Genomic DNA, 72,089 nt, shown 5'->3' with positions numbered 1-72,089 from the left:
CTATTTCCTTCCTTAGCCTGGTTGTGGGTTTTCTTTGTTCTTTTTCTAGCTGCTTTAGGTGTTCGTTTAGATTGTTTATTTGATATTTTTCTTATTTCTTGAGGTAGCCTTGTATTTCTGTAAACTTCCCTGTTAGAACAACATTTACTACATTTCAAAGGTTCTTGGACTGTTGTGTATTTATTTTCATTTGTTTCCATGTTTTTTATTTCTTCTTTGATTTCTTGGTTGATCCATTAGTTGTTTTGTAGATGTTATTTAATATCCACATATTTGTGGTCTTTCCAGATTTTTTCTTGTGGTTGATTTCTAGTTTCATAGTGTTATGATCAGAAAAGATGCATGGTATGGTTTCCAATCTTGTTGAATTTGTTGAGACTTGTTTTATGGGTAAATATGTGATCTATTGGGAGAATATTCCAAGTGCCTGAAATGAATCTCTTGGAAGCAGCACATACATAAGCCTTATTTTTTAATTCACTGTCACCCTGTATCTTTTGATTGTAACATTTAGTTTATTTACATCCAAAGTAATTATTGATAGATATGTATTTATTGACATTTTGTTACTTGTTTTGCTAGTTTTTCTCTGATCTTTTCTTCTCTCGCCTTCTTTCATTGTTTGCTGGTTTTCTTTAGTCTTTAGTGCTATACTTGAATTATTTTCTCTTTATTCTTTGCATTATACATTAGTGATTTTTGATTTGCAGTTACTATTTGATTTGTATATGACATCTAATATAGTATGTTGAGTTGATGGTCACTTAGGTTCAAAATTATTCTTTACTCCTCTTCTTCCCCATGTTTTAGATGCATGGTGTCATATATTACGTCCTTTTGTTTTGTGAATTCTTAGACTGATTTTTTTACAGAAATATTCATTCTTATTGCTTTAGTGTTTCCTATTTTTTATACTCTCACTTATGCTCTTTCCTTTCCACTCAAAAGATCTCCTTTAATATTTCCTGCAGAGCTAATTTAGTGGTCATGAACTCCTTTAGTTTTTGTTTGTCTGGAAACTCTTTATCTCTCCTTCTATTTTGAAAGATAGCCTTTATGGATAGAATATTCTTGTTTGGAGATTTTTCCTATTCAGCATGTTGAATGTATCATGCGACTCTCTTTTGACCTGCAAAGTTTCTGCTGAAAAATCTGCTTACAGCTTTATGGGGTTTCCCTTGTATGTACTTGTCTTCTTTTCTTTTGTTGCTTTTAAAATTCTCTCCTTTTCTTTAATTTTTGTTGTTTGGATTACTATGCATCTTGGTGTGGACTTTATTTGACTTGTTGGGGGAATTTCTATGCCTCCTGGATCCAAAGATCTGTTTCCCTCCCCAGATTAGAGAAGATTTCAGCTGTCATTTCTTCAAATAAATGTTCTGTCCCTCTTTTCTCTCTTGTCTCTTTCTGGAACACCTATAACGTGAATACTATGACCCTCGATGGAGTCATTGAGTTCCCTAAGTCTATTCACATTTTGCATAATTCCATTTTCTCTTATTTTTTCAGCTTGATTACTTTCCATTACTCTGTCTTCTAATTCATTAATTAATTTTTCTATTTCTTCCAGCCTATTTGTTCCATCAAATGTATTTTTAATTTTATATATTATATTCTTCATCTCTTATGTTTTCTACCTTTCCTAAGGGTCTAATTTCTGTCCTCTACTTTTTTCTTAAGTCCAGTCAATACCTTTATGATCATTACTTTAAATTCCCTAACAGATGTGTTACATATATGCATTTCACCTAGGTGTCTTGCTATGGTTTTGTTCTGTTCTTTCATTTGCAACATATCCCTCTGTTTCCTCATTTTACCTAACTATGTCTGTTTCTCTGTGTTAGGAAAGTCAGCTATATCTCTTACTGTCGAAAGTAGTAGACAGGATGTGCTCTTTTAATTATGTGGCACTGGTTCTCCTCCTCCTTGATCGTGCAGTGATGGAGGAGAATGGGGTCCGCTAGGGAGCTCTGTAAAGCTCAAGTGAGTAGGGTGTGCGATTTTAACAAGGTGCATATATCCCTTGTGGGAGGTCAGAGATGCAGTGTTGGTAAAGTCTGTGTGAGTCTTCTAGGAGAGGGGATCCACAGCACTGGGCCTGAGGCAGGTCTGTCTGGAGGGGGTAGAGCATGGTGTAAGCAAGTTAGTTAGTGAGTGCCAGTGCCATGCTAGCTCCTATGAGTGGCTGTGTAATTTTAATGGGAGGGTGGGGAAAGGAAATGGCATCTTCCAATTCCTTTATTCTTGGAGTAGTTCCTTAGCAATCCTGAAATGTAACTAACTCTCCCTCCTATAAGCCCAGTTACCTTTCAAACTGCTGCTTCCAAGCTGTATCTCCGCAGGCTGTTTGCTGTACTATCTTTTTTAAAGGCAGAGTCTCATCTTCCTATTGTCATTCGGGCTCTCTCAGAGTCAAGCCACTGATTTTTAAAGTTCCAGGCTTTAAGTCCTGGTGATGGTAAGTACTTGTGAAATACAGCCCCTCTGATTTTCAATGCCAAATGCTATAGGGATTTCTTTTCTCCATGTAACTCCTCATGGTGCTAGTCCATTTCTTGCCCCTCTCCATACCTGTGGCTCCCTCCCTCTGGTGGTCAGATGGGTGGAATTTAGGTTCCCACTGAGCCCTCACCCTTCCTATCCTCTTTGATGTGGCCTCTTCTCCATATGTAGTTGTGGATTTTGTTAGATAAGTCTTTGGATCCTTTTCTGGGTGGTTTGCTCTGATGGGATTGTTATCTAGTTGTATCTGTGGGATGAAAGTGAGTTTAGGATGCTCCCACTCCACCATCTTCCCTGGAAGTCTTCTATGAATATTTATGAGTAAAAGTATACCTTCATTTCACAATTAAAATTTTTACATTATTTAGTGAGCACCTGTTAGATACCCACTGCTTTACTTAGTTTGGCCTACACCACATGTAAATAAATCCTAATGTTTCTGCATCTGCTGGTGCTATTAGTGGGGAGGGGAAGGTGTGGCCTCCTCATTTGGCCCCCTCCTGCCTTGTGACATCACCACCAACCCTTGTGAAAGGAGAAGGGGATTGTACATGGGAGAGTGTATGCACAAATCCAGAAATGATGTACATCACATCCTTCTATACATGCTCTGGTTTCATGTCACACAGCCCCAAACAAAGTACAGAGGGTGTGAGAGGAGCTCAGCTGTGAGCCCACAACCAGAGGGGAAAGCTGGGCAGGACCTGCCATACCTGCTATGTGCCCAACTGATACCAGATGTTGAAGAGTTTATAGACATGAACCAGATGGGATTTTTATGAATATTCATCTAGAATCAGGAGTCTCCAGCAGAAAACAGGAGTTAAGTTCTGTCTCTTGCCATAATTTGTTTCTGACTCTGAAGTGAATTGTCTGTAAACAATTTAGAAGTTCATCTTTGGGAAGGTTGCAGCCCATGTTGCAACGAATTGGTAATGATTCTCTTGTTTCTCTGTAGATCTTAATTGCTATTTCATCTCAAGCCATTGTGTCCCTTACTAAGCTCATGTCTTTCAACCTCAAATCTACTTTTGTTCCCCCCTCGGTATTACTAGGGCTGGTACTACATTTCCTATTTGCCTGGTGGGTCCTAACAATGAGGAGTGCTTAAACGAAACTGTAAGACTGGAAGAGAGCAATAGTTTTTTCTTTTCTGTGATCAATTATTCTTTTTGTTACCACTCCCACCAGCCCTGACTGTGATGGCCAGTTGCATCCTATGGTTTTTCTGTTGTATTTCCAGACCGACTTCATTATGTCTGTCAGATAGACTAACCCCAACACCTTCCAGGCAGTTGTTCTTTTTTTTTTTTTTTTTTTTTAAGATTTTGTTTATTTATTCATGAGAGACAGACAGAGAAAGAGGAAGGGAGAGAGAGAGAAAGAAAGAGGGAGAGAGAGAGAGAGAGAGAAAGAAGCAGAGACCCAGGCAGAGGGAGAAGCAGGCTCCATGCAGGGAGCCTGGTGTGGGACTTGATCCCAGGTCTCCAGGATCACGTCCTGAGCCTAAGGCAGGCGTTAAACCGCTGAGCCACCCAGGGATCCCGCAGTGTTCTCTTCTTGATCTGAGTCCCAACTCAGTAGGGCTCCTTCCTTTGAGCTTCTGAAGTACTGAGAACTCCAAACTCTTTTCTCTGTGTCCACAGCCCAGGAGGTAGTAGCTGCAGTTACTGCCTCTGAGTTACCAAAGTGCTCCATTTTTGCCGGTTGAGTCTAGATACCTATGGAACAAAGTTCCTGGATTAAATTCCCTCTGTCAAATTCAATAGTGTGATTTCAGTTTTCTTGACTGGACCCTGACTGATACAATCATATTACCACTAAAAGTACACATTAAGTGGTGACTCTTGCATTTTATTAGCCATTCAAGACCATTTGAGTGACCCAGGTTGGTAGTCATCTTGCAAAATGTTGATCAGTTCTGAAAATTGTTTCTAAGCAAATGTATTTTCCTTTATTTTAGCATCTGAAATTGATTTATTAGAATAAAAAATCAGCAACTGATTAAGAAGGATTCACTGAAATGCATATACTCATAGACTTAAGGTTAACTACTTACTGCAGAAAATATCTCCTGCATAGTTTAGAAATGTCAAACTAAATTTGCATATTCCCTCCTCCCTTTTTGGCTTGAAAACTAAAATCGGATTCAGTGCAAGTAATCTTATATTAGTGGCCTTCATAAACTAATGAGATCTTAACCCAGAAAATATCTCCTTTATTTTAAAATTTAAACAGATCGTGATTAATGCAGTTTGCATGCTAATTTTTTTTACTTCGCAGTATCAATGTCTGGTGTGGAGACACCCCCCTTCCCCCATCTATGTGCATATATGTAGTTTGTCCCACTTGCATGTTCCCTTTCCCTTAGTTCCTGTTGGCAGCTTTTTGTGCCTTTTGTCTGCAAATCCTCCCTTCCTCTTCCGGAGCTAAGTACCCCTCTTACTCTCATGAGTATCACACTCACACAGCCATTGGGATCCTTACCAGGCTGCACTGGGATAATCTGTTAAGGAATGTCTATCCTATTAGACCATGAACTTCTTTGGATCTAGATTGGCTTCAATAATCCTTGTAAATTGTGGCATGTTTCCTGGCCCCTCAGATGCTCAGTGAAGGTCTGTTGAATGGAGCCCTGCATGGTCTTTAGCAGGTCCCTGACTTCCATGAGAAGAGTGACGTCCAGCTTAGTGCTCACAAGCCAAGTGGTGGCAGGTGCACACCCCACAGTGGAGACCCGGTAGGTTCTAAGTCACGTGGCCTTCCATGCCCTGGACCTCCTGTGCCACTGCAGCCTGGCAGTAGCCAGAGGACGAGGTGAATGCATTGCAGCACCTAGCGTGTGAACATAAACACACCAGGGCCTTTCTGCGCCCTTGTGTTGGGATTTGAACGTGGGTGAATGCTGATGGGTGGTGTTTGTGCAGCTAGAATGTGTTGCCTAAGCCCTCCTTTCCCATCAAACTGAAAAGATCCAAAGGGCTGCTTTCGCTGCCTCCACCAGTTGTAGGACCCGCCTGTCTGCAGGTCGCTGGGAGCCCAGCAGGAGTCTGTGTGACAGACAGAGACTGGGGGAAAGGATGTTTTTCTCTTTCTTTCCAAGTAAATGATCTGTGATGGAAAGTCCAGTCCTACCCAGCCTCTGTTTTTGAGCCTAAGACATTTGCCCTTTCTCTGAGTCCCAAAACAACTCCTTTTATTGCCTAAAGTTTCATTAGTAGTAGAAACTGTTTTTGCAGATAGCTGCTTTGAGGGTTACGCATACTGTTTTAAGGATGGTTGAGATTTAGACTGGCATCACTGATATTTTTACTAATGTTGGAATTTAATTGAAATAGTTAGTTTATTGGCACTAGTTAATCCAAGTTATTTTTTCCTAGTTAAGGAACATGCCAAAAGCTGTAATTTGATCATTTTTATATGAACCAAAATAGATTTTGGCTTCAGGATGGGAGCAGGGACAAAGATTTTATTCCCTTTAGAAATTGGCCTGACAGTTTAACTAGCAAAGTTAACAGAAATGAGAAGAAAGACATTTCTAGGGGGAAAAAAAAAAGCTGTGAAAATCCTAAGATGTTTTCATAGAAACCTGCCTGGGGAAGCAGTTGGAAGCAATGTGGGCTCCCTGCATGGGACGCTCTCGGGCTCGTCTCTCGGTGCCTGCATGCATGCCCCCCCCTTGATCTGGGGCCCAGCAGAGGTGGGGAAGCCCAGGGGTGAGCAAGGCAGCGCGAGTCCCTTCCCTTTGGGCCCCGCAGGCGGTGCCCCGAAGCTGGTGAGACCTGGCCACACCCCTCGGTCCCAGCGTTGTCCATGTTCCAGGCAGGACACGGCTCCAGGCCAGGGCTACCAGCTTCCTGGCCCAGCTCCCCCCGCCGCCCAGTGCCCTGGGAGCTCTTCTCATCAGAGGGCTGGACTGTGGCCCTCTAGCCAGTCGGTTTCCATTAGGCCAGGATTCAGTGACCACAGCCAGGGCACAGCCAGGGCACAGCTGATGGTGAGAAAAATAGACCTGCTCCCTGTCCTCAAAATATTGACGGCTCGGTCGGGCACATAGCGCTTGCACACGCTGAAACCTAGATGATGACGGAAGTTGAGCAGCCACCCAGGACTGCCGGACGGCGCCGTCGCTGGGTGAGAGCCAATTAGCTGCAGATAAATGTGACGGACACACAGGGGACCCCTAAGGAGGGAAATGCAAGGCACTGCCAGGGCCACCCAGAGACCCGTCCTGCCTCGCCTCTTTATGGAGAGTCAGTGAAGGGGCCTCAGCACCAAACAATCCTGCAGCGTTGCCGTGAGGTTGTCTCGGGGTAGCTGACCTCAGTCCTTCATCGCCATCATCACAGTCTCCGACGGCGTCATCACCCAGAAAATAATCACTGTTGTCACCGTCACCTCCTCTGTTGATCAACATTGAGCCTGGGGGCCCCCCTGCAGGCCCGAGAAGGTGTGAGCAGACTCCCTGGAGGCTGAGGGCGCCCAACAGGCCCAGGGGTCCCCAGCCTCCTGCTGCCACAGCTTCGCTGGCATTGTTTTAGGAAAAGACTTGAACAGATGAAGCATCGTTGCCCGGGTTCAAATCCTGGCTCATTGTCCAACTTATGACTGTGGATATATGTACAAAAATACGTTTCCTCCCCTCCTCGCAGGGCTCCGGCAGATAGTGATTATTAATGAACCGAAGCTTGCGGGGGCTTGGAAAGCACCTTGTAAACACAGAGCACCCCTGTCCCGTGGGCCCCGGGCTCCGTCATTCCTTACACGACCTTTAACAAATGCTTTAATCAAAATGCCCTCTTCCTCCAGGGACGACCGCGCAGAAGCGTTGGGCGAACCCAACCAACAGAGCACAGGGCTTCCCGGTGAGGGGCGGAGGGTGCAGCAGCTCGGGGGCCTGGAGGCCGCTCTGCTGCCCTGGCCCGGGACGTGTACGTGGGCAGCTGGCAGCGTGCAGCTAACCCAGGACGGGGCGGGCCCGGCTCCCACCTGCGGACCCGGCCGTGAAGCGTGGCCTGCCTGCTGCTGTGCGCCCGGGCAGGCCGCTCTGGGCTCCGGGGCCTGGGCTGACCCCGATTGCCTCCCTCTACTCCCCAGGTCGACGCTCGACGTGAGAAGTCCAGCAGGAGGTGCTTCTCCAAGGCCTGACTTTGACATTTTCTGCAAAGATTTTTAGAGGTGTTTACACCGAATTATCTGAAGAAAGTATTTGGAAACCTGGCACCGTTAAGTCTGGGTTTATTTTGCCCTCATGCAGACCTTGGCAAAGAACGTGCTGATGGGATCTGGCCTCAGTCTACCTTATTTTGCGTGTGAACCATAATTTTTTTTTCTTTCAACTTTCTTTTTTTTTTTATTTGAGGACAGCTGACACATGATGTCACATTAGTTCCAGGTGTGCAGCTTAGTGGGTTGACAGCTTCATGCATGATCCTGTGTCCTCCGCAAGCAGCTGCCATCTGTTCTGTTCACTGCCGCCACAATGCCATTGGCTGTCCTCGCTGCACTGTCCCTTTCGTTCTGCCGACTTCTCCATCCCGTAACTGGGGATTGTTAGCATCCAGCTCACCCCCTTCCCGCACACCCTGAGTTCCAGATGCTCTGGGGGACCGATGGCTCGGGAGTGGATGCCTCCTCTCCTGCCTTTACGTGGGCCCAGGTTCTTCCCCCAGCCCCCACCCCCACTCCACTGTGTTCAGGGAAAGCCGGTCTTGTCCTTTGGCCCCCAGGTAGGAGGACTCCGGCTGGGACTAGTGGGTCTCCCACCTCCCCCCTGGGGGATCTTGCCCTGTGTCTTTGTCACAGCTTCTCTCCTGCCACGGTCCAGTGTCATTCTGGCAGCCTGACTCTGGTGTAGTCCTAGTTAGTCTCTGTTTCGGTTTTCTGGAAATATCACCTCCCGCCACGTCTGCCAGTTGTTCCCTTAGCCCGATGGCTGTTAGTCACTTGCTGTTTTTGCTAATGTCGTGAATGCTTTATCCTCTCCAGTGTGGCTTCCCAGCATCTTCACGGCTCCTGTGATCAACTTCCTCCTCCACTCTAAGGTGACATTCAGGGCCCTCGGGGGGCTCAGCGGCTGAGCGGCTGCCTTCAGCCCAGGGCATGACCCCGGGGTCCCGGGATCGAGTCCTGCATTGGGCTCCCTGTGTGGACCCTGCTTCTCCCTCTGCCTGGGTCTCTGCCTCTCTCTCTGTGTGTGCCTCTGTGGGGTCTCTCATGAATAAATAAATAAAATCTTAAAAATATATATAGCATTCAGGCAGGGCAAGGTTTGTTTCTGTTTCCTTTGCTGCAGTCTCTCCTGCATTTAGCAATCCAATACATGAGAGAGCTGTAAAGTCTTCCCCCTTCTTGCCATTTAGGGAAACAAACCCAGGCTGTCGGTAGCTCCACACCCACATGTCCGAGGCCAGTTGCCGCGTCTTGTAGGGCATGAAGAATACTGACATGTACACTCAGTAAGTGTCTAAGCGTTGCAGGCATTTGTCAATAAGTGGAGGCTGAAAGCACCTGTGATTGCATCTATGCCCCAGTTCTTGGACCTTCTCCCACACTGTCCCCCAAGAACTGCATAGATGTTGAGCCCCAGAGGGAGAAAAATGGAGAGAGGAAAATATGGCAGATTAGGCCAGTCAACTTTCCCATTTCTGTTACCCACATTGCAGCTGCTGTTCAGGGCAGGGCCTGGGGCTAGAGGGGGCACAGGGTGGCTAGTGGGCGTCTGGATAATGAGGAGACCCCAAGGAGAGTTGTAAGGTTTTTCTTCTCCTGGAGATACAGTTTCTCCTCTCTCTCTCTCTCTCTCTCTCTCTCTCTCCTGTTCTCCACCTTAATCTCTCTGTAATTGAACCTGTTCTGTAATTAATGTGCACAACGTAGGAGTACTTTTTTCTAAAAAAGCTATCATTAGATCAATGATGCATTTTACACTTGGCACTACTTAGAATCAAGGAAAGCTTTTCTCATGCCATCTTCAATACCTTGGGAGGAGGTGGTAGTCTCACCTGGGCTCCCTCAGCTGTTGTTCTCTCCCATGAAGATGAATGAACAGCAGCCAGGGTTGACACGTCTCATTTCGTTAGGCTTTGGAACATTTGGAAAAATAGTCTTGCTGTGTTCACAGGAAGCAAAGTCACACACCTCTGGAAGGTGCCACAGGGTCCCTGGGGCAGGGTCCTCTAGGTCTACTCCAGGACGGGGTGTTTTAAGGTCAGTCTCGGCTGGGTTTGTACACTTGGATCTTGAGAACCTGGTCATAGCTCTGCATGTAAGCACATATGCAGGACCGGTGTCAGTGTGGTTTCATGGATGTCACCAACATTAGCTTTTCTTTTTTTCCCTTAGGGGTTCTGATAAGTCAGTGTTACTCACTTTTAAGATATTGCATTACAGCCACAGAAATGGAGGAATGACTTCAAACAACTACAGGTGGTTGAACCGTCTTTGCATTTATGCAGGAAGCCTGTGGGATGAATTGACTCAATATTAGCCTGGGACGGAAAGTAGACAGTGGACCCGTCTGGGCACTTACACAGCAGAGCTAACTGTCCCTTCCAGGATCCATCATTAAATGTCATCACCTTCGTTCAACCTACCTGAGTTCTAGCATCTTTGATGATCCTCAAGGTTCTTTGGATAATTGGGATTCCAGAAGTATTTACTGTACAACTTCTATCACCAGGCACTCTGCCAGGTGCTGGGGCACATCTGGAAAAAAGGATGAGGTGCCCATCCTCATGGAGTCACCTTTTAGAGTCGGAGGAGGGGGTAGGAAGAGAGAATGAATTATGTATGTCACAAAGAGGTAAGTGATATATTAATATCAGATCAAGGCCAACTAATGAACATGTTAGACTTTACAGGCCTCGCAGTCTGTGCCACTCTGCCTCGTGGCGAAAGCGGCTAGAGGGGATGTGTAAACCGCTGGGAAGGCTGCGTCGGCCCCCGCCCTGCTTTGCCAACCTCCACCCTTGAGGAAGGAAATGTGGTCAGAGCGCTACTTGTCGTGACAGACTTGTGTTCTTGTTCCTCCTCAAATCTTTGTAGACCAAAAATTTGTAAAATACAATCAAGGGTGTTACTAGGAAGTAAGATGAAAGGACGACGTACAAAATACCAGCCCACGGGTTTATCACTGGATTCAACAGACAGACACTGCTCGGTGAGGAGCACGGCCTTGCTTCCTCCTCCCGGCTCTTCGTTGTGTCCTCTCCCACCCTCGTCCTTTTCTTTCTCCTTCACTCTTCCCTTTGTTCTTCCCCTTCCTTTCTCTTCCCCTTTCCCTTCACTGGCTCAACCTTCTGTCTCTATGTCTTGCCAGGAAGGGGGTCTGGTTGGTGGATGTAGCTTTTAGCCAGTTTAGCTGAAAAACTGGTCCCACAGGTGAAATCACGCCAGTGAACAAGTCCATTGAGGATAGCGGGAGGCCGCACTGTTGGAAAAGGAAATAACATGCAAAAAGGAATGGTTAAAAATAAGCCCGATGCTATTAGATTGGAATGGGAGGTATTTTTGTGAATTCAGAGTCTTTCATATACATAGATATATATATCTAATACATATCACAGTGCGTGCATGAATGATCACATGGGCATATGTAGATTTACCCATGTATGGCTACCTTACTATGTAGGCAGGCATATTTCCTGACTCATCTATGCTAGAAGGGCCTGGGAACAAGGATACTCCGGGAACAGTAAGCACATCTAGCGTCCAGAGCTTGAATTCCAAATGCTACTACACTCTCCTTTTTGGAGAAATGTCTGACTCCGTGTTTGGTCAAAGAGAATACAAGCTAAGCCTGGAGCACTTACTTGGGGCCACACAATAGAGAAATGACAAACAAATGATGCGAGTGTGTGAAGCCAACATAGGAGGCCCTCCCCCCGGCCACATGGAGCATCGGAGCATCAAAGTAAATAATGATGGTTTGTAGCTCTTTGGACAAAGTAGGAATTCACGAATTCATAGTGATATAAATAAATAAATGGGAAAGAAAGGAAAGGTCTGACCTTCTAGTAGAAGCCTGAAAGTTTCTCCCCACAAAATCCCCATTGATCACTTATCAATGAATGAATATAAGAGACTTAGGTAACTTTACTGGTTAGCTAGTAAATCTGGAAGATACCATCCTAACTAGTGATAAAATTCACATCACTAGTAATAAGGTTGTGTGGCCCCAGACATGGTACACGGAGAAGAACAGAGCATCCCTTCCTTGGGGTCTTGTCCCCAGTGCACAAAAACAAGGAAACATCAGACAAACACAAGTCAAGGAACATTTTTACCAAGATCTGTATTTTTCAAGAAAAAGTCAAGATCATAAAAGACAACAAGAGGCTAAGGAAATGTTTTTTATTGGACAGGACTAGAAATGTGAAACTATATGAAGGGATGATCTGGGTTGGGTCCTGGTCCTGGAAAGGACACTGGTGGAGCAATCAGAGGAGTTTCAGAAGGATTGGGGACCTGGTGGTACTGTTAGATCAGTGTGAATTTCTTGACAGTTGTACTGTGGTTGTATTTTTTTTTAAAGAGTTTATTTGTTTATTAGAGAGAGAGAGAAGGAGAGAGAGAAAGAGAAAGAGAGCAAAAGCAGAGGGGAAGGGCAGAAGGAGAGGAAGAAGTAGACTCCACGCTGAGCAGGGAGCCCGACGCAGGACTCGATCCCAGGACCCCAGGATCACGACCTGAGCCCAAGGCAGATGCTCCACCAACTGAGCCACCAGGCGCCCCTGTACTGTGGTTTTATAGAAGAACGTTATTGTGGGACATGCACAATGAAGTGCTAAGGGACGGGCATCATATCCCAGGCGACTCCGGAACGTGCCCGCACATACCTGAATGTTAAGGCCGTGACAACAGGCAGCAGCTGGGGAGTCTGCGCCAAGGGTAGATGGAAGGTCTTTTTTGCAGCTTTTCTGTATTGCAATTATTTCAACATAAAAGTCAAAAATGGCCGAGAGAAGTCTCTGCATACCTGCTCTGCGCCTCTGCCTGGTGGGCCGGGGGGGGGCAGCCGGCGGGGTGCGCAGAGGCATCTGCACCTGGTGGCCCAGCACCGCAACCGACGGATTGCCTGCCTGCCCCCACACGCTGGCCGCCCCCAGCCAGGACTGTCCTGTGCGAAGGCGACAGGCGCCTGGTCCTGGCGGGGAAGGAGCAACAGCTATTTTCTATGATTTAACCACTGTCGTGGGAGAAATTCCCATGAAATACTTTTATCAAGACGAATGGGCATCGGAGGCCTGTCCAGGTGAGAGCTGCTCCGTGTGGCTCCGAGTAGTTGCAGGTGAGCCCCGAACACCCGCTGCAGATGCTTCTGCAGGGAGCACCAGGCCTCCGGTTCTCCCGGCTTGGACAGCTGATCAGGCGAGCGCCCCGGAGGCGGGACCCCAGCGAGTCAGGCACCCTCCCACCAAAGGCAAAAGGCAACTTGGCAGAGAAGTCCCCTATTGTTCGAGCGGCCTGGCCTCTCCTTTTGTTTCATTACCTGAAATCAATTTAAGATATTTTATGGCGGTAGATGCATGATCCTTATAACATTCTTTAGGAGGCAGCCTTGCTTTGTGCAAGGACACCTGTCTATATGAAAGTCCTTAAACGCTTTTTAACGGGTCTTCAAGCAACCCTGGGCATGCAGCTGGCCCCGGGGCCCCGGTGGAAAGGGACAGCTGTTTGGCTGACAGAGTTGGAACCAGTGCAGGACACGTGCAGAGACTGTAAACAGGAATGAATTTTCCTTAACCTTTATGAGTCAAATATTTATTTTTGGAATATTAACAAAATCAAAAGAATTACGGTGTTCTTTTAATTTTAAGTCAAACACATTGACGTGCAGCTTTTAAGAAATTCTATTTAATGGATCATCTTAAATTGAAGCAGAAACAAATTCGGAATTACTGGAATTTCTTGCCCAGTATATACAGCAACATTTTTTTTTTTAAAAGAGTCTTTAATGCTCTATAAAAGAGGTAACAAAATCCCTCTTTCCATAAACTGTCCATAAGATATTGAGGATCACATTAAAAACTCCTAAGCATGCTGCGGCTAGAAAGCTCTTGGTGTGTGGGATGTTTGTGTGTGCGTGGGGGTGCGTGGGGGTGCGTGGGGGTGCAGGTGGCGCCGGATGTGGGCTCCCTAGCTCACCTGTCCTCCCCTCTGTCCTCTCCTTCTCCTGAGCACACACACGGGAGGTGGATGGACAAACTGCTGTCTGAAGGGTCTCGGGGCAGACCCTTGGGAAAGGAAGGCTTTCTCTGGGGTGCAGATGCGGGAAAGGCTAAATTTCCTTCCCAAATCTTGCAAAGAAATATTTCTGCATGTGGCTTGCAATTGAAGAAAAGGGGAGAGGGACGCCTGGGCGGCTCAGGGGTTGGGTCTCTGCCTTGGGCCCAGGGCGTGATCCTGGAGACCCGGGATCGAGTCCCACGTCAGGCTCCCTGCATGGAGCCTGCTTCTCCCTCTGCCTGGGTCTCTGCCTCTCTCTCTGTGTGTGTGTATCTCTCATGAATAAATAGATAAAATATTTTTTTTAAAAAAAGGGAGGAGAAGAAAAAAAAGGAGAATGGAAATATTGCTCACATTGTCTTAAACTCCTGCTATCTTTTGGTCTTGCTGTGATTGCATATTGTGGAGAATTTCGTGACAATTCACACACAAAATACCCAGGACCACCTACATGATTTGCAGGCCCAGAGCAAAATGAAAATTCAGGGTCCTTGTTCAAACAATTAAGAATTTCAAACAGGGACACCACGATTAACACAAGCCTGGGGCACCTGCTGCTGCCCAGGTCTCACGCACATGAAGCCGTACTCTAAAAACCTAATTATTTTAACTGTGAGCCTCAAACGCAGAGTAAGTTAAAAAGCTGAATGTTTTCATAATAAATAATGGTCAATGACCGAGTCACCGCTGAGTACAAATTTTAATTTCAGCCTGTAGCCAAGTTCAAGTAAAAGTTAATATTATTTTTAAACCAGTAGTTGGAAGTAAGACTTCACAGTTTGAATCAAAGGATTATGTGGTAAGAAGTTCTTGGAATCTTAATAAGTTTCGCAGCTTGTCAAATATAAACCTCCCTCCTCCTTTATAAAGTAGAATTACGGTCGTTCAAGATCTCAGAGCTCGTAGAGTCTTTAGAAGCCGTCTGAAGTCTGACATCCTATTGTGCAGGTTAAGATACTCAGACCCATGAAAAGAAAGTGACCAGGAATTTGCATGTGCCACTTGTGACCCAATACCAGGTTCTTTTTTTACTGTATTAAATTTGTAAAAAAAAAAAAAAATTTCTACCTATATTTTTCCATCATGAGACAGGTACGGGATTTCATAGGAAAAAATAAATCTGTTGAATGGTTGACAAATTAAGGTTGACAGATGGCCTGACCGGGTGTCCATGGCAAGTTAGCCTAGAAGCATCATAAGTTGGCATCTCCAGCTTTTTCAAGTTCTAGTTCCCCATGGTAGGTTCTATATGGTAAAGGGGAGTGAGTATTGGTGCGCATGTGGGACATTAGAAAGTTTTATATATATTGCTGGTGGGAGCCTACGTAGTTTTCCAGAGACCAGTTGCAACTTGGCAACTTAGCAATTCAATTTCTAAATATTTACCCCAGATAAGGTCGTGGAGATGGGCTCTGGGAGGCACTTTAAAAATGACCATAGTAGTATTTGCAAAAATCCTAAACTGAAAATAACGATGCAAATATATACAGAGAATGGATACGTGTATTTGGTATATTCGTACCCCTGAAGGCCACACAGCAGTGAGAAAGAATGGATTACAGCTGGACACATCGATGTGGACGTGTTTCAGAGGCACGTTGGGTAAAAAAGAGGTCACGAAAAATTCAAAGAGCATGATATCACCTGTATAAAATGTCTGTAAAACTAAACAATACTGCGATGGGAATGTATGTATAAAGAATATCATGGAAATGATGAACATAAAATCCATGACGTGGGGTGGTTATTGGAGGAAGAGACTGAGCATGAGAGGTGGTAAAGGGCCACTCAGAACACCTAGGGGAGCAGTAAGGTTTCATTTCTTAAGATTCTGGTCCCATAATTATTCATTCTTAAGCCACTGGTTGGATTATTCTCCATGCTTTATGATTTATCTACCATATTGCTTGTGCCTATGTATCCATCTCTCCATCATCTAGCTATCTAGTCATCTCTTTTTTTCTTAGTGATAGACATTCATGAAAAGTGTGGAGAAAAAGTAAATGTGAAGGACGTTGGCTCAAGATGGCATCTACAAATTTTTTGGGTGGCCACCTCTCCCAAGAGTTTATGTATGTCCTTTTCTGGATATATCTAATAACCATGAATACAAAACGTGCCATAAGAACATGATTTTTTTTAAATGTTTTACTTTTTTAAACATTTTTTTTTAATCTTTATTTATTTATGATAGTCACAGAGAGAGAGAGAGGCAGAGACACAGGCAGAGGGAGAAGCAGGCTCCATGCATCGGGAGCCCGACGTGGGATTTGATCCCGGGTCTCCAGGATCCCGCCCTGGGCCAAAGGCAGGCGCCAAACCGCTGCGCCACCCAGGGATCCCAGAACATGATATTAATATCCTTATCGTCTTGGTAGTTTATTCCTTATCTAACATAACTGAATTGTTTAGAAATTTTGTTTGGTTGTCTTTTTTTAAATTTATTTTTATTTTATTTATTTATTTATTATTTATTTATTTATTTATTTTTATTTTTTTTGTTTTTTTGTTTTTTGTTTGGTTGTCTTTAACTGAAGCTCCGTAAGGGATTTATACATCAGATTGGAGCCTTTTTGTCATGCTCACAAGATGGTTGCTGGCACTCAAGCCATCACATCCATGTTCCTGGCTCAAAAAAAAAAAAAAAAAAAGGACAGAACAAAGAGCGAAGAGCGACAGAGAGAAGCTAGCCAAATCTGCTTACTTTCAAAGAGTTTTCCTGGCAGTTTCACACAGGGACTTTTGCTTACCCCTCACTGGCCAGAACTACGTCCTGTGGCCACTATGAGCTACAAAGGAGGTCGGGAAATGAGGCTGAGTAGACCGTTGTCTACTTACTGACAAGACCTCATTTAGTAAGAAAAAGAACAATGGGTAATGGATTGGCAATTAGCAATCTCTGCCAGGCTAATTTTGCTGTTTCTGAATAAGAAAGCTGAAAGATAGTTATAATTCTAAAATTGTAAAAAATTATTTAGGCTCGTATTGATAGGTACAGAGTTATTATGGGGGCAAGTCATTGATTCTGCTTAACAAATATGGTGGAAAAGAATTCTTTTGGCTTTAAGCCTCTGAGATGTGTTTTTATTTTAATTTCTCTGTTATCAGAGCATTAACTTGACTACATTTCATTTTACTTATTTTTGAGTATATTTGAGGTATATTAATTTGACTATATTTGTTGATTTATTTATATTACTGATACATTAAGCTCCTATTTACATAGAAATCAAAAGGATCAGAAAGGTAAAATGTACATCCAAGATACATTATTATCATTTCTCATTTTTCCACTTGTGTGTTTATTTTGCTGCACTTTATTTTTAAAATCTCATTAATTTATATATAGTTCATGCATAGTTTTAGTAAACAGGATAATTCTTCAACTAGAATAAGTTATAGTATCCCTTTTAGTACTGTGCTTACCTTTTATGAAATATTTTTGATATGGGAAATGCCATTTATTTCTTTCAATTGTTGAAGCCACTAAAGCTCTCCCTCTTTCAGATATATTTGAAAATATTAAAGAACATATTCAGAGAACAAATTATTTTTCTCTTCTGTGAATAAAAGCCTGACTTTTTTTTTGTATCAGAAAGAAAAAAAAAAGACATTTCTTTAATCCTCTGGATTATTTTACAAAATGTGTTGATGTAAAGCACGAACATGGCTGCGAATTCCACTGTAAGATAAACAAAGATCTAACGCATACCCCCCACCGCTGAAAATGAATTCCTTCAGACAGGAGTAGACCGATGCCCGTCACAATGACATCAGCTTATTGTAACCTCTGCACAGTGTAGACAAAATAACTGATCGGTCTCTCAGATCCGCCCAAGCCAAAGCCATGAGTCACCCCTCCCTGTGCCCCTGTGACTTCCTTTGAGACACCACACAAGGGGGCCGCCTTTGAATAGCATCTTTCAAACAATTTGCCAACCCCCAAATGCAGGCCAGCAGTGGGTGCTAGCCCCGGTATGCAGTATGCAGGTGGATTCAGAAATGCCCGCGGAGGGAACCTGTCGTCTCCATGCCAAGCACCTCATCCTGCTTCACGATGCTACCCTGGCGCTGGCCCGAGAGGGGAGGCGAGGGCCCCGAGTGTCACCCAGGGCCGCCCAGCCGCCCACGTCCCTGGGGATGACAGTTGTGACCTTGACCACGTTTATGGCCTCCTCATCTCACCAAATCTATTCATTCACTTCTTTAGGTGTGCTGTTCGTCATACACCCTCAAAGAGTTCTGAAAACTGAGGATCAAGTCATGTTTCCCTCACATCTTACGTGACTCTTAAAGAAGCCAGAAACAAACAAAAAAACAAAACTGGAGCAAATACCTCCGCCCCGCAACACACACACACAACTACTGGTGCTTGGGGCAGCCAGAGACGTTCCTCTGAGTTGGCCAATCTACTTGAAAGACTTAGCACTAAAATCCTTGCTCTTCACGTAATGCTTCTACCGTAACGATGTGCTTCACGCAGCTCCCACGCCTCTGAGGGGCAAGTGGGCAGTGGTTCTGACAACCCCCCTTCGCCCCCAACTCATTACTTGCACGGACTTGGACAGATAACTCTGCAAATGGGCAAATATTACCTGCCCTACTTCCTTACCTTGCCTTGTTGGGTGGGTCAATATTAAAATAAGAAAAAAAGAAGATTGTCTAATAAGCTTTTGTCCTAGCACACCAGGGGAGGCGGCCTTCTGAGCGCCTCTGCTAAGTTAAGCACATGTTAAACCGGGGTGGGACTCCAAAAAGCCCAGATCCCCGGAAGGGGTCGTGCCTTCCCAAGAGACAGGGTCCACTTTGGATCAGGGAGCAGTAGGTTGGAAGGTAAGGCCTCCCTTGGCTAGTCCTTCACAATCTGCTTAACACAACGGAGACGATCTTCAGGAGCATTGAAGCCACTCTTGTCTACACCTGCCAGAGCTCCCGGGAGCCGCCTGAACTCCGCCGACAGTGGCTCTTTTCCATCTGTGTGTGGGTCAGTGATATCCCAAAGGTCCAGAGGTCAGTGAGGTTGGAGGAAGATGAATATTCCCATACCTTGAGAAAGTCTTTGGTGGGGATACAACCACGAACACCTCTTCTGCAAAGAATCAGCGTTTTGGCTAGTAAATTTTAAAGGGAAAGGATAAAAGTGGACATTTTCCAGATGACTTTTTATAAATGTTGATTAATTACGAGCAGTTCCACTATTGTAAGGGCCAAGTTGAGTGTTGGAACAAGTACCTTTCAGGTAGGGATGCTCCTCCCGGGCTGAACCCAGCACACTACCACGATGCAGCCTGCCTCTCCACAAGGCCCTAGTGTGCGCCTAGTGCCCACACGGGTAGCGGAGCACTTTCTCCTTCATGCCACACACAAAAAGATTAGGTTGTATGAATTCTTTTTCTTCCCTCTTGCAAAGACAGTTTTTGATGTGTTCACAAATCCATGTATTTCTTTCCTTCATTCAATCTGGCACATTGAGTGCGTGGAAGAAGTTGTGCCTACCGCACCTCACTCATCATTTATTGGATTTTACTGAATTCTACTCACACATTTTAGTGGATGGTTTGACTATATCCTCAGATGCTTCTTTTCTTTTCTTTCTTTTTTCTTTTTTTAAATAAAGATGGTATTCTCTTTTCCTCTTTGTTGACCCTAAAGACCCTAAAGGCTCCTATTTCCTGGGCAAAAACACAATGTGCACTACTATTGCTGTTTACCAAATACTTACGATGCAGCAGACACTGTTCTGGGCACTTTGTGGAAGTTAACTTAAGTCTCACTACCATCCTATGGGGTTTATTATACTCATGTTATGATAGGGAACATACAGAGTCACAGCCAGATGGTACAACTGGGATTGGACCAGGGTCAGGTTGGCTTTTCCATTAGAAGAGAAAAACTGCTTCCCGAGGACAGGCCCTGATGGAAGGGGATTCATACCTTCTATCCCCACTTTGCATGCATTTCTTTTCCCTGGGACCCTGCTTAAACACTTTCCTGGATCATTGTCCTCCACGTTGGAAGGTCATTAAACGAACGCTCAGTATACTCCGGAGGAGAAAACAAGTAACCTAACAGGAAGGGCCCTAGAAAAGCCACATGTTCTTTGGCCCCCGCATGCTGAGCACTTCTGTCCTCATCGTGTTCCTTAGCAGCCCTCTGGGGAGTGACCTTTCTCCTGGGTCTCAGGGCCACCTATGCCGCAGCCACATAGTCCTGGTAGAGCCACTGTGGGCAAGCCTGGGGCTAGATGTTTTAGAAAACTCACAGCTCACTCTGTGAGCTCTATATCCAGCCGTTATCATTTTGCTAATCAGAAAATAAAAGCAAAGAAAATAGTTTGAAGGAATAGATGGTCCCCGAGGGCTTGAGCCACTAACACAGCCAGGAGCACGGTGGACTGACCCTTCGGTCCTCCCCATCCCCCCAGAGAGATGAGCCCCCCACGCACAGGGCCCTCTGCGCTGCAACTGCTCTTTTTCACTTCTAGGGAAACTGAGGCTCCTGCACAGCATCCAGCAGAGCCCGAGTGCCTCTTGCCTCTGGTTTAAGAGGGCCTCTTCCCTCTTTTGCCCAAAGTGGAGACTCTCTGAGACTTCAGGGGGCTTCCTAGTAAAAGTCACGCATCCGTGGTATGTGCCGGCATTTCGGCCTGGCCCAGGCAGAAGCGAGCTCTTGGCAGGTCTCTGCGGGGAGCTCGGCGCAGGGCCTCGGGGAGCAGCTGAGAGCTACGCTGTGCTCCCCGCGCGGGGCCAGATGCAGGCAAGGCTGCGCTGTGGCGAGAAGACAGACCTGCACCTGGACTGTCAGCCCCGGGACGGCTGAATGTGCCGCCCGAGCCTTCGGCCGCTTGGAAGGGAAGGGCACAGGCTGCGTGGACGCTCAGCGCACCTGTTGACTGAGGAGTGGATGGCAGCAGGGTGCTTTGCTGCAGCCCAGACAAGGGGGGCCCAGGCAGCCACAGCTGTGGCTTGATGTGCTCACTTGTCTGCGTCCCGGAGTCCCAGGAGAGGGGGCATTCGGCCTACGGCGCTCAGCCCTGGTGATGCTGGGGACACATGTGAGCGTGCACACAGCCTGCCAGCCCCGCTGACTCCCAGTGTCCGTGCGTCTGTCCGAGAACCCCGCTGTGTGGGGGCCCCGAGCCTCCAAAATGCGGCTGATTCCATCCCAACAGCTGGTTCCTTTCCATGACCCAGTCTCGGTGACACGTAGCCCCGGGCCACGCGCTCAGCGAAGGTTTCCCCCTTACTCTCAGCTCCGTGGAAAAACACGCCGGACTCCTGTGGTGCCTGCGGAGGACTGGCGGGGCGCCCCGCCAGCTTGGTCTGTGCCCAAGCGATTTGCAGCCTGGAGGCAGAGCAGCGCCAGGCCACAAGAGGACAGCAGCGGTTTGAGATCCAGGTCGCTGTTGCCTACTCGGGGTCAGCATCGCTGTGGTACCTGCAGGACTCAGAGACTTAGTCGTCTTGTTCCAGGGTTCGGATTTGAAGAGTCGCTCACTTGTTAAAATGGGCAGGAAAAGAGAAAAAAAAGTCTCGGCATGATGTCAGCGTCCCACGCTAAAATCACAGGCGTTTCCTGTTCTCCCAGGACATCACCGCTAATCCCACGATCGCAGGGGCTCGCTGAGAAGCTAGAGGAGTTGACTTAGGGACAAGGACAGCAGAAGGCAGCCTGCGGTGTCTCCTGGTCCACGTGATCCACGGGGGTAGCGCCTTTGCTGGATGGTGCTCGGGATCACACCATTACTGCCGTGTCTAACGCTCGGTGACACATGCTTCATTTATTCAGTGATCCAACAGAATCCGTGACTCTTACAAACTCTTTTTGCTAGACCAACAGTTCACCCAAGAGCACCTGCTGAACGCTTCCGACGCGCCTACGTGACACGAGCCAAGGTGCAGACATGGCCCGACGGCCGCTCTGCGCTGGGGCTGTTCTCAGGGCGGTGGAGGCGAGACGCCGACCTTTAAACTAAAATTAAAAGCTGACACAGGGGTGCGGAGTGCAGGTGACGCAAAGGTCTGGGGGCCGGAAAGATGACTGCGGTGAGGACGGAGACGGGCCCCTACCGAGCAGAAGACGCTGCAGGGAGCAAGACGGTGAACAGGTGAACGAGGCCTTGGGGAAAACCGTATTTCAGGCCTGTCCCCACCTCGAAACCCGCCCTCCACTAGTAGCAGCGACTGCTCAGCAAGATTTTATCCTGGGCCAAGTACTGTGCCGACTGCTCTCGGCCGATGATGTCTGCTGGTATAGCAGATTGGGAAGGAGGAATTAGGACCACAGTGTTTCTTGGCTGGAACAGCAAAGGTTCAGAAAAGCAAATTAAACCACCCGAAGTCACAGCGAGTGAGTGGGTCCGCTGAGGTTCGAGTCTAGGTCTTGAGAGTTGAGAGGCCAGAGCTAACCACTATCCTGTACCTTCTCCCAATTCTGCTGGGTTCCTGTTCTGCTTTCCCTGCCTCCTATAACCCCCCTGGGCCGTCTTCCTGGCCCAGGGGTCGCTCCATCTGGGCTTTTCCCAGGTCAAGCAACAGGATCTTCCCACTGAGTCCCTGAGCTAAAGGGGCAGCCCCTTCCCCAGTGATGAGTGCTGGCAGCCGGGCTGTGGGGGCCTCGACCTACGGGCCACTCCACAGGCTCCAGCCATGGCTGGTGACACCTCTGGTCTTACCTGCCACAGTGGTTTTGGTCAGTGACGCTAAGTTAAGGCAAAGGTGGTGTGTCACCCATCGTGACATTCCTTGTGCCAAGCACAGGGCCTTGAGTGATTTGAATGGAAAAGAGAAAAATGGTAAAACAATAATTATTAACCCATTCAAACAAACGAGAGACTGTAAGAACACAAATTCTGTTCATTTAAGAGCAAAAATTTCCGGTTTGTCTTCTAACCTCCTAAATTCTCTCTCTGTAGGTAACTCTTCGTAGGTAAGCAACCTATAATCTCTTAATTGCCATTTCATCAGATTGAACATTTTAAGTTCACATCATTTAAAGCTGTTCGGGGGATCCCTGGGTGGCTCAGCGGTTTGGCGCCTGCCTTTGGCCCAGGGCGCGTTCCTGGAGACCCTGGATCGAATCCCACATCGGGCTCCCGGTGCATGGAGCCTGCTTCTCCCTCTGCCTGTGTCTCTGCCTCTCTCTCTCTCTCTCTCTCTGTGTGATTATCATAAATAAATTTAAAAAAATTAAAAAAAATAAAGCTGTTCGGTTACCCATCGTCTACAAACACGACAATGCCGCATATTTCTTTTTTTATTATTTTTTAATTTTTAAAAAAATGACGCATATTTCTTGGGCTGCGTTTGTTCTTTGTTCTTCACGCTTTGTTATCTCTCTGGACAGGATTTTTATTAAATTCAAAGAAACCAAATTATAGGACGTGGAAACTGTTTTATGGCAGGTTCTTTGGAACCATTCTTCTTCACGGTTGCTCTCGAGATGTAAAAACAGTTCTATGTTCAAATCTCCGCTATTAAAAAGTGTCCGGTAGTCTCTGAATACAAATGAGTAGAAAGAGACCACATTCGGGCACTCCCAGGCCAGCACCACCTCACACTGATGCAACGTACCCGAGACACCTGGGTATTTAATTGCTTTTTTTGAAGTGTGCCTTCTGTCCATGCAATACCCTAAATCGTACTTGAGTTATACACGCTCCTTTCCTCAACTTACTGGGTTCGAATTATTCACCTGGAAGAGGTTTTGATGATGCTGAAGTTCTTACTGTTGCGTTATATCAAGTTACCTTGACAGAAAAGCAATTCTATGAAGCAAGAAGGTTGGGGAGTGACCTAGATAGTTTGTGCTCTACTGTCCATGCAATGCTCTGGTTCAACCAAATAATGCGACCTCACAGAACTTTTCTGTGTTTCCTATCGTGTTTTCTGGTCTCCATGATCCAAAGTAGGGTAACGCCTTCAAGGAGGTAGCAACGCAGCCAGGTAATTGGGCGACAACCCAGCTACAGGAAACCTCTGACCTCATGTAACTTGCCCTCCTCATGCCCCCGCCCCGTCCCAGCCACGTCCCCCAACCCACTTCCTGCTGTTTCACCATGTGAACCCCTCACTTTGACCAGGTTTGAATACCTCAGGCCAAGTTGCATGCGACCTTTCTAGAAGCTTAAGGTGGCAGTTGTGATAATATCCCAGACTTTTAGAGTCATGAATAATTTGTGAAACAAAGACATTCTTAAGGCCCGTAATGATGTTTCTGTTTTGCCCAGCTTTCTTGGTCTTGGAAAGTTGGACCCTCTAACAGGAAATACGTCAAGTTACTCTGCGTTAGTGCGCAAAACTTTACCACTTCTGGCATTTTTTCTCTTTTCCATTCAGATTACTCAAGGAAAAAAAGTTGTCTCTAAGGTATTCTGGAAAAAGAACCAGATCACGGGTAAGAACTTGTGTTCTTTATCTACCCGTGAGCTGTTTATATCTTATGACCTCCTGCCAGTCACTTAAACAGCCAGAACCGCGGTGTCTACACCTGTCTAGTGGGGATAACGTCCGCCCTGTCTGTCTTCTGGGGCCCCTGCGAGGGCGAGGCAGGGAGTTTGTTTAGGTGCATAGTCCTATGGAAATATTCTTTGTGACGCTGATGGTCGGCCCCCTCCGCAGTGCTGTTCGTTCCCAGGTGTCACATAGTTCCCAGGTGCCTCCCAAGAGCCTACAGTGTTCCTGGAATCCACTTGGCCCATCGTTGCCAAAAATCAGCTCCCGGGTTCTGTCCTCTCCAGCTCTTTTCTTCAGCAAATACCTGGGCGCTTACCTGGCTTGGCGAGAGCTCTGGCAGCCACGGGGGTCAAGGGCGGCGGCAGGGGCCCCTGTCCAGCAGGGGCCACAGACAACCAGTGGCCTGTTGATGGCTCGTGATGACCCAGGCCGGGGACCGCAGGAACACAGGGAGGCCCTGAGCACAGACTAGGGACGGCAGCGTGGGCCTTGGGAGGCCGGGCAGGTAAGTGAAGCACCTGATGCTCCCGGGAATTCTTGGAGGAGAGCAGCATGTCAGCAAGGGGGGAGAAGGCAGCAGGTGGGGCGAGAGCGTCCCTGAGGCCCGGCCTGGAAGCCAGGGGCACGGTGGAAGAGCCTAGAGGGCCAGGCCCACAGTGTGACGGTGACGGATGCCAGCGTGAAAGGTGTGGGGTGTGCAAGGGACAGAGCGAGGCCGGCTGTGGGCGGCGGTGAGGCGGGTGGGGCAGGAAATCTAGCAGCCAGGGTGACCAAGGAGGGGCTCCAGCAGCGCGGAGAGGTCAGGACTAGGAGGCCTCCCCTTCCTGGCTTTGAGCTACTCCCCCGGCCCGGGCCTGCTCAATCTCAGCGCTTTGGCTGCCAACAGAGATCGGAATCTGAAGGTGAGAATCCGATGGAAGATTGGGGCGAAACATTTGGGAATACGGCACATCACAAGGAGGGATGCGCCTTTGCAAGATTTTTAGCCTGAGAAAGGTAGGAGGCCCCAGGCCCCCAGTCCCGCCTGCCAACCTCAAGTGGGGCTCGGCTGTCCGCTGCCTGCGTCTGGAGGCCGGCGGGGCACACGGAGACTGACCACAGGCCTGACGCTACAGGTGAAAGTAAGTGAATTGTGTAGTTTAAAACGTTTCTTAGTCATGAGATTTTTTACGCTGTCTTTTAGGCCTTAAGGCTAAACAAAATTAACCGCCTGCCCAATTTCTAATTAAATACTTCACTTGTTATTCACTTTACTCAGGCCGTATTTTACGTTGTTTCTAGACGGTGCCGCTGTGAGATTCATTATTGCGGTTGAGGCAGGTGTGAGAGGAAATATCTTCTGTGGCTATATATGTACCAATTTTTATTGTATGCATATTATTTTTATTACGTAGCTAAGATGTTATTAAATTGTGCACCTGGAATGGGTCGAATTTGCAGTTCTCCTTTTCTCCTGTGTGTGTGTGTGTGTGTGTGTGTGTCGATCACCCAAGCCAGGGTGGGGTCATCACAAAGGGAACTTAGGTGCATTGAAAGTTTGTTTCTCCATAAGAACAATCGGAAATGATTGTGGAGTTGAGTTCCCACCTCAGACACAGGAAAAGGTTCTGTTTTGGAAAATCAAAATGTTCCCTTGAATAAAGTAAGAAATGCAGGTGAACCAGTTTCCCTGGTGCCCAGGAAACAAGATTGTGCTCAAAATGCTGGGAGAAAGGAAGCTGGGCAAGGGGGAGAGAGCATTCAAGTTGATACTTTAAGCCTGATAATAATAAAAGTGGAATGAGTGTGGAGTTTCAATACCCTTTTTTTCTAAAAGAATTATTGATTTACTTAAATTTGGAAAATCTGGACATTGCTTTTTGTGCTTCTTTTCCTTCCATTTTTCAAGATTACATTTCATTTCTGAAATAGCAGACTAATTCTTACTAAAGGAAAATATCTAGGTCCGTGAATGGACCTGGGGCCCAAGTGGAGGAAGAGGTCTTGCAGTGAGCTGAAGAATTAGCAGAGAAAGTTGGGTTTGCTAATTAGTCACTGTTCCTACTGATGGATTTCTCTCCAGAGCTTTCTTTTCTATCTAAAGAGCATTTTCTTACATGAAAGCACATTTTTTTTTTTTTTGCTCTAAAGTCGGTTTGCAAAACAAAATGAAACAACATTCTCTCCATTGCAGTACTTCTTGCAGGGCATTTGGACGGCATTTATTACCCTGAAATGGCTCATTTACATAATGAGATCCAGAAGACCAAAAATTTCTGCAGATAAACCGCCTTTCTACCTCTCAGGGCCACTCGCAAGGCTCTTGTAGGCGAAGGAATCCATGGCACCAGAGTCCTTCAGTATCGTCTTCGCCACTTTTTACGCCTAATGAAATAGTGGAAACCGTTGACAAGATGGGAAATAGGTTTATGTTCCACCAAGGGCTTCCCCCACCTAACACACACCTTAGTACAAATCTCTTCTGTTTTAAAGGGAATTGTCAAGTTGGGTTATTTTACAAGGACAAAAAATAGAAATTATCATGAGTAAAAATAATCTTTAAGCTTTTATTAAGTGGATAAGTGCTGGAAATAGTTTGATATGATATAATGACAATAATGATAATTATTATGATATTAATGACAATAAAAGAATTTAAAAAGGGCTTAAAAATACTGACTATATAAATTTATTTGTAGATGAGAATAAACATGGAGCAATTTCTCTTGAACATTTTCCGTAACACATTTTTGTGACTTAATGGGCAGAGGACCATTATGGGTTATAGAGTTACTTTCAGGGCCTCTGGCTGGACTTTTTAAAATGCATGATCATGGAGCAAAATTTCACTATGATGAAGCTATTTAAATGTGATCAGTCGCTTTAAGGGTACAAATCCCAATGGAAATTTTCCAGGTATTTAATAATTGTTTCCAGTTTAATTTCCCTCATAGGAAGGTCAAGGAGAAGCAGATATTTCAAGCTCTTTAGAGAGTCCATTAAAGATGATGATTAGTTGGAAAAAAAGAAACAACAACAGCAAATAGAGGGGTATTTTCAAGATGGAATTACAGAAATTTCAAATATTTTCCAGCAATATTCCAGCAACATTTTATGACCCAGTAAGATGTGGTGACTTATATGAGCTCCTATTAATTTTTATCTTTCCTTCTTTTTCTTATATCCAACAGCAACTGCCTGAGATTGGCATCGGGTTAGACTCAGAGCTGGAAATAGTCACTGGTAGGTCTCATCTCAAAAGTGGAGGGTAAGAAAAGGCAGTTTCATAAGTTCTCACTCTGTGGCTACCAGGGAGCAGGAACACTGTAAGGGGAACTCACTCTGAGACAGATGCCAATGACAGCCCATCCCTTTCTCCTCTATAGAAGGGAGTTGCCCCTCTGTATTCTTGTTAATTAGTGTAAAAGGTATTTACTGAATGTGCATAGCACTATGCTGGTCATGAGAAAGTCATAATGAATTAGTACATTCTCACCTTTTACGTTTCCCCTTTTGTTGGTGGGAGGAGAGGCCAGGGCAAGACCCATTTAAAAAGCATCAATATTGGTTGATTATAACAAACCAACTATACTGATGTAAGGTCTCTGGAGAGGATTCTCTGTACTATTTTCAGTTTTTTGGTAAGCCTAAAACCATTCTAAAATAAAAATGTTATTTTAAAAATTGAAATGAAAAAAAAATAAATAAAAATAAAAATTGAAATGAAAACAGATAAATGGACAAGAGTATAAGGCGGTATAAATGGTAACAGCTAATAATTAGCAAGGTGCTCTGTACCTGCCCTGTGCTAAGATCTTATAAAATTCATCTGTTTAATGCCTGCAACAATCCTGAGTTAGATGTTATTACCACCCTCATTTCAGAGCCCAAGAAACTGAGGCACAGAACAATGCAGTAATCAACTACAACCTCTAAGACATCCTAGGTGGAGGCAGGCTTAGAACCCAGCACATGTGCTCACTACATCACTCCATTTCTCAGCATGTGATCAAGTGCTAGATGAGGTGCCTCGACAAAGAGGCCAGTGCTTAGAGGATGAGCAGTGCTGCGGCCTTGGATAATGAGTGAAACCTTCATGGAGAGGATGAGACACGAGCTGAGCTTTGACATACGTTTGGAGGGAAGCAGAAGAGATGTCCCCAGCAGGAACAGAGAGAGTAGATTGGTCTGACTGTAAGAGAGACAGCGGGGAGGAAGTGTGTGACCTGGTGGTTAAAAACTCCGGTCTCGGGATCCCTGGGTGGCGCAGCGGTTTGGCGCCTGCCTTTGGCCCGGGGCGCGATCCTGGAGACCCGGGATCGAGTCCCACGTCGGGCTCCCGGTGCATGGAGCCTGCTTCTCCCTCTGCCTGTGTCTCTGCCTCTCTCTCTCTCTGTGTGTGACTATCATAAATTAAAAAAAAAAAACAAAAAACAAACAAACAAAAAAAAAAACTCCGGTCTGGCACTTTTGGCCTTGACTGAGTCACTGTTACTGGGAATGCAGTAAGAAACCATAAAACCGGACAAAAATGCATGAGCTGCTGAACAGCAAGCAGTGCAGGACTATGACTCTGAGAAGAAGGGGAACATGCAGTGAGCACACTGACACCCTGGCTGTCTTACACCCTGGCTGTTCCTGGGTTGCAGCATGGGCAGATGAGCATAGAGAACACAGCTTCCTGCTTCCCCGAGGACATGGAAGGAGAGCTGATACATGGCCTGGGATACTCGGCACAGGCTGAGGAGGGGCCTGGAGGCCCAGGTGCAAAGCTGACTGTGTCAGAGCTGGGTTGTGCTTCACACAGGATGAGATTCCATGAGGCTTCCAAGCAAGTGTGAGCAGCTGCTTTGGGGCAAAGGGCTGACGGGCCCACCAGGGTGGGAGATGCAGGAGTTTGGGCCCAGCCAGAGGGCAGAGACCACACTGAGCATGCTGGGCATTCATATGAAGCATCTGGAGCAAGGACCACGCTTCTGGCAAGATTAAGGGCAAAACTGAATCATGCAACTCTAAAAAAGAAAAAAACAAAGCTTGACAAATTCATGAGACACAACCAGAAATTTAACTACCTGCTTGAATAAAGTTATAATACCCATTAAGGAAACAACATCATCCAGAATTCCAGAATCTTGGCAACATATCATTGACCATGTCCAGCATGAAATAAACACATGCAACTCTAGGCAAGACCGTGGAAGCAGCTACTGCAAATATGCTCGAGGACTTAAGCAGATGAAGGGAAAGTATTTTTTTTAAAAGGAAATTCTAGAGCTCAAAAGTACAATATTTGAAATTGAAAAAGCACTGACTGTCCTAACAGCGCACCAAAAAGAATAGAAGAAAGGGTTACTGAACTTGAACACAATCAATACAAATGATCTCATCTGGGGAACAAAGTGTAAGGAAGATTAAGAAAACTAACAAGCCTCCATGATGTTGGAGACCTACCATGTAGTATAACATATACGGGAAGGACAGGGGAGGTAAGGGGGTGAAAAAATATTTGAAGAAATAATGACTGAAATTACCCTATTTTATTTAACAAACATCAACTTTTCTAGGCCTGAGGAGCTCTTCAAACAAGAAGCAGAGTAAATATGAGAAAATCGCACACCTACATACATAAATAGTCAAATTCTGAAAATGTAATACAAGGAGAAAATATTAAAAGCAGCCAGAGAAAAACACATTTCCTACAGAAGAACAGTGATCCAAATGATGAATGATTTCTCATCAGCATCAATGGAGTTCAGAAAGCAGTGAAATCATAAAAAGAAAAAGAAAAACCAAAAAGAAAAACCAAACTGTCAACTCAGAATCAAATCCAGCAACATATATTTTAAAAAAGATAGTGCAACATGATCAAGTTGAGTTATTCTATGAATATGAATCTAAGTTTAATATTAAAAAATCTATTAACACAACTCAAGACACTAACAGAACAAAGGAGAAAACCATTTGGTCATCTCAGTAGATGGAAAGAAAAAGCATTTGACAGAATTAAAAACGTGTTCATACTACACACGTCCAGCAAATCCAGGTGCAAGTTTCCTTCTACTGCTACCATCATTTAAGGTATATGTTGAATACTTTCTCCTTGAGATTAGGAAAAGGCAATTATGTCTACCATGATCATTTCTAAGGCAGAAAAAGGATATAAAAGAAATAAGTTTTGGAAGAACTAAAACTGCCTTTTAACAGAAAACAAAATTACGTGCATAAAACATCATGAAGGATTTACAAAGAGCTTCTGATGTAATACATTTATTAGAGAACTTACAGGACACAAAACCAATATATAATACTCATTTGCATTTCTATATTCTAGTGACAAACAATAGGAAAATTAAATTTAAAAAGTAAATTTTACAACAGTATCAAATATATAGGGGTAAATCCAAAAAAAATTTTTTTACAGGGGTGATACAGAGTTTATTGAATTAGATTTTTCTATTTACAACTGAGATCACATCTACATACTATTTTGCTAGTCTACATGGGTATATTAATGCTAACGAGCTTAGACTTACAATGAATGGGCTCAATCATACAAACACACACACACACACTAATTGTTTTAAAACAGTAGTGCATACATTATACTCCTCCTATAAAGTCAGCTTTGATTAAAAACTGCTAGTTTCAAAGATCAGTCTGATTTGGAAGATGAACCAAGAGACACACATTTAGTATGATTCTAAAATCTATTTTAGCAATTTTATACAGTTGCTATCTTACTGAACTACAGTATATGTTTTTTTTTAAAGGACACTGACGAGTAGGATTTGCATAACTACTATACTGAAAAATACAAAAGGTTGCTGAGAAATTAAACAAGACCTGCATAAGTGGGGCAATATAGCACATTTGCTTTGAAAAACTCATTATTATTAAGAGATTGATTTGCAGATCAATCTCTGCAAATTGATCTGTATATTCAGTACAATTCCTAATCAAATGTCCAGCTATTTTTTAGATACTAAAAGTAGATTCTCAAATTTATATGGAAATGGAAAAGAACAGACAAAAATTAATACTTTTTGATAGGAACTGGAATGGTAGTTTCCTTAGGGGATCGGGATATGGGTATGGAAGACACATGAGGAAAACTTCTGAAGCCCTGGAAATTGTGGATCGGACCTCAGCGGTTTTTTTTTTTTTTCTTTCTTTTTTTTTTTTTCCTCAGCGGTTTTTATACAGGTATGTGCAAAAGTAAAATCCATCAAGCTATACAATTAAAATTTATGCAACATGAGCAATGTATGTATCTAACTCAATACAAACAAAAAAGGAAGAATAAACAAGAAATGCCATGAGGAATTTTAACGTATTTAGCATTGATCCACAATGAATGTATTATATAACAAACCTGTGATATAAAGCTAACGCAATACTTAAATGAATATTTATAATCTCAAATAAGTATATTTGAAAAAAAAATAATGAAATCAGGACAAGAACAATGCTGCAAATCCAAAAAACTAGAAGGAAAGTAATCATAATACAGAAATCATTGAAATAGAAGCAGAAAGGATAGTATAAAAGATTAACTGAAGAGCTGTTGTTTTGAATAGGCTCCTGAACATAAGAAATAGTGGAAGGGATTATAAGGGAAGGAGGGGAACTGAGTGGGAAAAATTAGAGAGGGAGACAAACCATGAGAGACTCCTAACTCTGGGAAATGTATAAGGGGTAGTGGAAGGGGAGGTGGGGGGTATGGGGTGACTGGGTGACGGGCACTGAGGGGGGCACTTGATGGGATGAGCACTGGGTGTGATATTATATGTTGGCAAACTGAATTAAATTAAAAAATTAATTTAAAAAAGAAAAAAATGAATAGGCTCCTGATATATTCAAACCATTTGCTGATCAAGATGGAAGAGCAAAGGTCTATATAAAAATATTGGGATTAATAAGAGCAAGAGAAGTGCAAACACGGTTGAAATTGAAATTATGGGCAAATATATGACTTTAAATATTTATTTATTATTTATTTATTTATTTATGAGAGAGGGAGAGAGAGGGAGAGTGAGCAGGGGGAAAGTCAGAGGGAGAGAGAAAATCCCAAGCAGATTCTACACTGAACAGGGATTCTGATGCGGGACATGATCTCACAGCCCTAAGATCATGACTTGAGCTGAAATTAAGAGTCGGATGCTTAACCAACTGAGCCACCCAGGCACCCTGAAATTATAAGCAAATGCAAACAAATCTTATAGAAGTTATTGTGATAACAACAACAACAACAACAACAAAAACAAATGAGAAAATTCCTAGAACAAAAAAAAGCAACATAACAGTAAACTAGCAGTGGTCTTTATCCAAAGTGTAGCAAACATGATAGTTAGTGGTGAAATTTTAGTATCTTCTCTCTTAAGGTCAAGAATGGTACAAGGCAGTCCACAGTTACAACTCATGTGTCATATTATATTGAAGTCCTTGTCAAAATGTATAAGACAAGAATTATAACAACTGAAAAGCAATAAGACATTATTCTCTGAGTTCACTAATTTGCTAGAGAATATAACAGAATTAAAAAACAAATATAATCCCGAGGTGTCACCAATTTCAATCAGAAAATTTGAAAAGCTAACAGGAAAAAGATTCCATCTGTAATCCCATAAAAAAATTATAACGTACCCACCTCTGTGGATACAGTTCTGGATGTATAATAAATATAACACCTTTGTGGGGGAAAATTGCAAATCATTGCTTAAACACATAGAAGTAGGCCCAAGATAAATGTTCATGAATGGGAAGAATCGTTATCAAAATATAAGTGATTTCTCTCAAGCCAATCAACAAATTAAAAGCAATTCCAGCAAAATAGAAATTTTCATAGAACTGAATAAGCTCATCCTAAAATGAACATGGAAAAGCAAAAAACCAGATAGTATGGAGACATGATTTATTTGTAGTCAAGCGTAATTAACATACAGGGCTATATTACTTTCAGGTGTACAACCTGATGATTCGGCAATTCTATACTTTTCTCAACGCTCATTAAGGTAAGTGCACTCTTAATCTCCTGTATTTATTTTGCCCACTCATCCCCCACTTCCCCTCTGACAACCACCAGTTCTCTGTATTTAAGAATCCTTTTTTTTTGTTTCTCTCTCTCTTTTCTTCATTTGTTCATTTGTTTTGTTTCTTAAACTCCACATATGAGTGAAATCCTGTAGTATTTGTCTTTCTCTGAGTGACTTTTCTTTTTAAAGCATTTTAGTTATTTTTAGTTAAAAACAGACTTTTCCAAGGGTGACAAAGTGAACTGAAGGTCAGATGGAAGGAAGCAGGGTGTGTGGGCTGCTCAAAGCTCTTGCTCCAAAATCTGGAGGTGAGGAAAGAAGGTCCCCCCAAGAATTCAAGGGTGACTGGCCAGCAGAGGGTTGACTTTGATGACTTCGGGCATTGGATCAGTCTAAGTAGGCTCTAAGGTGATTTCCACCTGCCTGTTGGTTGACATGATACATATTATCACTCTTAGGGGCTGTTACATTAAGGGATGACTCAGGAAGCCCAGAGAGTGGCTTATTCAGTTGGATTCTGAATCACAATCGGGAAATAGTCTTTATCTGGTGCAACCGTAATTTCATTTTTCTTGGAGTGAATTCCAAGAAAAGTGAGGTCATTCTGGGGGTCAGCTTCATGGACGGTGCTCTGGGCCTTCCAGATGGAGTCGTGCATGAGGTTGGCATACTGTGTGGTAGTGGGATTGTCCATGGCGCCTTCTGTGTTCACCGCGATGATGCCCTACACTCCCTTCTGGCTCTGAAGTCCTTCAGCGTCTCCTCCACCTCTGCCATTTCCAACCAATCCAGTAGCTCCACGACACCGGCACTCAGTCTCTGAGTGACTTATTTTATTTAGCATTATGCCCTCTAGGTCCATCCATGTCATTACAAATGGCAAGATTTCATTCTTTTTGATGGCTCAGTACTATCCTATGGGGTGTCTGTGAGTGTGTATATATATATATCCCCCAGCATGTGTGCATATATGTATGTATATTCCCCATCTTCTTCACCCATCTTTCTATTGATGGACACTTGCTTCTGTATCTTGTTAAAATGTCCAAACTACCCCAAGCAATCTACAGATTTAATGCAATCCTTATCAAAATACCAACAGTATTTTTCACAGAACTAGAACAGATGGTCCTAAAATTTGTATGGGACCGCAAAACTTTTATGTTGATATCACGTTAGGAAAAATTTTCCTAAATAAGATACAAATGGCATAAATCATAAAGGAAATATTGGTAAATTGATTATATTAAAAATGACGCCTCTCCATAAGAGACTCCGTGAGCAAAGCGGGAGCACCAGCCACAAGTGGCCCAAGTTATTTGTAATAAATAAAGTTGACAAATGCCCAGAATATTAGGAAATTCTCAAAAAGATAAGAAAGGGAAAAATAAACGTAGGAAAATGAGCAAAAGATATAAAAAGAGAATTCACAAAGTCCAAAGTCCAAATAGCCAATGAATGTATGAGAAGTTTCAGCAAATGCAGAGTAGAGTGGGGCCCCGTTGAGTCCGTCTGGGTCCCTCGGGCGGTGTGGAGCAGGTGCTGGCCGGGGGAGTGGGGGACGGAGGTGGGGAAACAGGTGTTCTCCCACTTGTCGAGCCACAGTGCGCCGTAGGCCAACTTGGAAGTCACTTAGGCCATACCTGGAAGGTCGGAGGCCCATGGCATCCACAAATTGGAAATTCTACTTCCAGGTATGTGCCCTGAAGACACACATGCCCCTGGATTCCAAGAGACCAGTAGAAGGATGCGCTCAGCTGCGGTGCGTGAATGCAGTGGACGCATAGTCTTGAGATAACGTAGCAGTTAAAATGAATGGGCTCCGTCTACATGAATCAGCATAGATAAATCTGGTGTTAAATTCTTCAAAAGGAGTCATAAAATGTTATATGCCATGTAATCCAATTATTGTGCTAATTGAATACATCGGAGAAAAACTACGTGTTGTTTTTAGACACATACACATGTAGTAAGAGTCCAAAACCTACGTGGACTGAGGCAGACCAACCCGAGACGTTATCTCAGGGCGAAGAGGAGGTGGGGATAGAAAGCTTGTTTGTATTCGCCTGCATTTGCATGGCTTTATTTAAGCAAAATCATCCATGGCAATATAGTAAAAGGTAGCTTCTGCTCCGTGTCCGGGGAAGGCAGTGGCTGCCCCATTACATTCTTCTGGTTTTCTGTGTTTGAGACGTCTCACAATTCAAAAAAAATGTGAATTTTTTCACATTTTACAATTAAAAAAAATGCAAAGCAAGTAGTTTGTTATGATTAACAATTAAGGAAGTGAAATATCTTCAAAAGCAAAAGCTTAGGAACAGTTATTTATTCCCTGAAAACAGTTTCCGTGCAGTCCACGTGGTACTTGGGGCCTCGAGGCTCGGAAGTCAGGGCGTCCTCATCCGCATCCTCGGGGTCTGGCCGGCACACAAGCGGGACCCTCGGGGTGGCAGCCATCCGGGAGTGCGGGTCAGAGCTCAGGGAGCTTCGTCCAGGGCTGGCAGGGGAGGTGTCCCCAGGGAGGCTGGGGAGATCCCGATCCTACAGGATGAGGAGTGCCGGCCCGACAGACCCGTAGGGGCAGGGAAGACTGTGTACACAGAGCCTTGTCCGGACTGCGGGGCATCAGCACTGAGGGGGCCCCTCTGGGCGGCAAGGTTGTGCCAGGTGGTCGGGGCACCCTGACCCCACAGCTTACCCTCCACATTGAGGATTTAGGTGTGCACGGTCGCCTACGCCGTACAAGGCCATCCAGAGGAAAAGTATCCGTAGGGCCTCAAATCTATGCCCTGAATTCCTCCATTAGTGGAGCGTTTGTGACCTGTCACAGGAAAGGCTTTGGGGGGATGAGGAGAGAAACAGGCGGGAGGGGTGAGGCAGGGAGCTAGGAGAGCAGGCCCACTGCCCTACAGGTGGGCCTGCGCGTGTGGGGAGAGCGGCCCGCAGAGCACACGGGCTGGGAGCGGAGCGCAGGCACCCCCAGCCCGGCCCTGTTAGTCCAGGTGCACACCGTGCAAGCGCACCTGCAACCCCAGCACGGGCTCCCTGGACAGTGCTCGGGCAGTGCTGAACGTGGCCTACTTCTCTGCTGTCTGGGTGTGTGCTCCAGCGCCTTCCCCAGTCCCCCGGGCTCCGGCTCTGGAGAGAGCCTGGGCACCCTTGGGTCCTGGCCTCATAGGTGCTGCAGCTCACTCCCCTCGGGAGGGGGAGCGGGGCTCTGCTCCGGTGTCCTGGGGGGGGGGGGCTGGTTCCTTCCGGCCTCCCTCTGGCTGCCGGCACAGAAGTACCAGAGGCCGCGGGAGCTGGACAAGGCATCCCCTAGTTCCAGAGGCTGGATGCCGGGGGTGCGGGTGCCGCCCATCTACACCCTGCTCAGCACCCTCTTCCTCCCTGCAGCCCGAGCCCCCGCATGCCAGTGGCCGCCTCGTCTCCTAGTGAGCGTGTCAATGCCGTGACCCCATGACCTCGTGTAACCCTGACCGCCCTCTCTAATCCCCGCACGTTGGCATCACGTACAGATTTGTGGGGACACATTCGGTGCCTGGCACCTTCCTTCTGCTGCCCCTGACAACGCTCCTTAGGGGCTGACGGAGCAAAGAGGAGAAACACTGTGTGTCTGCTGGTCTTGGGGGACTCATAGTAGGATAGGGATTACCCAGAATTAGAAGACATCATTATTAGTCAATTAAAATAACTATTATTAGTTAAATGATTTTTAATAATTTTTTTTTAAAGAGCAGCAAAATTGAGGGGAGAACACGGATTCCCCATTTAGCCCCTGTCCCTGCACACACGTGGCCTTCCCCACTATTAACATCCCTTGCCACAGTGGTGCATTGAACCCACGTGGACGCGTCGTTATCAGTCTACGCTGGGGGTCACTCTCGGTGTCCAGGATATTCTGTGACAAACGTATGATGACGCGTACCCATCGTCCCAGTACGTGCAGAGCAGTGTCACCGCCCTAACAGTCCTCTGCGCTTTGTCTGTTCATCTTTCCCTCCCCGCAAACTCTGGCAGTCACCGATCTCTTTTGTTTTTCCCACTGCCTTCATACTTTTCCGAAGGCAATTACATTTTAATTACATTTTAATGGCAAAATAATAATGAAACGACTCAAGAAACAAGATATACAATATTTCCAGGTTTGAGGAAGAGAGACAGGAATTGGCATACGGGCAGGTGGGCCCTCACCATTGTCTCCTGCTCTCTCTGGCTTGTTCTGTTTCCAGTCACATGTGCTCTATGAAATTTCAAGATGTTTCCACTTGGCCTTCAGGCACTGGGCCTGTATGGAGGGTGCGCGGCTTGGTCTCATGGGGGCCAGGTGGGCATGCGACGTTTTAAAGACCAGGGTCACTTGCTCCAGAAACTTGTTGGAGAGCTTTCAAAGTCCACCACTATGCTGAAGTGGACAGCCCTGGTCCTACTTATCACAAGCCTACTCAAAATTCTCTTTTCTTTGAAATTACTTTGGAAAAGGTGCCAGGTGGAGAGCTGTGGACGAGGCGGTCAGACACTTGTCCCATCCTGAGCTTCCCACTGCCTGTGCAGGAGACGCAGACCCACCGACCAGCTTCCTCACACGTGCAACGAGCTGCTGTCTTGCCAGAGCATTTGTTGCATGTAAATTAGGAGGAAAAAGCCAAGACTCTTTTTCTGCACATCACATCTCAGGAATCTTCACTGACTAGATGAGTGACAAAAATCGGAAAACAAACAAACCCAAATAAACCATCCTGACGCTGAAGTAGAAGGAAGACCAGATTACTGCTAAGAATGGGTGGAAAGTTTCTGAAGTCTGGTGGAGAAAAGGCCCTTTCAGGACATATCACCCTTGGATATTTTTTAAGAACCTTCTGAACTTGATCCTGTGCTTAGATCCTATCATATCAATAAGTAACGACGAAAATTTTTGCCCATATGCATAAAATCTAATTAGTTTATTCTAGGAAAGATCACATTAAAGGGATAATACTTAACCTTGGAAGACTTTGAGCTCTCATTTGAAGAAACAACATTTTATAAAAGCAGCTAGTGACAAATCTCTAGTTACGAGCAGCTCTGCAGGGTTAAGAGCTGGTACATTGCAGAAAAAGGAGGTTGGAAAACGTTTTGTTTCCCAAGTAGGTGAAGGTGTTTGAAGCTACTTTTGTGTCTTTCTAAATACCTTTTGCACTAGAACACTCCACATTTCTGCAAGCAGAAGGCTCAAGAGTGTAGAGTGAGACTGCCTGGGCGCTCATTTTGCAGAAAAGGACATAGATCCAGAGCTTGTAGGTCCACCATTACCACAGCCCTGCGGCTGGAGTCCGGTCTCCTGGGTCCAGGCCAGGACTCTTGCTCCCGTGTCATGTTGCCCTGTTTTTTAAGGAGGAATCGCTAGTGATGGTTGATGTCTGTTCTCAAGGCAGCCACGACCAGCGTGCGTGTGTCCACAGCGCAGGCCCCTGCTCTCTGGCTTCCTTTCTGTGTCGTTAGTAACACGAGGTGGAAAGTGCTGGAATAGCAAACATTATGTGAGCTGTTCTTCCAGAGAAGATGTGTGCAACCTGTTAAGCACATTCTGGCTGTTTCCATGCACAGGGCATCATCCATGGCCCACGGCACTGGACAAATGAGCTTTCCAGAGTGGGCTTCCTGGGATTTGTCCTCCCCCACATGAGAGGCGTTAGGCACCTGGAGGGAATGTGCTCACCCGGGCTCCGCCTTTTTCTGAAGAAGCTGCAGCCTCACGCTCTCCCCCCGCAGCACTCCCCAAGCCACGGGTGCCCTGTTCTAATGCCCGCGTACTGACCGTGTCTTTCATCATCTGCATCAGATGCTCTGCCGCCAGGGCCGAGCTCACCCTGGAAGCTCCGTCCCTCTCAGGGCTACTCGGTTCCTAGAGACAAAACCACGGGCGCCTGCTTGAGTGAAAGGAACCGGGCCGGAGCCCTGCCACCTTGTCAGGCTTCACGGCCTATGTCCCTCTGTGCCTGGCCTACCCACAGCCAGGGCTGCCCTCCCGGCGGGAGCAGCTGCAATGCTTCAGGCCACCGCCCATAAGTCTGCTTACGCTCGCTGTCCCGTTCCTCCCTTCACAAGCTGCAATAAAGCCTGATGCTCCCCCTGCTTCCTGCAGCTCCCCACAAGCTGGTGCTTTCCGGGGGCCCCGCCTGACGCAGCTTGGCCCTCCTCTTGAGACCCGAGACTGACACGCTATCTTTTCAACGGCGATCACATCCTGCCTGTTGGCCTTACTGTACCCAAATTTCCTACCATTACAGTGTATTTGAGAACACAGAGATGCCAACGCCCAGATTGGCAAATACTTTGTCTTGACACTTATTAGTCGACGTGTCAGACCAGGCCCCACCTGGGCCTTTCCTTGGCTCCCAGGCAGGTTTCTCCTCTGGTGCATTTGACAGGGACCTGATGAGCCACACTTCTAGCCGTGCACCCAGAGCTGCTTTCCTTGAAGGAGGGCGTTTACACATCAGCCACGTCCTGGTGCAAGGGGGGAAAAAAGTCACTTCAAAATCAGCTTTTTCCACCTTTAATCTCCTGGGCTCTTAATTTAAATTCCATTTGATTAATGTGAGCTGGGTGGGGGCTGCAATCCTGAACCTGAGTCATCCAGTCTCCGCCCTGGACTCAGGTGCCTGACATGAATAATCTCTTCCCTCGCCATAACCTTAAACAGGCAGCTGCCACGCTGTGAGCACAGGAGGCCGCAGGACGGAACTGACCTGGGTTCAAATGAGAGTGAAGCTGCTGCTTATTCTTTGCCAGGGGACAAGGGAGTAGAGCAAGAGAAGCCATGGGCTCCGTGGGCGGAGCAGCTAAAAGAAAGTTAATGGAGACCATAAGCAATGGGCCAGACAAGCCTGGCTTCGGAGCCTCACTCTTGCTCTTATTAGCTGCGTGCTTGCTCTCAGGCAAATTACTTAACCTCCCTGGGCCTCAGCGCCTTTGTCAGTAAGATGAGAAGGAAAAAATAAGAAGTAACGTTTACTGAACAATTTCAATGTACCATCATCTTAAATGCTATCACCCACTAACTTAATGATAGTTAAGCGTGACGTAGGCCCTACGGTATGGACGAAGAAACGAGGTGAGGCGGTTGGCATGTACGTCCAAGCAGCCTGCTGTGTCCAAGTGTCCGGGGCCTGCCTCCTGACCGCGGCAGCATGCGTGTAGAATAATGCCAGACCGTGGTCAGCACCCATTGCTACTGAGAACCGGTCGGGAGTGGGAGCTGTGCTTATTCATAAGCAACAGCTGCTAGTGCTTTTTGGGAGCAAAGCTGCTCTCACTGGTGTGGTCACACTCGGTGAGCCAATTCCTCCTCCTCGTAGTTTCTTTCTAGTCTTCCTCCCCAGTACTAGGAGGAGAAGGGGGCTGCTTCAGGTAACTGCTTCTACGATGAGCTCACTGAGGGAGAGGAGTTCAGGCCTGGCTAGGAGTGGGGCAGGGGTCTTCACACTCTGACCCCAGGAGGTGTCTGGAAACCACAAGCATCCCACAGCTGCTCCAGTGTCACACAGCCATGGGCTAATCACAGAAATTGTCTCAATGGTTCTCAAACCCTTCCTTGCCTTCATTCAACCTAAAGTTCACACTAACCCACTCAGTCATGTCCTATTTGAGAAGATATCTCATGAGGATGGATGGGCAAGGACAGCCATATCTCAGAAGAGAGGATGGTAGATGCAAGTGACATGGGATTGACCCCATCCCCAGCCCAGGGTGAGTGGGAGGGGTAGTCAAGGCTCCTTAGTTGCTCAGCTGCATCAGGGGCTCGATGGTGTCTTCACAACAGAGGCTAGTCTGGTGCTGACCAGAAAGATGGGGCTACGTGGAATGTGTGGGGAGATACCCCACATGGGGACAGCAGGAACGAAATGGAAAACAAAAGGCCCATTACTTATAGCATAAACTCATTCTCCAAAGTGATAGGTAGTGTGGGGATGTGGTGACAAGTACATAAAATTAAGAGTCTCTACAGGCTGGATTGCGTTGAGATGGTGCTAGAGGTTCAAAGCATAGAAGGAGGAGTTTGGATATGACTTCAGCCCCACCACCTCGTCTGCACTGGTGAGATGCGTCCTGATGGTCCCTTTGGGGCTTGTGTCTATGGCTAGGCTAAATTCATGATAGAAGGTGTAGTTGAATCCTCAAGGGCCTTCATCCACTGCTTCAGAAGGTGGTTAGATGGACAGTGCCTGAGCACAAACATCAATGCCTGTGTTCATAGCTGTGCTATGCCCAGAGGGCCTGTTTCTCACCTTGAAAATCAAGAGACACAATTGCCACTGGTTGGTACAGATTCCTCATCAGAGGAGTTAGGAGAACTAGGGGATGACCCTGGAGAGCTACGTGAAGAAATCAGATTTTGGAAGTTCAACCATATTTCAAACACACTGGGTAAGCCTTCTGTTTAAAGGTTGCCTTCTAGAAAATTCTCCTGTAATGCCAGGAATCATCTCACGCCACAAGTAGGAGCTCACTCCTAAAGACAAAAGCTAATGCCATCAGCTAGATTTTCCCAAATCTTTAATAGTTTCCAGATGTGACAGTATATAAGCTTCTCAAAAATCACTCATGGAATTAAAAAAAAAAAAGAATGACAAAAACATAGAAAAATTTCTTGTTGCTCCTTTTCTTATTAACAGGATAAATCATAAACTTATCCTGCTCGAATGAGTGAGAGATGGTGCCCTGATATTTCTGAAATGGTCCTAGATGGAATGGAAAACACAGTATCTATTTGTAAAGGATGAAGCAGGCCTGTATTGGACAAGTTGTGTAACCCTGTGAGCCTCAGTTTCTTCATCTATCAAATGAAACTAGTATTTCTCTTACAAGGCTTACTTTGAAGATTTTGATTGATGCCCAACCAGAAGTGCCCAATTAATATTAGTTTTGCCCTCCTCTTTATTGAACATGTTTCACATGGAACACCAGAGCGGGGCACCACCCTCACTTACACACACCCCAGCTGCTCTATGGTGAGGAAGGGTAGAGCGGTCAATACAGGAGGCTCTCTCCTGCACCTCTAGCATATTTTTATTCTCTTCTCCCCTGTCCCTTGCAGACCAGATTAAATGAATGTCCTACCTAGTAAATGCTTCCAAAGTACACGAAAGAGAATGAAGGAAAAACCCCAGCTAGAAAAGGATCAAAATTTCCTGGTGTTTCTCATTTTTCTTTGTGAGGAAAGCCTTGGGCTTATTTACTCCCTGGCCCTCTGCATCCTCATATGTGAAACTGCCCCTGACATGCCTTTTGCTTTGAGGTTTCTATGGTCACTTGCTTCCCTGCCTAGGTCCTGTTCTAAGTCCCTTAGCTCTTTAACTTACTTATTCTGATAGCAGCCAATGAGGTAATCACCATTTTTCTCCTTATCACAGGTCAGGACACTGAGTTTGAGTAATGTGCTCAAGATCACAGAGTGAACAAGCGGCAGAGTGAGATCCAGGCCACACAATCTAGATCCAGAGTTTACGCTCATTGTGCTGTGTCCCCCTCCACATTAATCACTTGACCAGTATTAAAAGGAAAAAAAATGAAGTCAGAAAGGACTGACTTCATGATCTTGCCCTAAGCAAGATATTTTCACCTACAGTTTCTCTTGGAGAAACACATGTAGCCATGGTCCCTTTTAGAAATCACTCCTTTCCTTGTTTTTCTTCCTCCAGAGAAGGATTTGGAGGAGAAATTCTATCACTCATCCCTTGGTCCTGGGGCTATGACTCTGGCTTGAGACCCTGCAACACAAATTCTGTAGGCGTGGGACAAAATTGGGAAGAACCTACATCCACACCTGGGGCTTTGTATGGGCAGAGTCCAAGGATAGCACAGATGGGTTCTTCAAGCCACAGTCAGGCAAGGGATTAGTCAGGCAAGGCAACAGCCAAAAGTGGTCAGGTTGAGTGAAATGTGCCCGTTCAGGACGCTAGGAAGCAGTGTACATGGGAACCAGCCAGAGTGGCAGTCAGCCCTAGGAGCTCCATATTCTGACCAGTAGCTGCCTACTATGAGTGAAATCACTGTAGGAGGGTTCTGACCCTCACTCCATTGCCCGTGCAGCAGAAAGCCTTAAACACACTGAACACTACGTAACAGGAGGGCTGGAAGCACTTAACTGGGCTCCTAGCTACTCTTTGACCCCCAGGACTGGTCCCAAGGTGTAAAGAACAGAGGATCAAGGGAGGTACTGAGGCAGGATTCTGTGAACATTTTGGAATGAATGGCTATTTGGGCCCAGAGGACATGGGAGGGATGAGACCGGGGCTCTTAATCTGGGATCTGAGGTGGAGGATTTAGTCTCCAGTTCTACTGAATGGTAGGGCTAACCTTTCTGTTCATTTTGTTCTTCAGAATTGGCCCAAGGATCTTCAGAGAGTACAAGGGACTAACACAGGTAACTGTAGAGGACAGCAGGGAATAAACAATGTGGGGCCTGACACTGTCCTGCCTTCTTAAGTGGGCAATCGGCTGGTAGGAAGTTGACGGAACATTCATAGTAATAATTCTTACCTACCAACAGTAACCATAACAGATTCTAGGGAAACCAATATTTGAAAGATTATTTTTGTATTGTACCAATCCTAAGTAAGCCAATTAACTGATCATTGGCATCTGGGTAATTTCTACAATTTAAAAGCATAGTTAGTAAGTTTGGAATCAATTTAATGGTCTTGACCAATATTTTTAAAAAATGAAACAAAGTAAACTAGGAAATATCTATGGATGGTACATAGAAAGATTAACTATTTTTTTTTCACAAAACTTTTGTTCCAATTTATACAGAGTCATCCCTGTGCATCTACTGTGTCATACTTAAAATGTATTTGAGACTGAATTTCAGTCAAAACAGATTGATAGTCACTTCTCTAGGCGTTCGCTGAGAACCTATGATGAGTCATGTTCTGTGCAAAGAACAGGGCTTTAAAAGCTCAGCTCTGCTCTAGGGCAAGCTTGGTGGACAGAAGGAACTGACATGCATCCAGTGCCCAGTGTCCTACTGGGGAAAGAGGAAAGCATCACAGAGGCACAAGGAACAGAATGATGGGTACTTCAGGATGGATAGGAGTGCTCGGGTAACCCTAACAAAATGCTGACATTTTATACTGAACATATGATTTACATGTTTACTACCTTCCAAACAGTCTGATTACATTTGAATTTTCTTTAGGGCATCAGAATTATCCCATTCCCTTTGAGTGGACTTCCAGTATTATCTCATGAAGGCCCAAGACCTAGAACTGTGGAATTAAATTGATGACTACGATACCATAAAGACACATTTTTGAGGCTACTTTAAATTTTTCTTTTTTTAAAAAAATTTTTTTCTTATAAAAGATCATCAAATATCTGCATGTGCTTGAAGAAATTTAAACAAATGTCTTGTAAGAATGCAGTGTTCTCTTTAGCCATTTTATGTTTTGCAATGTTGTTGAGAGTCTTTCTCTGAGTCAGGTACTATGGTAATGTCATAACTTTGCTCCCAAATAAAGATGCTACCCAAAAATTGACTTCTGTTTCACAACTACTGTTACTCAATCTCTGAACCTGTCAAATACAGTGTCAGTAGTCTTTTGTACTGTGTAAATCTTGTTTTGCATGTCATCCTAATAACCATCCCAAAGAAATCCTCCAGGCATTTAAGACTAACTCATCAATTATGTTTTCTGGAAGTGGTGTAAATGTGAAAATTGGAGCTGTCAATCAAACTGAGAAAGATTACCATGATGGGAATGTAGCCCATGGGTGTGGTTCCAAAGATGTATATGTGATACCAGAAGCTTGGACAAGGGTCATCATCCACAGAATGTGAAAACTCACCCATCTGTTCTCCAAGGGACAGATAGCCATTTCCAATTGGTAAAATTCTGTCTTTAGTTTAGAATATTCCTTAATGGGTTGCTTCTTTAAAGCAAAGAAAGCAGCTAAGGGAGTTTTGATATATTTAGAGATAAATTATTTTGTAAGCTTATATAAATGCATACATTATTTTACAATAGTCACTTATAGTGTTACTCTGAATTGTGGCTGCTTTATACAAGCTGTCTTCCAAATGGTTGTCACTGTGGTATAATTTTGTCATTTGGTTTTAGTCAAAAGATTTTTTCAAAGGGAGTCATAAACTTTTCACAAACTTTTTATTATAAAAAGTTGTAACTTATAGAATGGGTGTTGAAAGAATTGTACAATAAAAACCAATTTACTTTTTGCGTAGGTTCAATAGTTTTTACTATGTTACTTTATGTATACACATAGATATGCATATACATATAATTATAGGTAAATACATAAATATATGTAAATGTAAACATAAAGTGTAAAATTATATTTATGATATAAATATATTATTTAATATAATATAAATAAAATATTTAAATAAAATACAAATATTATGGTTATAAAATATTAAATTATAAACATATATATATCATTAAATATTTAAAAATAAAATAAGTTAGCCATTCAACTACTCCAAGAAGTTTGTCTTAAAAGTGAAGGCAACTTTCCATGTGACTATAATATCAGTATCACAACTAAGAAAATCAATTTTATATCTGGTAACTAGTCCATACTCAAATTTCTCCAATTATTTAAAAATGTTTTTAAGGTTGTTTATTTTCTAAATAAGGATCCAATCTAGGATCATCAAAATTTGTTATGTCTCTTTAGTCTTTTTATATCTGAACCAGCACTGTCTACATATGTATGTAATTTTAAATATTCTAGTAGCTACATTAAAAAATAAAAAAGAAACAGTTTAAATTATCTTAATCATGTATTTATTTAATCCACTGTATTCCAATCATAACGATATCAACATGTAATAGAAATCAACATATTAATAAAAAGTCATACCTTTTTTCACGCTGAGCTTTCAAAATCTGATATTTAACATTTGCTATAAATCTCAATTACTATCAGCAGCATGTGGTGAAAAGCAACTGATATGGATAGTGTAAGTCCTCCCAACACAAAAGAATCTCTGGAACTTTTAAATAGTGCTGATATTATGCATTTTACTTTTGAAAACAAAGTCAACATTCCCTTTAGTCAAAGAACTGAAAATCATACTTGATTTTCAAGATTTGAGAAAGCTTTTGTTGGATCTAGGCTATTAATAATAGAACATTCCTGTGTACAGTGTTTTCTATTTTAGGAACACCAGATTCTTCACTACACATTTACTGTTTTAGATTGCTATAGGAGATCATGGCAAACAAATGGAAAATGGTCCTGTTGCTTTTCAAAATCTGAGACCTAAATAGGCACAGTAAGCAAAGTTTAAGTAACTGACAGTTTTTTTTTTTAAAAAAAAAGACAAATTAGGAAACTGGAGGTATCTTTAAAAATTTATTAGATAAAGTTTTTTAAGACTGGGAGCACTCTGACTTGGTAATGTTATAGTGAAACTGGCACAATTATACATTGCACTTAGTATCCATCCGTCCATCCATTCATTTATTTGGCATATAATTATTGAGAACATACTATAATAGAAACTTTCCAAGGCACTGGAGATAAATCAGCGAACACATAAGAAATCCCTGTTCTCATTTAGTTTACATTACAATGGAGTCAAGTGAGGGATAGAACATAAACTAAATAACACAAGTCTGTGTGATAGGAAATATGGCAAAAATTAAAGCAAGGAGTGGGGGTAGGGAGTGCCAAGATGTGGGAGGGAGTGGGATTATACTTTTAAGTAGGACATTCAGAAAGAACTCATTGGGAGGTGGCATTTGGAAGACATAAGCTTGTTTTTAAAGCCATGAGATTATATGAGAGCACCAAGGAGTTCTCTTCTGAGGTCTTCTATTTTCTCAATGTAATAGCAAAGTCATCATTTCAGCCCCAGGAAGGGATGGGAGCACAAATTTCGAAGCAGACGGTAAATTGTATTTAAGTAGAATTGTGGTTTTTCTGAGGACAAAGATGTTAAGGGTTAAGGAAATGCTTTGCAATTCTTATAAATGCTAGAAACAAGGCATTTATACTGGGGAAAAAAGAGGATGGAAGGCAGGAATGGCAAGGGGTAGAGAAAGGAGGAAGGCTCTTTTTCTTTTCCTTTGAGGTTGAAAATCACTGAAATCATGGGTTTTGGAGGGAGTTAGGGAGACAGCCGACTTTGAAGAGTGGGATATTTGAACTTGAAATTACATAGGGATAACAACTATTGATATGACAAGGTCTAGGACATAATTAGGAGATAAAGTTGAGGACATAATCATTAAAGAAGAAAACCGAGAAACCAAGGCATTGGAAGGATCTTCTCCGTGGATGTAGAAATCACAAAGAGTAAGGACAGAAGTGGTGCTGGACAAAGTGATGATGACTTATTTTTGCTTGTTGGTCTGTGTTTTGTTTTTTAAAATTCTAAGGGTGGGGGTGGGGGACAGAGGCAGAGAGAGAAGCAGTTTCTCCAGTAGCAGGGAGCCTGACGTGGGTCTTGGTCCCAGGAACCTGGGATCATGAAGGCAGATTCTTAATGAGCTGAGCCACCCAGGTGCCTCTGCTTTGTTTGTTTTTAAGAAAGAGGGAGAAAGGACTAGAATGGAGTGAAAAGCAAAGACGACATACATCTGCAGTCCCATTATATTAGAGGTAATGGAAGAAAAAAAAAAAAAGCCACTTCTGAAAGGGCCACAAAGAGACATTGTGGAAGGGACAGACTTCCATGAGAACATGGTGAAAAAAGTGTTCGGCATAGTTTTGGAAATCACTTGAAAAGCAATATAGTTTTTCATTTGTGTTTTACAACTCAATGCTTTTGAGTAAATCCACCGAATTGTGCAATCATCTTCCCAACAAGAAACCCTGTATTCATCAGTAGCCTTTCCTCCTACCAGCCTTCAGCCCCAGGCAATCACTAATCTACTTCTATTGCTATGGATTTGCCTGTTGTGGACATTTCACAGAAATGGAATCATGCAATATATAGTCTGTTGTGACTGGCTCCTTTCTCTTAAGTAGCATGTTTTTTTAACACAATTTCACATCATCTTTTAAATTCAAATATCTTCATACCCTTTAATACAACATCTGTGAATTCCACTTAAACACTCACATATGCATGTGTGGGCACATAGACCTATTACAGCGTTGTTTCCAGTGGCAAAGAATTACAAACAATTATCCATCAGGAGGGAAATGGATAAATAAATTATGGATGAGGCATCCTATGCCTCCACTAAGGAAGATGAAGGAGTGATATGTGAATAGATCATGATAAAAATTTCATACACATTAATAATAATAATATACATTAACATATGTATAGAGAAGAAAGAGTAATTTGGCAGACAAGTACAAGTTTTTGACAGTGATCCTTTTGGGAGTTAAGGTAATAATATGTTTTTCTCCGTTGTATAGTGCTAGAAAGTATATTTGAATAAAGTCCATGTACCTATTTTATGAATAGGAAAAAAATTTAAAAAGCAACATAGAAATCAAGAATTACAGGTTGTTTATATAATCGCATTTGATACTCAGGTAACTTATAAATACTAACTCAATAGAAAAAAATGAAATATGCATGATGATGTTTCATGTAGCATTATCCTCTATGGTGTAGACAAACTGGACATAGACCAAGTAAGGGAAATATTATTTATGAGATCCACGAACTTGATGCACTACTATGCAGCTATTAATTTTTTATGTGAAGACTACAGAATTATGGGGAAGTGCTTGAGAAAGCATAAAGAAAAAAATGCAGAATACAAAATTCTACACAATATTCTATGCAATAATTATTACAACCATAAACACATGAATAGATACAATCAAAGAGTAAAGTGAAATATAAAATAATATTTTCTGCATGATGGAGTTATTATCTCTGAAAATAAAATGTCTATCCATTTTACATTCTCAGCTCCGACACATGTGAGAACCGTCCGGTCAATGGCCTGCTGGATCTAACTGAATATCCGTGTTCTCATCTCAACTCATTGTATCTCAGGCCCAGTTACCTTGTGCCATACTTGCTCCTCTGGGGCTTTATAGCATCTTTTAAAAATGAGGAAGTAGTGACCCCTTCCTCCCCACCTACCCTAGGCAATTGGAAACAATTTAAATACTTAAGAATAAAGTAGTCATGAGAAAGTCTAAGTTCTAATATTTCCCGACATAGCCCCTTGGCTGTTTTCTTCTAAACTGTTGTGTTATTTTGTAAAATATTGTTCTTCCACTTTGCTGGCACCCTTGAACTCATGATTAGCCTGATATGGCCTTTATGCAACTTCTTCACTTAGTAAATTATAATTGTTCTAGGAAATCCCACCCGAAAATCGGAAGCATTTTCTCTATTACGTTCTCTTTATTCCCTATACCCAAATAAAAGAATCAGCTCATTCTCCTTTCAAAACATCTCCCGGTGTTTTGCCTTGTCTTTATTCACATGGACCCCTGTGCTAGCCTGTGCTCTCCTCATCTCTGCCCTAGGTGGGGAGGTAAGTCTTCTCACTCCCATCTCTATCTTCCACCTCTTTTTGGCTCCAATTCAATCTACCTTCTCCAAATGCTGCCTTTAGCATCTTATCTTGTTGTTCGAGATCTTCCAGTGCCTTTCCAATGACCTACTTCTCAACTGCAAAGTCCTGGCCTCCCAGGTTAGTTTACCTTAAAGGAAGAACTAGTTCATTTATTTAGGTTCACCTTTCCCACTCTTCATCGTAAGTCGCTGTCCCAGGGAGTCTCCACATGACCTGCCTCTGAGCTTTGCTCAACACCGTTTTGTCACCTAGTGTGACATCTTACTTTTGCAAATCCTGCCCAAGATCTTCCCTTACTCCTTTAGCCTCTATTTCTACCTGTCTCCTCTAATTCAGAACACACGATACCTATTTTCAGGTCACATATTATGGTATTACGTTTGATCATTTGTTCACAGAGGTGTCTTCTGTGGAAGAAGAAAGATTTTTCTAAGTACTTGACTGGTTTTGTTTGACATAGTCCTCCAATTGTTTAGTATCCACATCTTGCCTAACTAGTTCGTCTATTCTTATAACACATGCAAATTGGTTATTTGTTGGATTATAAGAAGAAAATAAAATCTAAGAGGAAGCAATTGCATGTGAAATATCAGAAAAAGAGATACAAATCGAAAGTATTCTTGGACATGAGACTATGAAACATAAGAAAGCTGTCAGCAAAAATGAACCACTTTCTTCACTGTCCTGGCTCCGTTCCTTCTAATGCAGCCTGGCGCCACTGATAATAAAGGTAATCAGATTTTTTTTTTTTTTTTTAAGGTAGGGAGGGGAAAACTTTATCCAAATCTGAATGTTAAATTTCCACAGATCATTTCATTTTATGATATTTAGGCACTGGAATATTCTCAGTTGACTTAGCAAATAGTAAATGGGAATTTGCCAATATATAGTCAGCAAATATTCACCAGTCTTGCAATCAGTGTTGATTAATTACCATGAAAGGATATCAGATTTAGTCAGGAATCTGAGGATGGTGGTTCTATCCTCCTTTTTTTTTCTTTTTCTTATTAAATTTCAAAATGGCAACTTGTAATTATTTAATATAAAATAACTGCTTCAGGTGTGTAGGTAGAGCCAACATATTTTCTTCCTATGTTAAACTTCACTGGAATAGATGTCTTTATTCTACAATAATATATGCATTTTAAAATTTGAGAACTCAGGGAAAAAAATTAGACCTCTATCTGCTTGTTGATCCAATTTCATTCTGTTGTCTTTTTTTTTTTTTTTTTTCTATGCCTGTTTGGAATCTTCACATTTCTTTTGAGTGCATTCATTTCATTTTTCTTCCTCCTCTTCAGATCTTGTAACTACATACATACTTATATTTATTTATTTAAAGACTATTTCCCTGTTCATGAACAGAATTGTGGTTTTGTTATAAGATGTAGTCAATATGTAAAATGTAAGAAGGAAATGAAAGTTACCCATAACTAACAATTTTTCTAGGCTTGAATAATATTACATAGTAAGTCAACTATATCACGTCACACAATTATCATCATAAGGATTTTCCATGGTCTCAAATATCACTTAAAAAGCATGATTTTGGGCGGCCCCGGTGGCTCAGTGGTTTAGCACTGCCTTCAGCCCAAGGCGTGATCCTGGAGACCCAGGATCGAGTCCCGCATCGGGCTCCCTGCGTGGAGCCTGCTTCTCCCTCTGCCTGTGTCTCTGCCTCTCTCTCTCTCTCTCTCTCTCTCTCTCTGTGTGTCTCTCATGAATAAATAAATAAAATCTTTTTTTTAAAGTATGATTTTTAGCTATGGTATAATGTTTTACTGTATATAAAGTTTAGCCATTCCTTTTATGACCATCTACGTGGTTTCTGATATTTAGCTATCAAAATGTTTGTGATAGTCTTTTTTTTTTTTTCAAAGTAAAGTTCTGATCATATTTTTTTGGTTATTCTTTAGGATAAATTTTTGGAAATGAAATTCCTAGAAGATTCTTGATACATCTTGAAAACATACTTTCTAGAAATTTGTACTTAAGAATTCCCTATAGGTATTTCCACAAGAATTCTAAGATGATGTATTTTTCACTATGCTATATTCCTTCCCAGTATAAGGTAAATGATTATTAAATTCAACAGTTATTTCTTTCATATGTTTTCTTCTGCTCCCATGGCTACGGCTCCTTCTTCTGGCTGATATATCCAGGCCCACACCTTCTGCAAACAACTAAATCTCTTTTCTGTTTTTTCCTTTTGCCTTCCCTACTCTGGCCATTGGTGTTTCCATCCATCTAATTTTCCTAAGCCAGAACTTCAGAATCGTCCTTGAAAATCATCCTTCCTTCATCTACCTTTGGTTACTCTACCACCAAAGTGTTTTTTGCATCACACTCTTTCCACTTCCATTTCCGGAGTCTAGCTTGTCTGTACTCCCACATTCCTAACTTGCTTTTCCACCACCGATGTCCCTGTCTTCAAACTTTCCTTCTTAAACTCCCCCGATGTACAGTTATTTCCAGCCATCCCTCATGCCTATGCCACACAAACCACAGACTGTGTCTCTTCCACGACCTCTCATTGTGTTCATTCCTTTTCTCTTGATGGACTTCTTTTTCCTTTATCCTCATTGGAAACTCGTTTTCAACATCAGTTCATATGTCAGTACTTTTCACAGCTGATACGACTCCTTAGACCACAAAAATCCTTAACTGGACTTCCGTTTTGCTGAAGTAGCCACCATGTTGTTAATATCTACTTGTCGATGTGATTATATTTTCCTTTGAGCTCTTTGAGGTCAATATTTGTGAATAGATCATCCTTATGTTGCTTTTGCCAGCCAAAAGATAGCGACACCCAATTTTTCAGCATGCAGTACATGCTTCAACATGTTTGTTGTGTTGTTCTACATGCTTGTGTGTTGTTTTCAGTAGTATTTTCTTTGCCTGGCTCAGGTTGTGATAATTTGTATTGGCTTTCTGTGCACTCATTGGTCATCCTTTAAAGCTATCCATAAAATTTAATCTGTAGCAGAATATTTACGTTGCCTTAAGAACCATATCAATCCCATTTCTGATCCATTGCTTAGATGTAAAACATTTTAGTAGCCAGGAAGGGCAGAAGCTTGAAAATGTTCTGTTCAGAGGATCCAAGAACAGAAACAACTAAGGTTCGTTATTTTGCATGGTCAATTGATTGCATATTTCCCTTCATCCTTAAAAATGGTCAACTCTTACAAACAAGTGATTGAGCCATGAGTCCTTCAGAGAAACTGGAAATATCAAGAGGTAGCAAATGACAGTGACTTTTGGGTTCATAATAAAGATTACAAGTCGACCCATTGAATGGTTTTCATTATACTAGTAGGATATTATGTGGTCTTTGGAGAAGATCATTCCATGGTAAATTTCAAACTGTCATCCATACATTGGTTGGTTGTGGTTTTGCTGTTATGATTGAACTTATTTTTCAAATGCTGACTATAACAGTCTTTCTTTTCTTCTCTTTTTGATTATAACCATAAATGTTCTAGAATGGATATGCTAATATGAAAGGTTTAATGGGTTCTGCAACAGAAAAACCAATTTAAAATATTTCCTTTTGGTCAGAATTTTTTTCCTTTAGTTGCAACAAGGTTTCAGATTTCAGCTTGAGGCTTAATGTGCAGGCAGGAAAGGGTTTTTATCAACTCTAATTCTGGTGAACAAATCGATGACTTCCTGGATACTAGTATCGTTTTTTAGATTAATACTCTAAGTGTATGAACCTGCCTTATCAGATAACTTGAACAAACATTCTGTCCGCACATTAATTGCTATTGAGGGTTAATGTTATTTATAAAATGAGATCAATATGATTTCTATTGCTCATTAACTGAGATGTTCTGGGCTCAATTCTGTTTTATTTTTCAATTAAGTTCTATTGCTTTTCCTTATTGGCCCTTGAAAAATAGCTGTGGAAACAAACTTAATCATTCTGAAAATGTCAGAGTCAACAAAATGCCCCAAATGGGAACCCCTATATATGAACATACAAATGAATTCAATGTTCAATCATTGGAAATCACAAGATAGTTTATATATCTATCCTTTATTCTGCACTCTTTAAAAGTGAGTGACTTTCTGTCAGTTGTTCATTTCCCCCTCTGCATAAAGTCAAAATCTTCATGGTGCTTCTCTGATTGCTGGTAAATGTGGGACCACCAGAAAGGCAAACACTGCAAGGCGGGGTAAGGTTCAAGTCTAGAAAGATCTCACTATCCGAAGCCTGTTGGTCCCTCTCCTTCAGGCTCTGTGTTGGGCTGAGCAATTGTCTACAAAGATGCCCACATCCAAATCCTTAGAACTTGTGACTTGTCACTTTTTCTGGCAAATCAGCTTAAGGATTTTTTGATATGGGAAGATGCTCCTGGAGTATCCAGATGGGCTTTCAATGTAATCACAGGTGTCCTTATAAGAGGGAAGCAGGAGGGTCAGATAGAGATGTGACAATAATACAGACCAAAATAGAGGTTGGGGCATCCAAGGAACGTGGGCAGCTGCTAAGTGCTGGGAAGGGAGGTAAAAGAATTCTCCCCAAGAGCCTTCAGGAGAGCCAGCCAGGGTAACACTGTGATTTTAACCCAGTGAAACCCATTTTGGATTTTGGACTTTCAGAACTGTTAGACAATAAATGTGGACTGTTCCTAAGCCACCATGTTTGTGATTAATTCCTTGCAGCAGCAACAGAAAACCAATACAGGGCCAGGAGGGCTCCAGACATACGGGTTTCTGAGCGGATCACTAGAGATGATCAATAATGGAATCTTTTATGAGTGTTAAGTGCTTTTAAAGAAATAACTTACCTGAGAAGGGTGAGAAATTTACTTCTTTAAGGGCACTTTTAATAACCCGACTCATTGATCTTTGTGTCTGGTTTTGTGTCCGTACCACACTGTCTTGATGATTACAGTGAACACTCACCATTACGTTGATGTGGAAGGAATTGGAGGGACTTATGCTGACCGGAATAAGTCAAACAGGGAAAGACAAGGATCCTATGATTTCACTCATATGTGGAATATGAGACTGCAAAGTATCAGAGGGGAGGGGAGAGAAAACTGAAGGGGGAGACGTCAGAGAGGGAGACAAACCATGAGAGACTCTTGACTCTAGGAAACAAACTGAGGGTTGCTGGAGAGGAGGGGAGGGGTGGGCGGGGTACCTGGGTGATGGGCGTTAAGGAGGGCACATGATGTGATGAGCACTGGCTGTTGTATGCAACTGATAAATTATCGAACACTATATCTGAAACTAATGATGTACTATATGCTGGCTGATTGACTTTAAATAAAAAAATTTAAAAAAAACAAGAAAAAGAAACAAAATATTTAAAATAATAACCTGACTCACAGCTTCTGAAACACATGGGTAAAAGCACTATTTCAGGTCTGCACCAGCTGAACATTGTAGAAACTGCCTTTTTTAGGACCTTCCTCAAAAGCTGTCCACTAATAGTAGGTAAATATGATGAAATTTTAGAAGTAGGCTTACCTGGTCTCTAACTAGGTTTGCCTGGTCTCTTCCAGGAAAATGTTTTGGTCTTTAGGAGGATTCTAGGAAAATGGAAATGATATGTGTTTTTCTGATCATTTTTTTACTCACCATTTTAATTTTTCTTAGGCCAGTAAGTTTTATTTTCTCTATAAACTGATAAAGCTTGGGGGCACCCGGGTGGCTCAGTGGGTTAGGCGTCTGCCTTCAGCTCAGGTCATGATCTCAGGGTCCTGGGACTGAGCCCTTGGATCTGATTCCCTGCTGAGCGGGCGATCTGCTTCTCCCTCTCTCCCTGCCCCCTCCCTGCTCTTGCTCTCTCTTTCTCAAATAAATAAATAAAATCTTTTAAAAAAAACTTATAAAGTTTGCTTCTTTGAAGGGAAGGAACACTTATTACCCACAGCAATCACACTGTGAAGTAGAGAAATTACATCTATTGCAGTTCCTATTTACACATTAAAGTTTCTCCACCGAAATGTCCTCAGAGAGAGAACTTTCTGGATAATTTTATAAAAAAGATACTCAAAATATAACAAGATTTAGCCCTCACAATGTGGATAAAATGTTGGCCAATGCAATCTTCAGTTCATGTCCCTTTGAGCTACATCTTTGGGTTTTCTTTAGGAGAAAGATCAGTGTCATAAAGAGGAGCTGTGTCAAAAAAAAAAAATTAAAAAGATGGATTTTGGAGTCAACCTCCAACCTCAGCTGAACCATCTACTCTCAACACTACCATATACTGAGCCTCAGTTTCCTCAGCTGCAAGAGAGAAATTCCCATCAGTGGTTGTATTAAACATATCAAGTAGATATAAGGTGCTTAATCCCTGAGTCCCAACCTTGGCTCTGTCATGAACTAGGAGTTTGGGTTTGGACTAATTTCTAAGTTCCTTTTTATGGAACTCAAGTAATAAGAACTAAAGATTGGGAGTTATTATTATTACATTGGTTAGCTATAGATTCATTCAGAGGTTTGAAAAAAAAAAGTTTAATCTCTCAACCTCCAGAAAATAGCTCACAGAAAATGTTGGTTGGTTGTATGGAGGGTATTATAATAAACCTTTTCTAATTTTCCACAATGGTGACAGGTGAGTTCTTTTATTTACCCATTTTATAATTCTAAAAGGAAACGTTAGGGAAGATTAAGGGATTTGCCCAAAGCTGTATGCTTAGTTGGTGGTACAGCCAAGAATCAAGCAAAGCAGAGGGCTTCTTGCATGCAGGTTCTTGACCTCCTCTCTAAACCTCATGCAACAGTGGCTGGTGCTAGTTCTACAAATATGCAGTGAGTTGGCAGAGGCAGAGCACTACCTCACGATGTGCCTTTTCCTAACCAAACCTTCACTGCAGCCTCCTCATCTGAGGGTATACGTAATCATAATCATCAATAAATTGCACACCGTTTCTAAAACAAGCCCCTTGCTATTTTTTTTTCCAAGTCAATCTAAGAAAGAAAATGGAAGCAGAGTGGGGCACAATCCTTTAGTCACTGCTGCATTCAAACTCCGCCCCCCCATGATACCTTTTTTATAAAGCGAGACAACTCGATGGCTTTTGCTCGAATGCGCTGGCTTAGAGGAACCCATTATCTGACGCCTAACAGTGCATCTATCCTTAGTAGGTGTCAACTTGTTTTTCATGGAGTAGCCCCTAGAAATAAGCACCCGCTTTCCAAATATCTAGTATCAGGAAATACCTGCATACATCCTCCCCAGGCACTAACATTAGATTACCTGAATTCAGACCAAATGTGGGAATGGCACTATGCTGCACAGAGTGTAGGTATTTGGAAGGCTCAAACACTAAACTAGGCGAACACTAACAATAAATTGAATATAGATGCTGGCAAAACGAGCTGTTCTGATTGGCTTTTTCAGAACTGGATTTTGTCTTTTGGTATATAGCTTTACTGCACTTTTTAAGTATGAAAATGACTTCTTAAGGTTCATTGGATTCATTAATGAATAATTAATAGTTGCTGCCATTTATTAGTTGCTTACTGTGTGCTATGTGGCATATTGGATGCTTTACCTATGTCATCTCATTTAGTCCTTCTAAATATTCCGTGATATCAGTGTTATTTTTGTTATGCAGATTGGAAAACTGAGGGTCAGATCACACTAAAGTTAAAAGCCATGCAAGTTTTGAATAACAGATGTAGGATGTGAACCTAACTAAGTCTGTTTAAATGACAAAACTATGCTGGTCTCACTGTTAACAGTGCTTTTTTTATAAATGAGTCATTTTGCCTTTGAAGCGAAGGAACCCTATACCGAGGGTTGGGGTTTTTGTGGGGCCTAGAGCAATAGTTTCCTTTCCTTACGTGTTCTTTGGAATACCAATGTGATGACATAATTGATTGGATTTTTCTTTTAGGTCTAGTGATCTCCAGAAACATAAGAATTTAAAATGTACACAAGCATCCAGAGACTCACTCACTCTGTTCCTACTACAAGCAGCGTAAGACCTGACCTTTAACAACATGTGCAGTGGACTCGGGACCAGTTTTCCATCTCATCTGGAAGACTTCCGATAGGAAACGGGAGGGGTGAATAAGACCTGAGCCAACCTTACAGGGGCCGAATCTTTGGTTCTAACTCATTAAGCCACCCCCTTAAGTGAAGAGACTATAAACCAGATAGAGTAAAGATGTTCTTCTCTGATCCAGTGGCTGATGTGTTCTCCTTTAGACAATTGCTGTACTGAGTAGAGGCCTAGGAATAAAACCCTTCCAATTTACCATTTAATATGGTAAAATATAAATGAAGGTCCATCTTGCACAAACTCTATTCCTAAGATTATGTTTTATTCATTTATTATTTCGTTTTTATCACAGTCTAATTTTTTTCCTATAGATATGATGGTATCCAGTACTTCTCAAGGTTGTGTCTCAAGGCATGAACGAGAAACATCTTGCTGATACTTACAACTTTAGAAATTTTCCACTAAATTGTAGCTATCCTAAAAATTGATTAAATTGAAACTTTAAAAGAATATTGCATACAAATCATTCTGATCAGATGCTTCCTTGTATAGTTTTTCTGTTTGTGTATGAAAGCCGTATGACAGCAAACATTACCTCCAACAAGTTGTTTCTGTTATTAGAAATTTAACACTATGTTACGGGTCACTTAGGTGGCCCAGTGGTTGAGCATCTGCCTTCAGCTCAAGGTGTAATCCCGGGTCCTGGGATCGAGTCCTGCATCAGGAGTCCCTGCTTCTCCCTCTGTCTGTTTCCCTGCCTCTCTCTCTGTGGGTCTCTCATAAATTAATAAATAAAATATTTTTTAAAAATAAACATTCTATTTATTTAAAAAAAAGAAATTTAACACTATGCTGTATTTCCAAATATGCCTTCCTCTAATATAATAATTGAATAAAATATTTAAACTATATTTAATCTTATATTTTATTACTCTATTCTGATTGTTTACCTAGAATAAATAAAAAAATAATAATCAATAGTTTTAACGATTGATGTAATTTTTATGTTATGTCTATTCTTGAGAGCAGATTGGTTGATCTAGAGATAATTTGTCCATTATGGTAGCCACTTAGCTACATGTAGCTATTGAGCCCCTTACGTGTGGCTAGTCCAAATTGAGATATGTTTAAAATACAGATTTTAAATGTAAAGCATACCAATAATTTTTAAATTGATTGTTTGCTGAAATGATAGTATTTTGGATATATTGGGTTAAATAAAACATACTATTTAAGCTAAGTTTACTTTTTCCCTTTTAGTCTTTAAAAAGGTAGCAACTAGAAAATTTGAAATTACACATGTAACTTGCATTTTTGCTCTTGTTCTATTTCTGTTACACAGTACTGATCTAGAGTCTCTTAGTAAATGAAAGACTCTTTCTGTTTTTTTCAGCCATCTGAAAAAATCAGAATGATTCTTTTAACCCCGTCTGACTCAGGGTAACCATCACTCACTCACTTGCACCACTCACTTGTAAATCATACCCTGGTGGCAAAACACATTTAATTCACCTTCCAAACGGGCTCTCTTTACAAGCAGGGAGTGACTTTCTTTGGAAAAGTGAGGCTTAATAATCTTAATTGATAGTAATGCTAATAAACTAAAGGGGGGATTAATTTACAATTATGGTGTGTAAGGAACAAGCAATAGAAAGCTCTGAGAATGTATCATAATATATGCTGCGTATAACTTAATACTATACTATTATAATATAAAAGTACATGATTATATATCTGTCTTCGTGTTTGCCTTCTTAGCTACTGGTAAATTGGCAGAGGTTTAAAATGTAAAATTAGCTTTTTAACAGTTAGACATAATTAGTTATAAAATTCTTCTCCTATCAAATCATTAAAACATGCTCACATGCAATGACTTGTAAAAATAATCCCGTCTTGTTTGCCTGGGTGCTGGCGGGTATCTCCTTTCTGCGTCAGTGTCCCAGGGTAGAACGGCAAGGGTTCTCTGAACTGAAGAAGTGAGGCTGGATTTTTCATTCTGACAACTCCCCGCGACAGGGCGTTACAGATCCTTGAAGACCATGTTCTTGTGCCCATCGAGATGCCCGGAGTGGCCAAGATTGGGTGTTTTTGCCATTTACATATGATGCTATTTTTGTTACAACACTAATAGTTTGTTTTCATGCTTGTGCAGACCAACAAATCATCTTGCCAAGTTGTTGCTTTGTTCTTTGTGAGTTGTGTGATCATCGTTCATCTCTGCCGTCTACAGAATGCTCCTCCTTAACTTCTTTTCCTCTATTAAAGACAAACTCGTAAGGGTGTCCTAAGTCCTTCCAGACAACATTAAGTTGAAACAGAAGAGGAGGGAAAAATTATATCAGTTTAGTAAACGTGATAAGTCAAAAAAAAAAAAAAAAGGAGTCAAAATATCCAGCGATGGGCTGTTACTTTCAAAAGCACTTTCATGAAATGACATGCTTCAATGATTAAAACAACCATAAATGCTCCATTAAACAGTAGCTGCTCTCGTTATAGACTAGACATGTTATAGCAGCAGATTAGTTTTATTTACAAACTTAGATATTTTTCTTTGGTTCATAAAAAATCAATGTTTGAAGTAACTAGAATACTGTCCATGTGGTTTGCATGCCAGAGTGGTTGCATGAGATGGCGTGGTGGTTTAGGGCAGCATGATTTAGCTGACCAAGTGGTATTTCACTCTGTTTCCACTGAAAAGAGGCAGCCGTAGTCATGTGGCTTTCCCAGGATATGGACTCAAAGTGACGGCATTCTAAGAAGGCCATTGACCTGGGTTCAAGTCCCTTTCAAGTATTCCACAGGACTGTAGCCCCACAGGCTTCACCACAATACTATCGCCCAGGAAGAGCCTCTGGACTCATTTCAGCAACAGCTTTGAGCATAAGTGACCCTTGTATGGATTAATCCCTTCCCCCTACTCCTGGGTTTGGGCATAAGGCTTGGAGTTCTGGGCCGCAATACTTCAACTTGTCAGGTGATCTCCCCTTTCGCTCCTTGTCCTTTTTGGCCTCCTCGGCTTGCAGAACCCACAGTGCATTCATGGGGAGAAGTTTCCAAGTAGCTTGACTGGGAGGCTCAGGGGCCCGGGCTCTGGCAGTTCCCACAGGATGCCTGAGGTCAGTCCATGTCGGCTCTACCGCACCCTGACCTCGAGTCACTGCGCAAGCCATGAGCCACGTGGAGTCTCCAAGGAGCCTCTGTCTCAGGCTGGTATGGGCACCCCAGACTCACATGGATGTCTCTGTTTTCTAGCAGAAAATCTTCAGATGGTTCATTCAGGAAGGGCGGGGCTGTGAAGACATGCTATGATCTTTGGCCCGGACATATTTTTCTGATTTTCTTCCTGATTTTTTTTTCTTACTTTTCAAACTTTGCTGTATGCATTCTTTACCGACTCCATCCCTCTCCTAGACCTCTATTTCTAATTATGATACTGTCACTTTTCATCACCCAGGGTGATCTTTGACACTTTTCTTTACTTTTTATCTCGCCAAATTCACAAAGAACCAATTGCCAAATCTCACAAATTTTCCTTTTATATTTTCTATTTCCTCTGCCATCACTCACTTGGATCCAGGCCCTACTCATCTCATGTGTGGAGCATTATAATTGCCTCCTGACTCATCTCCCTGTTTTCCAAAAGGTCCCTGCTTAGATCCGTTCTGCACCCCGTGTCAGGCTAGCCTTCCTCAGGCCCTTGTGGTCATTTCGATAATCCACTGTGTGAGGACTTTGAGCCTCCTATGGGATAAGCTCCAGCTTGACATTCAAGACTTTACAGTGTGAAACTTTAATCTTAGCTCTTGCATCTCCCTAGGTGAAACCTTTACCTAAAAACTCTATTCTCACATTTTTTTTAGCCCCAGGTTTTCCCTGTGTCTGTGATTTCTCTCCTATCATATGCCTCCTAACAGAATTGTTTCTCTCTATTTTCATTCACTGCTCACTCATGTGCTGGTTATACTCACCTCTCCCATGAAGCTTCCTCATGATCCCCGCTCATAACGATCTCCTCATACTCCTAACTCATGGCTCTCATGCAAAGAGTTGGGTACTGCTTTTTGATATCTCTTACTTTCTGCCTTGAAAAATCTTATTTCACACATGTTTTGTTCATTTACTTTCACCTATGTACGTTTTTATTCCCCACAAAAATATATATTCATAAACAAAATTCCTTGGGATTCTTAGATTCAGGGATTTTTGTTTCAAATAGTCAAGGTTCATCTTGCGATCAGCCATGAGTCATTCCTCTAACGCCCTTGCTTGTGTTACTTGATTATTTTACTCCTCCTCTGGACATCAATACGAGTTTGTTTAATAAGCAGTTTACTTGTATAATGTTCTGATACAGTAGTAAAATTTCTAGTGTTTTGTTTTCTATGTAAAAGTTTTTTTATTTCTTTTTAAATTAGCTATTAGTTTTTGCTTCATTAACAATTGCTTTCTAAAGAGAGTTCATCCCATTCATGGGAATGGTGTGATACTCCAGAGCATCTTGCAGGGATTCAGTACATCATCCTGGGAGCAGTAATGGAAAAAGCTGAGTTGCTCTAGGTGACACAGGGAGAGGAGAAGGGGATAAGAGCCAGAGGAAGACCCAGTAGAACAGGCAATGAGGGAAGAAGAGGGAGGGACCATACTATGAGTAGCGAGACAGAACCTGGTACAGAAGTACTGCAGCAGGACTTGTGAGGCTGTTTGATGTGGGATGGATGGCTCACCTTCATCTTCAGCATCAAGGATCTTCAATAAGGAGACATGGTTTACTGATACTCTTGTAATAATGGGTTACGCAGGGGAATTTAAAGGGTTGTTGAGTTTTATGTCTGAGCCAACAAAATGCAAAGACTGAAAAAGCTAACTCTGGGCTCTGGGTCACATCTAAAGACTCTTAGTGTTATTAACTCCCAAAGATGTCCCTGGTCTTCAGATGAGAGACGTGAAAACAGTTTATATTGATGTGACACTAAAATCCTTACAAAATCCTTTCATCCTAACAGAATCCCTGTGAAACAAGGGGTAGATTTTAGTAATTCCACATTGCAAGCTTAAAAATGGAGATTCAGAAAAGTTAAGTCATATGCCAAAAAGGATTTAAGGCTGTGATCTTGTTCTTTTCACTTAAAATTTAGTGCTATCTCCATAGTATCCCTTCTTTCTCCTTTTCCTCCTTTGCTGTTATGTAGTTGGAATCTAAAGGCAGACTTGCTCTGCTATAACTCACATAACCCTTTGTGTTTGTTGGTTAGCTTTCAGGAAAACAGTCACCCTGCTTTTCTTTTGTGTATGAACCCTTGTTCTGAATCTTCAGTCATTAAAATGTTTGGCTACCTGCTACCCTCTAGGTTTCATGATATACGTTGTCAAAATCTGAATTTTACATGTAAAAGTATTTACACATGAAGTTCACATTCTGGTTTTTGCTCATTTCTGTTTATCATTTTCTATCATTATCTTCTTTATTTTTTTGTCAAATAAATTTTATGAACAACTATGACATTATTATTGTTAGTAGTATTTCTAAAACTGCATTCTACTACCTTGGTTTATGGATTGTTCCTTTTCTTCTGTGTCATTTGTCTCCATGTAATTGTAAACTTTTCTATCTCTCACAAGCCCTTCTGAATCTTAAGTCTATGAATCCCAGCACCCTGTTTCTAGCTCCATCTTGAAATATATTACTAGATAAAGACATTAATTTTTTCCCTGGCATATTTATTTTTTGTCACCTAATCACAAGGTCAGTTTCCTCATTGGAGACCATCAGTTATCTTTTTAAATGCAAATAATTGTTTCTCTTTAATTTTTTCCTTATATATGCTAGAGAGAATAAGAAAATAGACATATTTTATGCTGTATCACTGGTTAAAATAAATGTATTTAAAAAATTAGTTCTTGTTATTTGTAGTAGGATAAATTCACAAAAACTTAAATGTCCAATCTTTACAGAAATTGTTAAATAGACTATTGTAACAGCTTTAAAACAGATAATGACCTTATGAAGAGCGATTTGATAAAATTTAAATTCTTTATCCAGGGAATCCCAGTTCTAAGAATCTATTCCCTGGAAATCATCAGAAATATGGTTAGGATTATACACATGGATGCCTCCAGAGTATGATTTATAAAGATAAAAAATTGGGAACAGTTAAAAGGATAATTGTGTAATTAAATACCAGAGTTATAAAATTCTGTTTTTGAAGATTGGATTTAATAAAAATGTTCATGATACAATGTTGAATAAAGAAAATTCAGGGTATAAAAATATACGTACATTTTTTATTGCAAGTTCCTTCTATACTTAATAAATGATATTAACTCAATTGGAAACAAAGTACTTCTCATTATATACCTGTGCTTATTTTGCCTAAAATGAGAATTAAATTACACTATGATTATATTCTTCTGCTTTTCATTTTAAAAATAATAATAATAAATGGCATCTGTTTTTGTAGCATTTATTCAAACACAAAAAAGTATGTAGGAAAGAAATGCTGTCTCTGTTATCCTGAAATAAATCCCCTAAGCAACACAGAGTAGGTTAAGCATGGAAAAAGAAGTAGGTAATCTAGAGCAGTGACTCACCCATTCTAAAAGGGCCCTGGCCCTCCTGGACTCATCTACCAATTAACATTTCACTGGTGAGCAGGTGTGTGATGTGAATAGAAATGAGGAAGACATTTAGTCAAAATGAGGTTCAAAAAAGAACTTGATTTTGCAGACCCTTTTATTATGAAGTGCTTCAGAGAAGGGCGTGGAAGGCTTAAGCAAAGATTTAAAAGACTTCTTGCACTTAGTTTCTACCAAAGAGAATTCTGAACAGTGAAGCCAGTGAAACAGAAACAGATGGCTCAAATTTTCTTTGAAATGTAGACAGATTGAAGAGGGAGAAGTTTGGCAAAAATACATTTGGGGTTTGGCCAAACTGAAAACATTTGAGAAATGGTATGAAACACTGGAAAAACATTAAAGCACTTGAATACTCACACTAAGTGTAAAGTGATGGATACACAAAGAGAAATGGAGCTTAGAGATCAGGCCACAGTTTCTGGTCAACCATCACAGCAACTGTTCCATTCTGGGGCAGGACTGGCACTGACGGCTGGTAGTTCTATGTGCCGTGGAAATTACCTGCAGCTGAAAGATGCATGTGACTGAAGCTGCTTGAGCAACTGAAACACCTCAGCCGAGTCCATGGAGACATTCTTCTCAAGCACACATGGCATTCTCCAGGATAGATCATAGCTTAGGCCACAAACTAAGTTTAAATAGTTTTAAAAGATAGATATCACACCAAGTGTCTTCTCTGGTCATATCAGGACAAACTTAGAAACTAATAATGGAAAAACTGGAAAAAATCATAGATTTGTGGAAATTCATCAGTATACTCTTAAGAAATTGGTGGATCAAGGAAAAAAATCATGAGGGAAATTAGATAATACTTAAAGATGAATGAATATGAAATCACAACATATCAAAACTTATGGGACACTGTGTAAGCAGTGTCGAGAGGGAAATTTATAGCAATAAATGTTGATATTTTAAAAAGAAGAAAAAACTCAAATTAATAAGCTAACTTGAGAACTTAAGGAACTAGAATTACTACTATCAAAAAAATCAGAAAACAACAATACTGATAAGGATACAGAAAAATTAGTATCTTTATGCACTGTGTTGCAAATAGTTTAGCCACTATGGAAAAATTAAAAAATTAATCAAAAAATTAAAAATATGACTACATTATAATTAAGCAATTCTACTTTTGGGTATAAACCCAAAAGAATCAAAAGCAGACTATTGAAGAGATATTTGTACACCTGTGTCCATAACAGCATTATTTGCAATTGCCAAAATGTGGATGTAACCCAAGCCTCCACTGATAGGTGATGGATAAACAAAATGTGATGTCTACATACAATAGAACATTGTTCAGCCTTAAAGTAGAAGGTATTTCTGACACATGCTATGACACAGATGAAACTTGAGGACACTATGCTCAGTGAAATAACCCAGTCAAAAAAAGAACAAATACTGTATGATTCCACTTATATGAAGTTCTCAGAGTAGTCAAATCCATTGAGATTAAAAAGTAGAATGGAGGTTTCCAGGGGTTGGAGGGAAGATGAAATAGGGAGTTCATATTCAATAAATATAGAATATCTGTTTTTCATAACAAAAAGAGTTCTGGAGATAGATGGTGGTGATAGTTGCAAAAACAATATGAATGTACTTAATACCACTGAACTGTACACTTAAAAATGGGTATGGTGACAAAATTTGTTACATGTATTTTATAATTAAATTAAAGATTTTATTTATTTATTCATGAGAGACACATAGAGGCAGAGGCATAGGCAGAGGGAGGAGAAGCAGGCTTCATGCAGGGAACCCGATGTGGGACTTGATTCCGGGACTCCAGGATCATACCCTAAGCCAAAGGCAGATGCTCAACCACTGAGCCACCCAGGCATTCCTGTAATTCAAAAAAATTTAATAAAATAATGAAACTTAAAAAGTAATAAAAAGCTTAAAAAATAAAGTTATGTAGAGCAAAATGTACCAAAAGTAGAGCAAAGTGACAAAGATATATAAAATGATGAAAGAAAAATTATGAAGATTATATGTCCAACATTCAAATAACAGAATTTCCAAAAAGCAGAAAAAATAGAGGGGAGGAAAACCAATAAAGGAATTTTGATAATTCCTTACAACTGAAGTACATAAGTTTCTAGGTGAAGAAAATACTAGGGCCAAAACAATTCCTGAAAGTTGAGCTACGTCAAGCCAAATCATTTTGAAATTTCAAAAACAATGAGGGCAAAATATCCTAAAACCTTTCAGAAAGAAAACCAAAACAAAGCAGCAACACCACCAATAAATTAGAAGGAAGGAATAGGAATTAGATTTCAGCTTAATTTTTTACCCAACAGCAATGTTGGGTAAAAGATTACAAAGAAATAACACTCTTAAAAATCTGAAGGAAAATGATTTTCAATCTAAAATTTTATTCCCAAACTATCAATTCAGTGGGAGAGGAAAGATATCCTTTAACACCCTTTTTAAAAGAAGTAATGGAAATGTGTCCCCCCCACACCCCGCAGCCAAATAAAGCCAATAAACAAATAAACAAAAAGAAATAAATGGGATTCAAAAAAAAAAACTGGAGATCTAGTTCCAGAGTGTGGTGGAAGAAGATGGTGAATATGTATCTAATAATGACTGCTGTGCACCAGGAATGGAGAGCAATCAAGCCATACGAGATCTAATATTTGTGGCCAAGGGACATGCAGGAATCTATACCCTTGGCCACCCTACAGAGTGAAATGTGGCGTGAAGAAAGTCAGTGGAGCCATCTGTTTTATTGATGAAGTTCACGAGGCTGATGGTGCGTGCCTGAGACCAAATGGTAAGACAAAACCTGTGTTCCTACTATTAACAGTTACACTGTCACCTAACGCTTCACGTTAGCAGAGCTTTCTGACTCCTGTAGATGGCAATGAACATGAAAATTCCAGTTCCATCAAAAGAAGCTACCACTGTTTACGTGTTCATGGAATATCTCTGGAAGAATAGACAAGAAGCTGGATGTTCTAGTAGAGCAGAACAACAACGTGGTTCTGAAAAGCTATGCATGGAGACGTACTTTTCACATATTTGTTCCCTTAGAAGCTTGTACTAGGTAGTGCGCTACAGCATCAAAAAAGGAATAAAGTAAAATTCGCTTTCTACAATGGTAAAGACAAAGAATACTAATGAGAGAGAGACCTGGAACATCCAGTGCAAAGGACCAAGTTGGTCAGTGTTTCTCTGGAGAGGCTGACTTAATTCACACATCCTGAAGAACAAAGAGGGTCGGAGACTGGGAAGCTGAGTCTGAGACTCCAGAGTCCCATGGGTGGAGGTGAGAGGAGAGAAGGGCAAACTATGGGGAACTGTTAAGGAATGATTTAGTGTTTTAGACCGTGACAAACAAAGAAAGTAATTGGAGACTGTGCACCTAAAACTCACCTTGATAAATAAGAGTTTGTGTTCTGAGGTCCTCTCTTCTCTGTAACTGTATATCCTTGATGCAGTTGGGCACATCCTCTAAAACAATGGAAGTAAGAGAAAAGAAACAGGTGAACAAGAAAGGATAGAATCCTTTTATCAGAAGGAGGAGTAAGCAAGGCTTTTACACAATTTTCTTGTTTTGTTTTTGGGGTGGAGGCAGCAAGCAATCATCAGAAACAATAATGAAGAGGTTGAGGTGGGAATTTATTTCAGGCCTGGTCTTTGTATGTTATATGACCACTTCATTCTCCACCCACCCTCCAGGAGAACAACCCAAACTACGGAAAATGGGGTGAGACTAGCGACAAAATATTTTCAGATTTATTTATTGTCTTGCTTTGCAGGATAGGTGCCCTGGGCCCCTGACAGGTCGCTGGACTGCCGTGCAGGGTCCCCTCTACTCCCCAGGCTGGTCCTAGGATACGCTAGTACTCCATTAGAAGGCAGGAGTAGTTGGGATGTCTGGGTGGCTCAGTCGTCTAAGTGTTTGACTCTTGGTTTTGGCTCAGTCATGATCTCAGGATCTTGGGATAGAGCTGCACATTGTGCTCCCTGCTCAGCGGGGAGTATGCTTATCTCCCTCTTCCTTTGTCCTTCACCCCCTCATGCTCTCTGTCCCTCTAAAATAAATAAATGTAAAAAAAAAAAAAAGGTAGGAGAAATCCAGAAGAAAAGAGTGCTCATGATGGTCAATCAGTACAATGCAAAAAAATAAAAACAAAAACAAAACAAACAAGCAAAGCTTGGGGAAGCAGGATGGAGCTGGGTGTTGTCCTAAGATCCTAGAAGAGGAGGAGAAGAGCCTTCAAACGTTCAACTTGGTTTTGCTGAGTTTAGTGTCTCTTTTCTCCTCCAAATGTTTCCAAAGACAGCAAAGAGTAGATCTACGGGGGATATGGAAAGAACTGCCAGGATGATAAGAAAATGTCAAAACAGAAAAGAAAATGCTAACACTTCTTGTGCATCACTGATTAAAAATGTGTCTCTAAGTATAAAGCTTTCTATAACTGGAAATAATATACCCAAGCTGGATGGCTTAATTATAAGAGACATGAGACAGAATAAGGCCATGCTGGTGAGGTAGAAGAAGAATACCTGAGAGCCAAGAGTTTAAAAACAACTGAAATTTATCGAATGTCTAATTGAAGAAAATTACGAAGGACTATATATATATATTCATAACCAGGAAATATTCTCACATGGCACCATTGCACATGCAGAATCATTTCACACTTCAAGTTTAAAAAAAAGAGATACACTTCCATTGTAGAACAATGTTAAGATAAAAAAGAGGAATACAACAAATTTTAAAATATTTTACAGAAAATTATATTAGCATATTAGTGTTTTTTTTTTTTTCAGTTTGGGATGCCTTGCTGAATAACAGATATTTTTCTGTTATCATAATACAAGTTCAACCCAGAATGCCCAGATAAAATGATTTAAGATAGCTGCTCAGGTGACATTTGATCTAGAAGCAAAATGAAATATGATTTCTATTTAGTAAAGCATGTTCCAGAAATTATACCCTCCAGAGTGATAGGTGATTATGTGTTTACGAGTACAAATTGTGCTAATTTAGTAGGTGGTAGGTAAGTGTCTGTTTAACACATTTTTAAAATAAATATATGTTAGTTTGCTACCATAACAAGCCTCACAGACTAGGTGGCATGAACAGAAATTTATTTTCTCACAATTCTGGAGGCGAGAAGTCCTAGATAGGTTTTGATTTCTTCTGAGGTTTCTGGCCTTGGGTTATTGACGGCTGTCTTATTGCTCTACGGTCTTTCTTTGTGCATATTGGTATCTTCATTTCCTTTTCTGATAAGGAGACCAGTCCTATTGGAGAGGAGACCACTTGAATGACCTCCTTGTAACTGAACCACCTCTTCAAAGACCTTATCTCCAGATAAGGTTACACTCTGAGATACTGGGGCTTAAGAGCTTCACCATATGAATTTGAGGGGAATTCACCATATGAATAATTCAGCCCAGAATAGAATGAGTAAATTATGAAAACATTGGAAAAGACATGAGGAAGAAAATTGCTGCAAAGCTATTAATAAATTTGCATTTTCTGTAAGAATTATTTGGAATCTATGGTTTGATGAGAATAGGGCAAATATACTCAGGATGAGTGTCTGGGATCACCTGAGTTTTCCTGAATAAAACAAGCCTGGGGAAGCCTTTGTGACTTCCCTTAACCCTCAGGTATGTGTGTGAAAGGCCCACCTGTCTGTTGCTGACATGATGCCTAGACATGCAAAATCAGTAGCCTTACCTGTCCTGGCCCTACAAGCTTTATTGTATATTGAGGTAAAAGGTCTATCTTGTCACGTGGCCATGGTGTCACATGAAAAAAGTCCTTTTTTGGGTTTTATCAATTATCCTGAAATTTTAATAGGGGCAGGTCTTCTCTGACCCAGTGCTGCTGTTCTTATACTTGGCTATGCCTTGGAATCATCTAAGAGTTTAAAGATTCCTGTCACCTGGAACCTACCTCCCAGACATCCTGTTTCAATTAGCCTTGGACAGTGGCCTGGACACTGTTTTTTTTTTGTTTGTTTGTTTGTTTGTTTTTGTTTGTTTTTGTTGTTTTGTTTTATTTTTAAGATCCTTTGATGATTCTAATGAGTTTGAGAATCACTGTCCTTAACTAGGTTACATAAAATTCCCTGCCGTCTATTTTAGAGCACTTAGGTTTGTAAGAACCACTACCTTTGTAGACTGGCTTTGCACCTTTCTTCCCAATTGTACTGTAAACTCTTTCATGGCAGGGATTGAGCTTATATGCTCTCCATTTTTGGATGTCTGCTGTCTAACATAACATCCTTCATATACAAGCTATGAGGCTGATTAAGATGAAGACTTTTGTGCCCAGCATTATTGTTTATAGAGAGTAGAGAAGGCTCTAAATTCCAGGTGATGTGCCTAACTCTAAAGCTCAAAATCTTCATGCTGTTTCATCACACTTTAAAAGAACTTTAACTAGGGGTGTGAGTGGCTCAGTTGGAAAAGCGTCTGCCTTCAGCTCAGGTCGTGGTCTCCAGGTCCTGGGATCAAGCCCTGCATTGGGTTCCCTGCTCAGTGGGAAATCTGCTTCTCTTTCTCCCTCTGCTCCTCCCCCTTCACTTGTGTGCATGCTCTCTCTCTCTCAAATAAAAAATGAAATCTTTAAAAATAAATAAAATTTTAAAAGTTTAACCATTTAAAGTTTGATCATTGGTATTTTGGTATGCTTAGTGGGAAGGAAATGATGTGAAATTGGGGGATTTTTAGATGGTTGGGTATTTGGTGAAAATCTTAATCATTCCGGAGTATGGAACTCAATCCTAATGTGTATTTTTAGAAGGACATCTGCATTCAACTTCAATTTTTTTTTTAATTTTTTTATTTATTTATGATAGTCACAGAGAGAGAGAGAGAGGCAGAGACACAGGCAGAGGGAGAAGCAGGCTCCATGCACCGGGAGCCCAACGTGGGATTCGATCCCGGGTCTCCAGGATCGCGCCCTGGGCCAAAGGCAGGCGCCAAACCGCTGCGCCACCCAGGGATCCCTGCATTCAACTTCAAAACTGTGACTGAAATATATATAAAATTAAGATCTTCCTCATTAGAATATTCATCTGGGTTTCCTTCATGCAATGAACTTATTTTTAAAAGCAATTTCTTCTTCAAAATCTCTGTCCTCAGAGATTTTTGGAAATGAAGAATTACCGTTTCCCTTGAATGAATATTTTCATTCATCCCATGGCCAGGACATGATCAACTTAGGAACAGAACTTGTTTCTTCTATAAGCCTGCTAGAACTTGAAGGTTTCTGATATTTCCCTCTCTTTACTTACTTTAGAACACAGAGCTATTGTTTTCTTTTATACAAACCATATTAAATAAACTGAAATATATGAACTTTGTGTATAAGAAAACAGTAAGCATATATTGTAGGATGTTGAGAGAACGCAGAATATTTTAGATAGAGAGGTGCTTCTGCTTTCTCACCAGGCTTTAGGGTAAAGATGGAATTTGGGTGGCTTCTTGACAAAGGAAGAGTTAGTGATTCTATCTGGAGAAGTTTTCCGAAATCTGAGGTAGACACAGGGAACTGGAGTCACGGTAATAGTAAGAGCATAATGGAAGAGTTTTGGTTTTTTTTTGTTGTTGTTGTTTGTTTGTTTTGTTTTTGTTTTTTTCTAGCAATTAGTACAAGACGAGTAAAGCAGGAAAAGAACCCATCGCAGCCTGTGATAAGTGAGCCTACCTACCGCAGGCATCTCTACAGAATGAAAGCCAGTAACACAACAATTGTTTCCCGACACTCCCTGAGCTCCCAAACATGTCATACTTAGGAACAGATGAAACAATGAA

The 72,089-nt window shown here is 42.2% G+C and overlaps 1 long non-coding RNA gene and 1 pseudogene across 2 annotated transcripts; one reads left to right on the top strand and one right to left on the bottom strand.

Annotated features, from left to right (window-relative positions):
- The first annotated feature begins 25,011 nt into the window (after positions 1-25,011).
- Positions 25,012-44,714, top strand: LOC112911865 (uncharacterized). Of its 2 annotated transcripts, XR_011995735.1 has the most exons (5): positions 25,012-25,306; positions 27,356-27,407; positions 33,124-33,175; positions 37,679-43,604; positions 44,379-44,714. It is a non-coding gene; the product is annotated as an uncharacterized lncRNA (long non-coding RNA). The 2 variants fall into 2 exon arrangements; XR_003233442.2 differs by having other exon boundaries at positions 37,679-44,714.
- On the bottom strand, positions 33,699-34,003 carry LOC112911864 (dynein light chain roadblock-type 1 pseudogene; annotated as a pseudogene).
- Positions 44,715-72,089: the final 27,375 nt, after the last annotated feature.

The sequence above is a fragment of the Vulpes vulpes genome, chromosome 12, assembly GCF_048418805.1.
Source record: "Vulpes vulpes isolate BD-2025 chromosome 12, VulVul3, whole genome shotgun sequence".
In the NCBI taxonomy this organism is placed as follows: domain Eukaryota; kingdom Metazoa; phylum Chordata; class Mammalia; order Carnivora; family Canidae; genus Vulpes; species Vulpes vulpes.
Note: the sequence above shows the minus strand (reverse complement) of the source record. Positions and strands in the feature narration are given on the sequence as shown.